Source organism: Protopterus annectens, chromosome 2.part2, assembly GCF_019279795.1.
Source record: "Protopterus annectens isolate FY-2018-M chromosome 2.part2, PAN1.0, whole genome shotgun sequence".
NCBI classification, from domain to species: Eukaryota; Metazoa; Chordata; order Ceratodontiformes; family Protopteridae; genus Protopterus; species Protopterus annectens.
In genome coordinates, this window is record NC_056730.1 from 1,030,061,831 (window position 1) to 1,030,133,919 (window position 72,089).

Here is a 72,089-nt window from a genome sequence, read left to right on the forward strand (position 1 = left end):
ACAAAGGTGGGGCAATAGTAGTCATGGATTCCAGTTATTACTGGGCAGAGGGAATTAGACAGGTTTCTAACACTCAGCATTATTTGAACATGCCTACTGACCCCACTCCTAATTTCAAAAAGGAAACTGACGCTTTTTTACAATTAGCAGTAGAAGAAGGTATCAACAGTGATAAAACCAGATTTCAGTTGACAGTCAATGATCCTGTCAAACAATATTTATATTTATTGCCCAATATCCATAAGTCTTACAATACACCACCAGGCAGACCTATAGTTTCAGGCATGGGCTCACTCACTGAGCTCCTGTTTGTCTTTTTGACGCAATATCTGAAACCTTTGCTACCTTATGTCAGGGCTAGATTGCAAGACATGACTGAGTTTTTACAAACTGTCTCGGAATGCCAGTTGGAATCACACTGGTTGATGTGCACTTTAGATGTCAAATCATTATACACGTGCATCCCACATTGGGCAGGTTTGACAGCATTGGAATATTGGCTTCACAGAACTAACATCTACGATCCGGGCTTCAACACCTTGCTAATATGTATGGCAGAGCATGTTCTTACCAAGAATATTTTTTACTTTCAAAATCAATGCTATTGGCAGATTCAAGGCACTGCCATGGGAGCATCATTTGCACCAATATATGCTGATCTATTCATGGGTTATGTTGAAGAACATATTATTTACAATGAACTACACAATCTGTATTTGCCTGAGGTAGATATATGGAGACATTACCTAGATGACTGTTGGCTTGTGTGGAGAGGGGGTAGTGAGTATCTCATGGAATTTATTGAATACCTCAATGGCAACAAGTGGGGGGTTGAGTTTACTGTAAACCACAGCCTGCAATAGATTTATTTCTTGGATTTCCATCTACAAAGGGAACCGGATAATACTTTGCGTACCACGGTTCACAGGAAATATCCCCAATACAATAGCTTTTTACATGCCTCCAGTCTTCATCCCAAGCACATTATTAAAAATATTCCCAAATCACAGTTCATGAGAATTAAGAGAATATGCTCATCACAGCAGGACCTTGCTCATTGCCAGAATGACCTCTCCAATAGATTTCTGCAGAGGGGTTATGACATAATGTCAATTCAGCTTTACAATGGACCAAAAACTTATCCAGGGATAACCTTTTGACATACAAACAAAAAGTTAGTAGTTCAAACCAGGATAAGGTCAGGTTGGTTACCACTTTCGGTAGAAATACGGGTCAACTGATGGATGTTATTGACAAGCATTGGAACATACTTAAAACCAATACACGTTTGGATGACTGGTTAGGGGATAGATATCTTTTTTCCTATCGTAAAGGAAAAACTCTTGGGTCTCATTTCTCCCATTATAAGAAAATCACACACCAGGATACTGCATTACGACAAACTACATTATCTGGGGAAAAACTGGTTGGATGTTACCCCTGTGGTCATTGCTCTTTTTGTAAATATGTTTTTAAGACTAAAAACTTCACTAGTAAAAATACGGGACAACTGTACAATATCAATTGTTTTGCCAGTTGTGGTACAGATTGGGTTATATATCTGGCCACATGCTCATGTCAAGCTTTTTATATAGGACAAACCTCCAGACAATTCAGAATCTGTATGTCCGAACATCTAGGGGACATTAGGAATGCCAGACCCACTAATGCCTTATATAGACATTGTTTGATCCATAAAACAGCCAAATTTTCCTTCACGGTTATTGATAAAATTTCAGGAAACAGATCTTTTAAAACTGGATGGCATAATTTATTAAACAACAAAGAAAAGAGATGGATTGTTAAATTAGGTGGTCTTTTTCCACCGGGTCTAAATGATAAATTATAATATTTTCTCTTAGTGAATAACAAATTTTCATAATAATGACCCATATTCAGTGCATGTTTGCTTTTTAATATATGATTACTTGAATTTCAAATATTCTTTAATTTTTAATTCACATTTTTCCCACAGGAAGTGATGTCAAGACTGCTCTGTTGGATTCTTTATAAATTACAGTATTTGAATTGCCATTATTGTTCAACCACTGATGAAAGCATTTTGCTGAAACCGGTCTGGTTCTCAGTAAACTTTTTGCTCTTGTCTTCCGGGTGCTGGTCTTTTCTTGTTCAGTATCAAGGTTGTTTGGTCCGTGCATCTACCGTACTTGCTAGCCTGGTCTTTCTGACTGCATGAAGATGTTTAAGCGTCAACACAGACAGAAACACAAATGGCCAGCAGTTGATGTGGTTCAGAGTATAAAATAAAGCACCAACACAAGTGCTAAAATAAGAAACTTTAATGAACAGACCGGTTTCGGCAAAAATGTGCCTTCTTCAGTGTGGAATAAATGGACATGCAAAATCACACAAGACAAACATATTTATATATACCCTCCACCAATAGGAGCCACCCTTATCAGCAGGTATAATCGTAATGTCATGATTGTTACGTAACTGTTGTAGAGCCATGATTTCTTGTAATGAAAGGTTGTGTCCTAACATAGTATATTCTTTATATGGAAGAACTCATATTAATGAACACAGAAGTGACATTAGAAACAGGAAGGAAACCAATGCTCTCTATCGTCATGTACTTAAACATCAGCAGGCACAGTTTTCTTTCATGGTTATTGACAGGATTATTGGGGATAGAGGTAACTCCCAAGGATGGCACAGTATATTAAATCATAAGGAGAGATACTGGATCATTACCTTGGCTGCGTTATTTCCACCAGGTCTGAATGACCATTTATAACCATAATTTTTATGAAGAATAAAATATTTTTACTTTATAACTGGATTTTGGTCATTATCAGCCCTATGATTTGCATTACATTTGGGTTTATGTACACTGTATATATATATATATATATATATATATATATATATATATATATATATATATATATATATATATATATCTATGGATTTCACTATATGTAGGTGACATATCTATATTTGTTGGACCATTTGGCCCAGCACATTTATTGTGCATATGTTTTATGTTTATAAATATGTACATACCCAATGTCATTGCTAATGTATGGTTAATATATGGATTGGAGTCCAAATTTAGTATATTACCCTGCTTTAGATTTCTGATACATATTTATTTACCAATAGTGTTAGCTTCACTACAGATATTTTCATTATTCTCTATTTATTTTCTTGATTTTGCATATTAACCATCACTTTATGTTTATGTAATGGTTTGTAGGAACATACAAAGGCTCCTATTGGTGGAGGGTATATATAAATATGTCTTGTGTGATTTTGCATGTCCATTTATTCCACACTGAAGAAGGCACGTTTTGCCGAAACCGGTCTGTTCATTAAAGTTTCTTATTTTAGCACTTGTGTTGGTGCTTTATTTTATACTCTGAACCACACCAACTGCTGGTCATTTGTGTTTCTTACATTATATTTCCGGGCCGTGCAGAACCTACGTGCACAGCATTTTTGTTTGACTAAGCATCAACACAGCCACACTCTCACAGGGACACACATTGACACACTTGGCAGGGTCAGAAATACAACTCTCCACTAGTTAGATTGCCACAACACAGTACTGTGCAGGTATCACATGCACCACAATGGATATATGGAGGTTATATGGGCAAAGGGTATGTGGAGGTGTCTGACATCAGACAGCATGCTTTAGTATGCCAATGGGAGTTGTAGTGAGTGTGCATGTGGTCATAAGCATCATACACCATGCACACAGACACAGGGTACCAGTACTGACATGCATGGGTGCATTGCTTCACGGGTGTGTAGTGGTCGACTGTGCAAGATGGCTATACAAGGCTAGGTGATGGGTATATCTTGGCATCAGGCCACATGACAATGGTCTGCATTGTGGCTCAGGGGTGTAGTGTCTGGATTTGCCCACACAAGTGGGTACTGTATTCACCATCCAGTCACCTGAGTAACTATTGTGTGTGGCCATTGCTGTGCATTGCTTGCCATGTATGTGTTCCTTAATCCATGACATGGACAATGTCTGGGATGTGCACACCTCCCACATGCATGTACAGTGACATGTGGAACTATACCTGGGGTGTCTGGCCCATGTTGTGTACATAGATTGTTATCATCAGATGTGCCAGTCCTGGCCTCATGTGGCGGGAACTGTTAATGGACAGCAGGTTGACCCTGCACCTACATTGATACCATGATACAAGTATTCCCTGGTGTCAGTGGCATCTGTCCATACAGGGCATGTGATTCCGGCATGGTATGTCCTTTGTGGGTCACATTTGATGGCACCACAGGTGTTACAGGTGTCCAGTGGGGAACATAGGGAAGGTGCACTGTCTGCATGTGCATGCCTATTGGACTGATGGACAGGGTGCCATGCCCTCTGTATTCCACTGCAATTACACCATTGTTACTATCTGTGGGCAATATGCAGGGTACTACCAACATAGCGGTTGCTGCTTAGGTAAGAGGTTGTGTGTATGAAACATGGGTTGAGAGTGTTCTCTGGGTAATACATGGGTTGCTAACTTTGTTCACCTAGCCTTGATGTCACATGTAGGGTTATGGAGTTGCACCCCAGCCTCTCAGCTATTTCACATCCGTTATCCCTGTATGGTGGTCATTGTGACACATACTAGGGCTACCATATAAGAAATTTGCAAAACCCATTCCACAATGAGTCCAGTTGTTATACACTCACAGCCACCGCCACACAGGATATGAATAACTAACACAGACGCACACACCTGCCATGTCTGGTATTAGAACTCCTACCTAAGCAGTTTATTACACTACAGCACTATGTAGTTGTAGGATGCACCATGGAGATTACTGTTGTACTCTTTCCCCAAAGTTGTATTTCACAGTGAATGACATCAGCAGGCTTGTCAAAGTTGGGCATTTGGACTGTAGTGAGTGTGATTTGCCTAAAAAGCATTGCTCCCTACACAGACATAGAAAAACACACAAATACATCCAGAACTGCCATGTGTGGGAATATAACCCCTACCAGAGTTCTATAGCACACTACAGCATGATGCTGTTATATGACATGCCATAGAGATTACTGGAATATGCCTTTCCCAAAGGTGTATTTCACAGTGAATGACATCGACGGGATTGTCAAAGTAGGGCATTTGAATTGTCGTGAGAGTAACTAGCCCAAAAAGCATTGCTCCCAACACAGACATAGAAATGCACACAAATACATCCAAAACAGCCATGGTTGGGAATAGAACCACTACCAGAGTTCTACATCACACTACAGCATTACAATGTTACAAGACATGCTGCGGAGATTACTGGAGTATTCTTTCCCCAAAGGTGTATTTCACAGTGAATGACATCAGTAGGATTGTCAAGGTAGGGCATTTGAATTGTAGTGAGTGTGACTAGCCTAAAAAGCATTGTTCCCTACACAGACATAGAAACACACACAACTCCATCCAAAACTGCCATGTGTGGGAATAGAACCCCTACTAGAGTTGTATATCACACTACAGCATTACTCTGTTACAGGACACACATAGGCTCATAGGTCCATAGGCTAGTACTAGGTTCATACCCCAGAGATTACTGAAGTACTCCTTCCACAAAGGTCTATTTCACAGTGAATAACATCAGCAGGATTGGCAAGTTTGGGCATTTGAATTGTAGCGAGTGTGACTAGCCTAAAAAGTATTGCTCCCTACACAGGCATATAAACACACACAACTACATCCAAAACTGCCATGTGTGGGAATATAACCCCTATCAGAGTTCTGTATCACACTACAGCATGACAGTTGTATAGGGCATGCCATGGAGTTTACTTGAGTACTGCTTCCTCAAAGGTGTATTTCCCAGTGAATGACATCAGCAGGATTGCCAAAGTAGGGCATTTGAATTGTAGTGAGCGTGAGTAGCCTAAAATGCATGGCTCTCTACACAGACACACACACACACACACACACACACAGTTGCCATGTCTGGGATTAGAACACCTACATAACTAATTTATCACACTGCAGCAGTACGTAGATATGGGAAACACCACAGAGATTTCTGTTCCACACCTCTCCCAAAGGTATATTTCACATTGATTGACATCAGCAGCCTTGCTAAAGTAGGGCATTTGAATTGTAGTGAGTGTGACTAGCCTAAAAAGCATTGTCTCTACACAGACAGGGACTAGCACAGTTGCCATGTGTGGGATTAGAACTCCTATTTAACTAGTTTAGCACACTATAACAGTATGCAATTATAGGATGCACCATGAAGATTACTGCGCTACACTTTTCCCAAAGGTGTATTTCACAGTGAATGACATCAGCAGCCTTCCCAAAGTAGGGCATTTGAATTGTAGTCAGTGTGACTAGCCTAAAAACATTGTTATCTACACAGACAAAGACACACACACACACTTTCCATGTCTGGGATTAGAACTCCAACCTAGCAAGTTTATCACTTTATAGCAGTACACAGTTATAGGATGCCACACAGAGATTACTTGGCTACACCTTTTCCAAAGGTGCAATTCAAAGTGGATGCCCTAAGCCGGCTTGTCATAGTAGGGCTAAGGGGAAGGCAGTGTGTGTTCATGGGCCATAACCCATTCATCTAGAGGTTAGCACACAACATGTGGGCACATGCAGGGTTATATTCCACAGGTATGTGTATACAGCTGCTAGATGATTACTTCCTTGTACAGTCATGTTGTACAGCTAGCACTTGCACCACATAGTCTGTAATGCTGTCAGATACCAGTGTCTAATGTTTGCAGTGAGTGGCATTTATACCTCATGTGGTTTTAGCCATTTGGCTGTGTCCTGGGTGGGACAGGCCTCATAATGGATGGTTCCTTGTCACAATCACTCTCTTCCACACATCTATGTATGTCTAATTGTGGCTTATTTTAGTGTTTTGTCCATGGATATATGTCTATATTCGTATCCACTGTGTGTGCAAAGCATGACTGGTGCATACTGAGGAGTGTATGCACTAACACCTGGAACTGCCAGATATGTATGGTCCCACTGTTGTTTGCAGACATGGGCTTCATTTGTTTAGGTGTGTGAGCATGCCCATGTTGTTGTCTGACATTGCCTTCATTTTTCTAAGTGTGTGAGCATGTCCAGTATGCCCTCCTGTATTGCATGTGTGAATCAATTCCAGGTAGTTTGCACTCCAGTGCAGACCTTTGTGTTGTAGACCTACAGGTAGCAAACTGTTTCTGCATGGTATACATTGATCATTTAGCAATATGGGACAAACTGTGAAGGGGATAGTGTGTACTGTAAATTATTGTGTCTGTGCTTCTTCAGCTGCATGGTACTGCTGTTAGCAGAGATATTCAGACATGTGTACTGTTACACACTCTGATGTTTTCTGTCCTCATGTACTGTCAGGTGAACATTCTTGCTCACAGTGATGTCTTGAGGGACAAGGGTGACTGCAGCTGTCTCAGGTATTGTGGGCAGATGTCTACATATTCATGGTAAGTTGTGCCATTCTGGAAGGGGAGGTGCAGACACTTGCTGCTGGGTCTGTGTATCCAGTTCATCACCTTGGTACAGTGCTGGCAGAGGATCCCATATGTGTACACCTGACTGTTACTACATTTCTAAGTTGGGTTGGGGGGAGCACACCTGACTGTTTCTACATTCCTACACAGGACTGGGGGAGGGGGCACTCCTGACTGTTGCTACTTTCTACGCAGGATTGAGAGAGGTGGCATACCTGTCTGTTTCTACATTTCTATGCAGTGGTTGGGAGGAAGCACACCTCACTGTTTCAACATTTCTACACAGTATTGGGTGGGCACACCTGACTATTTCTACATTTCTTCACAGAACTGGGGGGCACACCTGACTGTTTGGATTGGGAGGAGCACCTGACTATTTCTACATTTCTGCACAGGATTGGTGTGGCACACCTGACTGTTTCTATAATTCTACACTGGATTGGGGGGGCACACTTGACTGTTTCTACATTTATACAAACGATTGGGGTGGCCACCTGACTGTTACTACATTTCTACACAGGATTGGGGGGCACACCTGACTGTTTCTACATTACTACATAGGATGGGGGCACACCTGACACTTTTATACATTTGCTATGACTGTACTGGTATGCCAGGTACTCCATTTCATTCTGTATTCTAACCTATCATGCTGACTAGAGGCATATCAGTGTACTACAGGTCTTAGCTTTGATTGACCTACATATTAGTTTCTGACTTCCTACCCTTCAGAACTGACATCCCACTGCCTGACCTGCTGTAGTCTGTCTGTGTAGGCCTGGTGGGGTTTACCCATAGGCATCATTCAGAGGCCATAACACAGCCTTTGTTTGTGTTTGTCTACACCTGTCCTGCTGGCTGAGACTGTTGTTGGGTATGTGATCTTCCCTGACTGACATGTGTGAGTCATATGTACACACATGTGGCCCAGCACATTTCCTGCAGTAGATTTTGTCACCCTGTGTAGTACTGGCTAATATGGTGACACCAGTATTTGTTACCGAACTCATGGTGCAACTATAGGTGTCTAGTATCTACTGGCATACCATTTAGCCACCTGATACCCTTGCATGCTCACATCCATACCATAAATACAGGTAACAACACATTCTACTCCATTCGGCATTTGGTAGGTTGAGTGACTTACCTTGTGGGTGTCCCAGTATTGAGGATGGTGCTGCAGGTCTGCCTATGTTGGATGGACATAGTACACTCTCAACACATGGTTGAGCACAGGTAGTGTCATGTTTGGCATCCCTTTTCCTGTATGTGCGAGGCAGAGAGAGGTGTTATTCCTTGGGTCCCCTCCTGTGTCAGTGTATGTGCTATGCATTGCCTCTTTGCCAAGGCCAGGGCATACTGGGCATGCCTCCTTCTGCCTACAGGGCAGGCTCAGGTTGTTCCTCCTCTGAGTCACTCTGTGCCTGTGCAGGCTTTGGCAATGGTGGGGGGCTGTGTGGCCCTGCCCCATGCTGTTTCTGTTGCAGCTGTTTCTGCAGGATCATACTGTGCAGCATGACACATACGATGACAATTTGGGTGCATGTATTTGGTGAGTATTGCAAGGCTCCACCAGATGTATCCAGGCACTGGAACCATGACTTGAGCATCCCAAACACATGTTCTATTATAATTCTGTTCTGTGTCTGTGCCTCATTATGGAGTTCTTGTTCAGGTGTATGTGCATTTCTGTTGGGTGTCATCAGCCACGGCTCCAGTGATTAACCTGCATCCCCCACTAGGTGACCATAAGGGATGTCCCCATTGGCAAATCTCTGGTATAGCTGTGTCAGATGCCAGATGTGAGAATCGTGATAGCTTCCAGGGCAGCCAGCACACACATTCATTATTATGCCCTGGGCATCGCACATGACCTGGCAGTTGATGGAGGTGAAGCCATTGCAGTTGATGTAGACCCTACCACACTCACCGGGTGGTGCTTTGATGCATATGTGCATGCAGTCTATAGCACCCACTACCTTAGGGTATTCTGTGAGATCCCCATCATATCCCTTGTTGGCCTTTGGAAGGAACCTGTAGATAGTATTGTTAGGCTTACACATACTGTGGTATCCACTGGGATGGGGTACCCTCTGTTAGTTCTGTGTGTCAGGTGTGGCCAGCACAGCTCAACAATTTGCTGTAAGAGATCCCTGTCCACCCTATAGTGCTCCACTATCTCCAGCTCATGTAGCCCCTAGTAGGTTACCCTGGGTCTGTACACTCTTCTCCGTCTCCTCACTGTGGGTTGGCCGACAGCATTCACTTCCTCATCACCTTCAGCCTCTTCCACATGTTGTTGTATGATAGTTATTGCAGCCCCTATCATTTTGTTGTTTTGTTTGTTAAAACTTTCCCGTTTGTATACACCAGTGGTGTAGAGTATGGGAAAAAACAGAGGAAAAGGTGTTTGCATAGTTTATAGTAGTATTCTGGGCTGGGCTGGTCTGCTGCCTGTGTAATTGGCTAATTCTGATACATTTCACCTGTCAGCAATGCTAGTTTTCCTAGATTACCTTCCTACTGCTGTTTTCCCTTCCCATTGCCTTCCTGTTTAAGCCGGGGGCATGCTGCACAAACACAGTGCTCAAATGTGTACATAGCTGCTATTTCCTGGTTTACTTTTTTTTTCCTTTAAAACCCGGTACGCGGCATGCACACTCGCTTAGGCAATGTAAAGAGTGCTAGGCAGCCTCAGACACACCCCCTTGCTTAGCTGTGCTAAGCTATGAGAAAACCTGAGCCAAGGGGCTCCAATCCACTTACAGTATGCCTGACACACCATCCTATGATGTCAGCTAACTCCTTTGCTTGCACCAAGCTCTCCCTCCTCTTACACTGTTGGGAGCTGCCTAGCATGCAGGGGAAATCTGGATTCACTATCATTCCCCTCATTTGCATAGGATTGCCTGCTAATGCATAGTTACATGTCCCACACTGAGTCTACCCCCTTAGCAACCACTATTCACTGGCCATGTTGTCTGCCTGCCATTGAGTATAATGGCAGAATAGTGATTTTGGTCAGAATGCTTATTTAAGGTATTTTTTATTTCCCCCGATCCCATTTGTGTGCCGCAGCCCTACGCTTAAACAGCCGAGATCGGCTAAAAAAAATAAAAGTTGATTTTTTTTTTTTAAGTGTTTTTCATGCCAATGGCCTTATAGTTGGCATTGGCATGATTTATACATGATATCTACCCTTTATTTGGAACTGTCATGGCTCCATTTTGTAATTTGCAGAAATGTACTTTGTTACTGGCAGAGTACATTTCTGCAGATTACACTAGTCCTGCACGGCCGGTTTCCAGCTTCCTGGATCACAAATTCATCTCATTTGTATGGATTTCTCCTGCAAATGGGGTAATTTGCATACAGGGGCTGAGTCCATGCAGGAATAGTGAATGAGCTCTCATGCATGCCCCTACAGGTTATTCCTGGATCACACGGCAGACATATTTCCTGCTGGAGCTCCTGCACTAGTCCTGCATGCCGTGTAGGGCTTGCAGAATCTGGGGGAATGAGTCTGGGTATTGGGCATTCACCCTATGAACTTATTGTTTGATTATTTGAGCATTAGTATTTCATAAGATCTTTTACTCATATGCTGCCAGTTTGTTGGCAGTAGCCCAACATTGCTGAATGGCTGGATCCACTATATGTGAGTGCTCTGCTTTGCTGGACTGTGCTATGATGTCTCAGCTATGTTAATTTGGTTTTACTTAACTGTACTGGCAGGAAACTCAAGTTCTGCACTAAAGTGTTATTGCTTTGTGATATACAGTAACACGTTACTTAAGTTGACTGGCTGCCACAGAACCTTCTATTTAAGTAGAAGTGCCTTTCTTGTTCTTATGTTCTGTTTTCCTGGGCTGCACTGAACTGCACAACTTGTCTCATGATGTTATTGAGTGTTACTGGATGTGACTATGCTGCTGATCCCAGAGAAGTGAAAGTTTTGTCTTGCCACTTTAAATAGCAGTGCTTGCTTTTTTTCACTTCGTTGAGCTGCACTAACATGTGCATTGTGTAGTGGTCAGGAGTGATGCTCTCCTTCTATGCAAGCCACAACAATTAAATCTGTCAGTAGTATTAGTGTCTCCATATTAACCACTTTTAGAGCTGTTGTTTTCTTCACTTCATGTTCAACCTTGCTGCTGTCCATTGCACTGTGAGAATCACTATATATCAAGATTAATTTTATGTTGGATTATTGGGTACGTGTATATGTGTCAGTGGTACTGTGTGATGCTCACAAACCTTGGTTTTAAGTGAGAGGTTTTCCTCCATGTTGATAAGATACCTGTAATTGCCTATTATTATTATAAATGCTGTTAGGGACAGTAAATATAGCCCTTGTTTTAATTACTTGTGTACTATTTCTCTAAGCTATTAAAGTTTAAGTCTCTGACCACCTTGCAGAAGAGAAACATCGATTATTGATACCCTGAGCATTCAAAAATTAAGTCTATGAGTTCAGTCTTTTCTTCAGTTTTAATTGTAACCACCTTCATCTGTTGTTTGTAATTTTTTCAACTCCATACATATTTTAACTTAACTGTTAAGTGATACATTGAAAGAAGTAAAATCACCTGGCAAACAGGGATACTAAAATCAGTTTTTGTCTTGTCTATGGGCAGCCTCATAGTACAGGATGTCCTTGGGCAGTATAATAACATTCTAATACTCACAATCAATCAATTAAAGCTTGATACAATATAATCTGTAAGAGGTGCAGCTATCTTATCAATATGGAGGAAAAACTCTCACTTAAAACCAAGGTCTGTGAGCATCACTCAGTGCCATCCATTCATATTCGTGTACCTACTAAACCAAAATACACTGATGTCAAAACATTATTTTTAAAACCTCCTATATCTAGAAGGATGATTCTCTTCATAAATGCACTACAACAGCATTACCACCCTCTCATGTAGTAAAGGCTCTATCCTTGGTCCCATCCTTGTTAACCTTTTCACCAGCATCCTCTATACTTCCACACAACAGGCCACCCTAATACAATGCACAGATGATTCCACTCTCATTTCCACATCTGACAACATGGTATACATCAAAAAATTACTCAGGAAGCTTTAGCAACAACTGAAACATGGTTTTGTAACTCACAACTGATGCTCAAACCAAAAAAGACCAGACTACTACTCTTTTTTTTTCCACAAATCCCTCTCTCATGAAAAAAAAAATAAATTTAAAGTCTTCTCTCTCTTTTTTTAACATTTTTATTTTGTTTTCATTATAAACATACGCAAATGTACATATAACAAGTACAATAAAACAATAACAGAATTATTTACAATATTTACCTTCATCCATGATAAACAATAATTTTATTCATGAGAAGTTATCAGTATTTGTTCAAAAGGTTTTCCAATTTTTGCCATGCTATTTATTATGAGTAATGTGGTGAGTTCTATAACAAATGGTCTGCAGTTCTTTTCTAAAAACAACTTTTGCTAAATTAATAAAATCTTTAAACATCAAATCTTGTTTCCTTTTCCAGTTTAAAGTAATAACTTTTCTGGCAATTGCAAGAATCGACCAGAGTAACTGAATCTGAGACTTGGGTATTACATTAGGTATAGGAACATTGGGGTCTATATTGGAACATCAAATATTTAACAGTTCAAATCACTAAAGGTCGACCCTTAGTGATCGAACTGTTAAAACATCAAATGTTCCAAAAAAAAAATTAAAACATCAAAAAAAAAAAAAAAACTAAATGATGTAGGCAGGGGGGCAATCCCCCTGCACCCCCCACTACTTAAATATACCAACTCCAAGATCGCACTTCAGTGCGTTACAGTGCAGAAATGGAAAATTTCCATTTCCTACACTGCAGCACAATCTCAGAGTTGGTATATTTAAGTAGCAGGGAGTGTGCAGGGGCTTGCACCCCCTGCTTACAGCAATTACTTTTGATTTTTGTCTTTTTTTAATTTTTTTATTTCTAACTCGATGTTACTGAGCTACGATGATATGGTATTGACCATATCGTATTCGAAGTTCAGAAACTTTGAGTTTGTAATATAGACATGGAACATTGAATAGAATTATTAGAAATATGACAGTTATCACACCATAAAGCATTTACAAAATATCTGAAGTTTTTCCAGTATTGAACAACATTTCTACATTCAATGAACATGTGAACCCAGTTGGCCTCTAGTAGTTCATCACATTTCCAACATTTACATTTACTGTTTTTGAGTATAAGATTTATTTTATGTGGAGTATAGAAACCCCTATTCATAACTTTCCATGTATACAATCTTCAATATAATGAAAAAGAGGTACCATACATAGAATTCAATAACAATTTTTGGCTTCATCAGATATTTGTTCTCCATTAATCTTTATATAGTAATTCCAAAAATCTGAGTCAAACTTTAGAGTGTCTTCTCTTAGTATCTTACAGATAGAGGAAATGCTTAATTTTGGATTATCTGCCTTTTCAAGACACCTAATAAAAAGTTGAATCAAACTAGGTATAGATTCAGTCTCTAGGTTGATTGATACTCTCATTTTATTTTCTATAAACTGCTGTAATGAGTATATAAACAGCCAACTGTCTTGTTTATTATCAAAATTACATAAAAGAGAGTTTAGTGGTTTAATACTCTTATTTTCAACAAACTGATGCCAGAATACAAAGTTCTTTTTCTTTAATTTTTACATCGCATTGATGTGGAAAGAATCCAGGCAATTAGGGGAGTATGCTATAGGGAATATAAGAAATAGAAATTGTTTAATGTAATTACAATCAGTTATATTTTTAAAGTTATTAAATATTTGATTAATGCCATAAGAAAAATGATCAAACTTCTTATTAAATAAACAAAATTCATGTAAAAGCCAATGGACTCTACTTATTCCATATTGTTCCTTAAATTGATTTTCTATAGCTCTGACATCAGCTATATGAATCTCATGTATTGTTTTCCAGCTATATATATATAGGTAGGTGTGATCCAATGTAATATTACATTAATTATAACTGATTTTGAATAAATATCTAAGCTAGTGAATGCTATCCCATTACTGTTCCAAGCTCTAATGTGCCATTTATATGAAATCCTAGGTTTTAAGGGGAACCATAAAAATGTAAGTAGCATGGAATCTAATTTTTTAAATAAGTTTTTATGAGGGTGTAGTATCAATGACTGTATAAAAAACAAAATTTTAGATAAAATTATCATTTTAATTAAACAGAGCCTACCCTCCATTGTGAAACACATTTTATTCCATCTTTTGATGATCTCACTAATGGTGGTTATTAAATTATTGTAGTTTAGTTTAACAGGCTTTTTCCATGTATTACTGACACCCAAATATGCTAACACATCATTCTCCCAATTAAACAGTTTATTCTCTCTTAGGTTTTTGTTGATCTTTTTGTTAATTAGTAATGTTTTGGATTTATTGTGATTAAATGTAACCCCTGAAATTCTTTCAAACTTGCTTAGGTATTTATAACATCATGCAAAGAACCATCAAAATCACCCAATGTTAACAACATATTATCAGCAAATAATTGTATCTTAGGACAATAGTCCTTATTAATTTGAAAGCCTTTTATATTTTGCTTGTTTCTGATGTATGTAGCAAAAGGTTCCATTGAAAGAGCAAACAATAACGGTGACAAAGGGCAACCTTGTCTATTTCCCTTGAGGATTTCTAGTGGTGAGGATAGACATGATCTGATTTTCACATAAGCTTGTGCCCCATTATAAAATTTCATTAATAATATAACAAAATCTGAGGAGAATTCAAAACCAATCAGAATTATTTGTAGATAAGACCAACTAATAAAATCAAAAGCCTTTTTGATGTCTAGGCTGATAATAATCAGTTGTTTTTTTATATTTGCATACTATGTCTATTAATGATAGTAATTTAACAATGTTATCTTGCACTTTTCTATAAAGAATGAACCCTGTCTGATCATTATGTATTAGATTAGGCAATATTTTCTTTATCTTATTAGCTAATATTGTCATGAAAATTTTATAATCCATGTTTAGCAATGAAATTGGCCTATATGAATCATAAGATTTGGAGTCCTTACCTGTTTTAATATGGGGGAGATAACTAAGTATTTATATGATGGGGATGTTATACATTTTTGCTTAATCATGTTAAAGGCACTCACCATTTTCTTTATTATATATTCAGGAAAAATCTTATATAGTTCAGTAATTAATCCATCCAGACCTGGAACTTTATTATCTTTTAATTTTTTGCTCTTTCACTTCTGTTAGTGTTATTTGTTTATTTAATATGTTATTTTGTTGCATTGACACATTAGTAGTTATATTTTCTTGAATAAAAGTATTTATTACATTATCTGTCACCAAAAGTGATGTATTATTTATATCTTTATAGTAGTTTTTGAACACTTCTAATATGCCCATTTTGTGAGATGCACTCTTAACTGAACCATCACTTTTATATTTAATCTCATTATTAAGATTTTGATTGCTTTTTTTAAGATCTTACTACTATTTTATGTAGATATTTGGAATTTACAGCATGAGATTCTAATTTTAATTTTTCCAGGTTCATGGCTACCTTATGATTCAGAGCTTCTAAGTATTTTTGATTTAACTTAGTAATTTCATTATATGCTACATTGTTATTTGGTTTTGCGTCCATTTTTATCTTGTCTATTTTTTTTGTAAGTCTAAAAGCTCTTTGTCCCAGATGCTATTCTACCATATATGTAAACTTTAAAGATGTCCCATAGTATAGTATCAGTCACTTCACAATTATCATTTGTTTCCATAAACATGTCTATTTCTTTCATTATCCATTCCCTGAAGTCATTTAACTTAGTTATGTAAGCAGGAATTCTCTGTAGAAATCTTAAATCATCTGTATGTGTAGTTAATGTAAAGTTTATAGCATTGTGGTCTGAAAGTGGACAAGTCATTATAGATATGTCACTTATTTTACAGTATATATTATTTGACACAAAGACCTTATCAATGTTTGTTTGTGTACTAAACTGATATGAATAATGAGTATAGAATAAGGAATAATGTTCTCTTAGGCCATGTATATATTTAAGGTTCATCTGGTTTGTAAAGTTATTTAACTTCTTGGCTTGAGATGTTAGTTTTATTTTACCATTTTTAGAAGTATCATTGCCTGACAATAGGCAGCTAAAATCACTTGTTGTTATAATTTCCCCTTTTGCATTTAAAGTAATCAGGTCCAGATATTTGTCAACATATTTAGTGCTCAGTCCTGGTATCCAGTATGTATTAATCATAATATAATACTTCTTATTGATTTCCAAAATAACCGCGCTTAGCATCCCAACTTTATCTGAAATCGTATCTATAATTCTTGGCATAGTATAAGTATTTTTCCATAGAAAAAGAGTGCCCCTTCTCTTAGTCTTAAAACGTGAATCAGTCAGAATGGTATAGAAATTGAATGAGTATTTTTGTAGATCTTTTTTTAATAGATGGGTCTCCTGTAAAAAGATGATCTGGGCTTTACGAATTTTGATATATTTAAGCAAACCAGCTCTTTTGACATTATTATTCAAACCATTGATATTTAATGATAAACATTTATAAGCCATTGACTATAATGTGTATGTTATTACTAAGTGAAAACCTTTCTTCCATGTTGACTTGAAATCTACTGAAAACTTACTTATCATGGATGAATAACATGTATTAAGCACTACTTTCAAAAACCCAAAACTATTTACAAACACATACATGAAACATAAAGTTTCTGGCTTAGTTAAAAACTTAAGTAAACCATCCATCCACCACCTCTCCAATACCAAAAGACACAAATCATCCATCTCTGCTTAGAATATAGTATAAAACAAAAATAGACAAGCATTATGAAAGCAACTAAAGAAATCTGAACCCATGAAATATACATTAGAATGAGAGTGCCCAATATATCTGAAGCTATATGAATAGGTTACATATGATAACACCTCTACTACGTAGATATGCCATAAATACAGATCATATCAAAGTATGTATAAACATTAGAAGCTGAATGTTAAGAAGACTGTCATTATTTCCAAGACTTTATAAGACACATCAGAAAATTTAACCATTTTGTCAGTCATCTATCTAACAATTTTTATGTAAGGATCTGTTGAAAAAAAAAAATATATATATATATATATATATATATATATATATATATATATATATATATATATATATATATATATACATGCATAAAACACTTATTACAACATAACTATTATATCTTGCAATATTATACACATTAACAATATCTATGTTGACATCTTTCATCAGGAAGGGGGAAGAGGCCTCACAACCCTCTGTTTAATTACTAAAGGTTTAGTTATATAACATAGGTCTGATGTCAATATGCATAGTGAGTTTTCTAATGCAGCTCCTAGTTCACTTGATGTCATTTAGTTACTAATAGTGTCATTGAATCTGCAGAATATATGCATCTATAAGAGAACATAGGCATTCCCAAAGGAGTTAAACACTTTTATCAGAACTAATTATTTACCATTTAAAGTATCTAGTGAAGGATAACAGAATTTAAAGAGAAAAGAATTCTAAGTACATACATTTAACAAGTTCAAAAGGTCAACTGATGTCATCACTGTTGTTTTGTAAAGCTGAAGCTTCATAAACTTGTTAAAAAGTATTGAAATAGGCTCATGCACAACAGAAGTTGTCTCTAGTGAAGAATAAAGCATTTTCGGTGGGAAATTCAGATCTTAAAGCTTTTAGAGTTTACAGAAAGCAAAAAAAAAAAAAATACGCTCAAGCTGCTTTGTCAGTGCCTGTCATCAATCTCCATAATGAGAACAGTCACACAGACCACCAGTTTCCTCACAAAACATGAACATCATGAAAAAATTAACCCTTTCATATAAAAACAGCTATTTATAAGTAACAACAGCTGTCTCAAATCAGAAATCATATTTTAACATTAAATCATTTACCACCAGTTAACCAGGCCAGAGAGAGTGAAAAAAAGGAACCTAATATATATATATATATATATATATATATATATATATATATATATATATATATATATAATTTATATTTAGATATCTATAAAACACTACTAATGTAATGCATTAATGTTTAAATGTATCTAAACAAAGAGTCTAAAACATCTAGTTAGAAACATTAATCAGAAACACCTTTATTACCCCACCACTGATCCACTAGAAAAAAATGCACTTTGATATTAAGTCAAATTATACTATTACTGAAGAATTAGAAGACATACATCATTTCTAGTTATTTAAAAGGGAAAAGTATGTAAAGTACTTATAATGGAGAAAAGAGAGAAAAAAACATTGGTAACAAAAAAGAATAGGAAGAAAGAAGAGTGTGAGAGAGAGAATGTTATTTAAATACTTAGTGCTATATGTAATTAGAAGAAGTAGATATAGAAAGGAAAAGAGAAAGTTAATAATAAAAATGATTCACATTCCTTTACTCATAGAATTTCCAAAATCAAATATATTATGATTTATAAAACAAAGCATTTAAAATTAGAAGGAATTTATTCATTTGTCCTTTAGCTTCTTAGTTTTGTTTGCTCCTTCCTTCACAGACCATCCATTTTTGTTGCTTGTCTCTTCAAACTCTAGGATGACCATTCCATTTCTTCTATGTCTGACAGTGTTTTCTTCTTTTGGATAAATGCAACTGCTTCTTGCAGGGGATCAAAGATCTTCATTTCTTCTTGCAAGGTGATTTTTATTCTTGCAGGAAAAATAATTTGAGCTTTAATATTGGCTTTTTTCAAGGACTTAATTAGACAAACACATTCCTTTCTTCTGGATATGACTGTAGAGGTCTAGTCATTGTCAAAACGAATAACTTTTTCACACATCTTGATAGAGGAATTAGTCTAAGCTGATTTCAGTACTAAGTCCTTGCCTTGCGAGGAAAGAAATCTAACTATTATAGACCTGAGGTTAGATTAACTCAGAGATGAAGCTGGATTTGCCAGGGATGAATGAGCCCTCTCAGTTCCAAAAGACATGGATTCAGGCATGATGAGTGCTGATGAAAGCCACTTATTCAGGAATTGAATCATGTTAGCACCCTCTTCTTTCTCAGGAATTCCATATATGCTTATGTTATTCCTCCTTGATCTACTTTCAAGGTCTTCCAGTTTCTCAATCAGCCTGGTGTTTTGTTTCATAAGAAATTCATTGTGATGTTCATTTTGTGTCACTCTAGTATCTAGGTCAATTACTGCTTCCTCTAAGGCAAGAATCTGTTCAGGTTGTTTTTTTTACTATTCCATTTAGAAGTTCCAGTTGTTTACTGCATTCTTGTTTGATAATATCCATTTTGTTTTTGAATTTGTCCATTTTTAGTGACAGTTCTTGGATGTTTGTTATTATAAGATGTAATTCTTTCTTCACTGCATTCTCCTGGTGTGGATTTTTCGAGTTGCTCATCTTGAGATCTCCAGTAGAAAACTTCTTGACAGGAATAATTAAAGAATTATCTTGACTATGTATTAATTTTTAGAAAATAATAAAGAGGTTGTGTTAATCTAACTTTTAGTATACCTTTAGTTAGATTTTTCTAAAAATTAACACATATTTCCTGCCAGGATATTAAAATCTAAGCAGAGCTTTGGATTTCTGCTGCTATCTTTTAATTCCTTATTCCATCTTGGCCATGTTCCCAAAGTCCTCTCTCTTGATAATTCAACAATTGAAGTAATTTCTCATATCACACTATAAGCAGTAATAGAGGATGAAAACACACAAACACAGCAAGAGTGAGACGGAGCAGTACGAAAAAATAAATCCAACTGACTATTTTATTAGCGCTTTCAGCGCGGACAATACCTCTCCTTCTTCAAATAAAATCCAAGGGCAATTAACAACCTTTTTATACAAAATGTAAAATCAATCATTCAATTAACACGGGCATGGCACTGAAATGTTCTTAAAAGATTCTTAAAAGAAAAACGTAAGCACACATTTCTAAATGTACATAAACAAAACATAACATAACAAGATATATATATATATATATATATATATATATATATATATATATATATATATATATATATATACATAGAAATGTGTTCTCTTGTAATAAACTACTGTTTTTATATACTTTTAGCATATCATCTGAGAGATTGCAACTAGTATCCAATTTAAATTTCAACTAGTTATTTTTTGATATATCTTTAATGCTTTAAAATGTTTTTGAACTATCCAGTTTAGCAAGTAGTATTTCAGTTTTTATTATGACCACTGACATGTAAACCAGATATTCTAAGTTTATAATTTTATAGCATCGATACATTGTTACAACACATTCAAAGAAATGTATCTTTCATTTAATTGTTTTAAATTATTGTACTTTAGAAGAATTTAAATCAGCCGTTGATTTGTTATGTTATGTTTTGTGTATGTACATTTAGAAATGTGTGCTTACAATTTTCTTTTAAGAATCTTTTAAGAACATTTCAGTGCCATGCCCATGTTAATTGAATGATTGGTTTTACATTTTGTATAAAAAGGTTCTTAATTGCCCTTGGATTTTATCTGAAGAAGGAGAGGTATTGTCCGCTCTGAAAGCGCTAATAAAATAGTCAGTTGGATTTATTTTTTCATATTGCTCCGTCTCACTCTCGCTGTGTTTGTGTGTTTTTAACAGTTTTTTGGTTCAAGTTTGTTGCGGCAGTAATAGAGGATGATAATCTTACATTCGACCTGCTTATAATAAATTGCATAAGAAAAAGTCATCAAGAACTAGGGATGCTATACAGAGCCAAACACTTCTCACTGATGCAACTAAAACTACACTTAAAACCACTTATCTCCTCCTTCTTCTTCTTTATGGTGCTTCTATCCTTACTAACCTCAAGGCTTCAAAAAAATTAAAACTTGAAAAATGTTATAACAAAGTTGCTAAATTTGCAGCACATACCCCTTCAAAACTCACCACTATGTAGCACTGAAAAGCCTAAATTGGTTAGAAATACCATATCAACTAACATATATACAGCTTCTTACCACCTATAGAATTTTCCAGCATCCATTTGCCTGTTCAGCACTAAAAAAAATTCTACAAAATTATGTTCCCATTTAGTCATTCACATCCAGTAATGAAAAACTCTTGTCTGTCATAAACCTAGAAAATCTATTGAGCATTGTCTGTACTCATACAAGAATGGTAAGGCCTGGAACTCCTTAGCTGTATCCATCTGGTTTATAGTCTCCCTCCATCTTTCAAAACCACTCTGAAAGGCCTAACACCTAAAATCTTGCTCTTTTCTTACTTGTATCCAGGGCAAACTATATCCCTAAACATAGACAGGTATCTTTTAATTTTTTATACTTCCCTGCTCTCCCTTCTTCGTTTCCTTCCTTACTGCTATTTAATTCTCTTCCCTGATTTTCTCTCTAAATATACTGTATGCCTGTTTTTCTCTCGCTTCATATTGCATTTCCTACTTGTGTTAAACTAACTTACCTTTCATTTCTCCTCAAACTGTCTAAAATTTCTCTGAATATTAAATGATTTTCATATACCTTGCGTTGATTTTAGCCATTTTTTTTATATGATGTCTAATTTGCTATAGTTATTTAAACTGCAGATGTTTTTGTTTTATTTTTGAAGGTTGTAAAACTATTGTTTCTAAAATGCTTTGTAATAATTTGCAGCTTTTTTCCTCAGGCCTTCACTGAAAATGGGCTTCTACCCAGGCAGACTTTCCCGGTAGTCAAATTTCAATAAATAAATAAATAAAATGATTTACATGGCTGTGTCCACAGACATTAACAGGTCTATATGCCTAATAAATGATGCTGAAATAGTATAAAAATACTATCCCCCATGTTTCAAATCTAATACTCTTAAATCCGGCAACAATATATGCAGTGCTGCATCTGTTTGAAGTTAATGTGATAAATGCATTTTTTCCCTTGAAAATCCTCACAGCTGCAGATTTTTTATGTGCCAGTAATAATATACTCAAATTTATCTTTTGCAATCAAACTTATCTTCATTTAGCTTCTGGTTATCAATGACTAATCTTTCCTATTCTTAACTGCATTCTCAGAGTGAGATGTGTATGCCATAGAACATTTCCTGACATGGTAACTGATTTACTAACCACCACAGCTCAAGGCAGTCACCTGCTTTTAACTACATATCAGGCTTCCTGTCACTGCAACAAAGTCCTCATGATACTGACTGACAATGTCATCGCAATCTCATTATTACTACACAAATACAAATAAAATAGGATGGAGTAATCTGATAAACTCAACGCTAATGCATTTAACAAAGAGATCAGGTCACTATCATAATCAGTTTGTTATGTGGTCAAGAAAAATGGATTTCAAGAAATTCACTTTTAGAGTAAATGCATAACAATGTGAATTTATGATAAGTAGCATAATCATAATTCTTCATAATACACAGAACACTCAGTTGCTTCATTTAGATCCAGGTGATGCATTGTTTCTCAGTGATGATGCTTTCATTGTTCATCCACCCAGACATGTATTGTTATGCATGCAGGCACGTGCACGCACACACACACACACACACACACACACACACAAATATACATGCATGCATGCATGTACACACACACACACACACACACACACACACACACACACACACACACACACACACACACACACACACACATGCATGCACACCAGCACACACACACACACACACACACACACACACACACACACACACACACACACACACACACACACATGCACGCATGCACACACACACACGCACACACACACACACACACACACACACACACACACACACACACACACACACACACACACACACACACACGCACACACACACACACACACATACACACACACGCACGCTACATGCACACACACACAACACACACATTGTTGGAATATACTGCCTTTGATTCTTGTATGCATTTTCAGATAATCTGATGTGTGAGGGATATTATATGTATTCTGTTTGTCACCACTACACACTACTTAGATGAGATTTTTTTTAATTCTTTCAGCTTTGCAATTATTACTATATGCAAATGACTGATGCGTTAACTTGTTATCTTCAAGATCTTAAATATAAACCTCACTACAAAAATGCTGTTATAGCAAGGTTCATGTATCAGTACCTCAGGATAATAAGGTTACCTTTAAATAATTTTGGGATGCAATCAGGGCATTCAATTAATTATATGCCTTTTAAATTTTTCATGTGACTCCCCTTGATCCAATCCCTTCTCTACCTCTCAAAATTCACAAGCCCTCACCAGATAAGCAATCAAAAGAATAGTCAATATAAACTTCTACTTTTTATTATCAGTAAGAAATGTCGCTAGCAATAACTGATATTAATTTTTAAAGGGGCATGTGTGTGTTAACACACTAGCTAGCATTCCAGGATTTAAAGTAACTAGCTTGGTAGGGTACACTAGCACTACACTGGTCAATGAAAGGCAAGTCCATGAGCATCAGCTCCCCCAGTTACACTGAAAAACATTGCTGAGGAGTTATGCAGGGATTAAGTGAGATTTCCCAGTGTTTGTCCACTTTTCCCTTACAGTACAAGCACATAATTGATTATATTATTTAGAATGGGTGTGGAGAAGCACATCTCACATTAGCAGTGCAAAGAGTGCAAAAACAAAAAACATTGAAAACAGTCTTTTCAGGACTTTTTTTCAGGGACTTGAGTTTGGGGATTTCTCACGCTGCCAAATTACTACTCATCTAGTCATAATGGAAGCCAGCTGTGATTGTAGTATGTATGTATGAAATGTCAGCAGACTTTGTGACCATCAAATAACTCTACATAAAATATTATAAATCCTTTACTTGTATCAATCAAACAATAAATGTTTTTATACACAATTTACATATGTATTTAAGTATGTATGTAAGTATTCATTTATTAAGTTTCTTAACCAAGCAAATGAGCTAATGCAACATGACACAATTTGTACCATATCCTGAAAGAAAAAAAGTATATACATGTGACAAAAAGCATGAACAATGTATAAGAAATGAAATTTAAGCAGGTCAAACATGGAGAAAATTGGGTATAGTTAAGTAGGACTAATAGAAGAAGTTGTAATGAAATGTAAATTCACCATTAATATACTAATTGCATTCATACTAATATTTCAGTATATTGTCACGTACAATATTTACACCACAAGCACTCAATACTCAACCACTCTTGCCAGTCTTATTTAAAAGCCAGTAAAATGCAATGATATAAAGAAAAGGATGTCATGACCTTGAACAAAGAAAACTTCAGTGTTTGACTTTGTTCCCTTAAATATTTTTTTCTTTGCAAAAACACATCATGTATATATATATATATATATATATATATATATATATATATATATATTGAACAAATTGTGTTTTCCCTTGGACAAACAAATTTATAATATTTAAATAAGTTCTAGTTTTGGCAGGGGATAAAATATAAGGCTTATGTAAAGGCAGTGCCCATGAGTTTAAGAGAACAGGATAAATTTGTGCTGATTTGTGCAAAAGCAAGTTGCCTAAAGCCTGAGTAGTGTGTTTAGATTTGCAGAACCTACAGCCATGCATTTATTTGGCTCTTCCTAATGCTGTCGGAGACATTCCCCCAGATTCTGCAAGTCTTGCACGGCATGCAGGATTAGTGCAGGAGCTCCAGCAGGCAATATGCCTGACGTGCAATCCTGGAATAACCTGTAGGGGTGTGCATGAGCACTCCTGCACTAGTGCTGCATGGACTCAGCCCTTGTATGCAAATTACCCCATTTGCAGGAGAAATCTATGCAAATGAGGTGAATTTGCAATCCAGGAAGCTGGAAACCGGCCATGCAGGACTAGTGTAATCTGCAGAAATATACTCCGCCAGTAACAGAGTACATTTCTGCAAATTCCCAAATGGAGCCATGGCAGCTCCAAATAAAGGGTGGATATAATTTAGAAAGCATGCCACAGGCCAGGTATAAAGCCATTGGCATGGAAAACAGTTGAAAAAAAAATCAACTTTATTTTTTTTAGCCAATTTCAGCTGTTTAGGTGTAGGGCAGTGGTGCACAAATGAGATTTTGGTGGAAAATAAGAAAATAAACCTAAAATAAGCATTCTAACTAAAATCACTATTCTACCATTATAGTCAATGGCAGACAGAAGACAACATGGCCAGTCAATAGTGGTTGCTAAGGGGGGAGGCTCAGTGTGGGACATGTAACTATGCATTAGCAGGCAATCCTATGCAAATGAGGGGAATGATAGTAAATCCCAGATTTCCCCCGCATGCTAGTCAGCTCCCAACAGTGTAAGAGCAGGAATAGCTTGGTGCAAGCCAAAGAGTTAGCTGACATCATAGGGGCATGTGTGTCAGGCATACTGTAAGCGGATTGGAGCCCTGTGGCTCAGGTTTGCTCCTAGCTTAGCACAGCTAGGTAAGGGAGTGTGTCTGAGGCTGTCTAGCACTCTGTACATTTCCTAAGTGAGTGCGCATGTCTGCACACCAGGTTTTAAAGGAAAAAAAATAAAAAGTAAACCAGGAAATAGCAGCTTTGTGCACATTTGAGCACTGTGTTTGCACGGCGCACCCCCAAGCTTAAACAGGAAGGCAATGGGAAGGGAAAACAGCAGTAGGAAGGTAATCTAGGAGAACTAGCATAGCTAGCAGGTGAAATGTATCAGAATCAGCCAATTACATAGGCAGCAGACCATCCCAGCCCAGAACACTACTATAAACTATGCAAACACCTCCCCCTCTGGTTTTCCTATACTCTATACAAGCGGGGAAATTTTAACAAAGAAAACAACAAAATAAAAGGGGCTGCAGCCGGAATCATAAAACAACATGTGGAAAAGGCTGATGTGGTGCGAATGTGAATGCTGTCAACCAACCCACAGTAAGGAGACAGAGAAGAGTGTACAGAACCAGAGTAACCTATGAGGGGCTACATGAGCTGGAGATAGAGGAGCACTATAGGGTGGAAAGGGACCTCCTACAGAAAATTGTTGAGCTGTGCCAGCCACCTGACACACCAAACTGACAGAGGGGAACCCATCCCAATGGATACCAAGGTATGTGTAGGCCTAGGAATACTAGCCACAAGTACCTCCCAAAGCTCATCTGGGGATATCAGCATCCTGAGTATTCCACCAGTTCTTGGATGCCATGTCAGCACATGCCAGTGAGCACGTATATTTCCTCAACACCTGTGAGGTGTTGGCCAGCAATATGCATCTCTTCCACCAAATAACAGAATACCCTGAAGTAGTGGGTGCTATAGACTGCATGCACGTACGCATCAAAGCACCACCTTTTGATCACGGTAGGGTCTACATCAACTGCAAGGGCGTCCCCTCCATCAACTGCCAGGTCATGTGCGATGCCCAAGGCATTATAATGAATGTGTGTGCTGGCTGTCCTGGAAGCTATCACAATTCCCACATCTGGCATCTGATGCAGCTGTACCAGAGATTTGCCAATAGGGACATCCCTTATGGTCACCTAGTGGGGGATGCTTGTTGCACACTGGAGCCGTGGCTGATGACACCCATGAGAAATGCAGACACACCTGAGCAATAATGCCTTAATGAGGCACACACACAGACCAGACTTATAACAGAACGTGTGTTTGGAATGCTCAAGTCACGGTTCCGGTGCCTTGACACATCTGGTGGAGTCTTACAGTACTCACCAGCAACATGTACTCAAATTGTTAAGGTATGTGCCATGCTAAACAATATGATCCTGCAGAAACAGCTGCAGCAGGAACAGCATGGGGCAGGGCCACACAGCCCCCCACCAATGCCAAGGCCTGCACAGGCACAGAGTGACTCAGAGGTGGAACAACCTGAGCCTGCCCCAGTAAGCAGATGGAGGCATGCCCAGTATGGCCTGGCCTTGGCAAAGAGGCAATGCATTGCCCATACACTGACACAGTAGGGGCACAGGGAATGACACCTCTCTCTGACTCCCACATACAGTAAAACGGATGCCAAACATGACACTACCTGTGCTCAACCATGCATAGGGAGTGTACTATGTGCATCCAACATAGGCAGCTCTCCAGCACCACCCTCAGTACTGGCATACCCACAAGGTAACTCAATCAACCTACCAATTGCCGAATGGAGTAGAATGTGTTGTTACCTGTATCTATGGTATTGATGTGAACATGCAAGGGAATCGGGTTGCTGAATGGTATGCCAGGAGATAGTAGACACCCATAATGGCACCATGAGATCTGTAACAAATACTGGAGTCACCATAGTAGCCAGTACTACACAGAGTGATAAAACCTACTGTAGGAAATGTGCTGGGTGACATGTGTGTCCATATGATTCACGCATGCCAGTCAGGGAGTTTCACATACCCAACAACAGTCTCAGCCAGAAGGATAGGTGTAGACAAACACAAGCAGAGGCTGTGCTATGGCCTCTGAATTATGCCTATGGGTAACCTCCCCCCCCAGGTCTATACAGACAGACTACAGCTGGTCAGACAGTGGGATGTTAGTACTGAAGGGTAGGAAGTCAGACACTAATATTTAGGTCAACCAAAGCTAAGACCTGTAGTACACTGATATGCCTCTAGTCAGCATGATAGGTTAGATTACAGAATTAAATGGAGTACCTGACATACCAGTACAGTCATAGCAAATGTGTACAAGTGCCAGGTGTGCCTCCATCCTATGTAGACATGTAGAAACAGTCATGTGTGCCCCTTTCCCCAATCAAGCATAGAAATGTAGTAACAGTTAGGTGTGCCCCCCCAATCTTGTGTAAAAATTTAGTAACATGTATGAGAAGGTATAATACCAGTGGAGCACAGATGCCCAGAGGTGGTCAAGGTAGCAGGAGAGGTTGTAGCATTTGCACAATATGCAGGTCTGTGTGTATTAGGTCGGTTTGTGTTTCATACTGTGTGAGAGTGGTCACTATGTATGCATGTTGACGTAAGACCTGATGGCCATTTCCCACTACTGCTAATGACAGGGGCAAGCCATCACAACTGCAGTGCCAAAGACAATTCCCACCAGCATAACACATGTTAGCAGTAAGCCATTATAAATGTATGGTGGTAATATGTGTCACCATCTGAAAGACTGACATGGCATGGCTGTTGGCCTAGATATACAAGGAGTACACAGGGGAAAGTACCCCAGACATACAGTGAAATGGAGACACCCTTGGAATTGTACATACAGCTATGCATCCAATTAACTTGTCCTGTAGTAGGGGATACCAGTGATGTCTGCCCGAACACTTGCAGATCACAAAGGAGGTAGGACTGATGTATTGGGAAACAGCTGATGTACCTACATATGCCAGCATAACTGGAATGCCCCATGCTTATCTGCGTGTCAGATGCAAGTAGTGTCCATAACCCACATGCACCCAGCTCATGCAAACACTACCCACAGGTACCTCTCTGGTCATATCCCTGCTGTGGGGAATGGGTACAATATGACCCGACCTGTATATGGCAATAGCAGAAGAATGTAGCATGAAGTACAGGTGTCTCATGCAAGTGTGCCCCTAGCTGTAGCTAGCACCTTGCCAGCATCCACTCCAGCTGATCAGGACTGATAGAAGGTATTGGCATGAATACCTATCCCACCTACCCTGTCACCCCAGGGCAATATACTGTATGGTGTTCTGAGACTGTAGGACTGACAGAATGCAATGGCCTGCAACATCTGGCCAGCAGCAACACCTAATGGCCCCCAGGACTCTGCCAAAGGCCTGTGTCTCACACGTATTGCCAATGCATGTTATGTCATTGACACCCAAATAACAACATAACACACTCCACATAAGCCATATGCAAGGCCATGTGGACTAACCACAGTAACATGTCCACCATGTCCCAGTGCATGAACTGTGGACCCGCACTAACACACACCTGTGATGGGGTGATTCTCTTAGGGAATGCATCAGAGAATGTATGCATAATGTATGGAAGTGTTTAGAATAACAGAGGGGGGGTGGGAGCATGGGCAGCATGGAATGCTCAGGGTCCAACAGCAAGCTGTATACACACACTATCAATGGCTGCAAACACATAAATGGGGGGCTGCACACCTGCCCATACACCACAATAGGGGTAATGTCCTGACCCATGGCCTCTGCCTTTGGGTAACCTGTGCGAATCTGTACAGCTGTGAGGCATTGCCACAGCAAGATAAGGCCATACTGTAATGTTGATGGGTGTACAAGTATGGGATCCTCTGCCAGCACTGTACCAAGGTGCTGAACCGGATACACAGACCCAGCAGCAAGTGTCTGCAGCTCCCCCTCCAGAATGGCATAACTTACCATGAATACGTAGGTGTCTGCAAACAATACCAGACACAGTTGTAGTCACCCTTGTCCTCCAAGACATCACAGTAAGCAAGAATGTCCACCTGACAGTACATGAAGACTGAAAACATCACAGTGTATTACAGTACACATGTCTGAATATCTCTGCTAACAGCAGTACCATGCAGCTGAAGCAGCACAGACACAATCACCTACAGTACACACCATCCCCTACACAGTTTGTCCCCATATTGCCAAATGATCGAGGGATACCCTGCAGAAACAGCTTGCTACCTGTAGGTGTACAACACAAAGGTTTGCACTGGAGTACAAACTACCTGGAATCGATCCATGCATTCAATACAGAAGGCCATACTGGGCATGCTCACACACAAAGAGAAATGAAGGCAATGTCAGACAACATCATGCTGAAAGGTCATAACTGGAATGCTGACACACTTAAACAAATGAAGCCCATGTCTGCAAACAACAGTGGACCATACATATCTGGCATTTGCAGATGTTAGTGCATACACTCCTCAGTATGCACCAGTCATGCCTTGCACACACAGTGGAAAGGAATACAGAGACATATCCAAGGACAACACATTATAATAAGCCAAAAGTAGACGTACATAGATGTGTGGAAGAGAGTGACTGTGACAAGGAGCCATCCATTATGAGGCCTGTCCCACCTAGCACACAGCCAAATGGGTAAAACCACATGAGGTGTAAATGTTTTTCACTGTAGACATTAGCCACTGGTATCCATCAGCATTACAGACCATGTGGTGCAAGTGCTAGCTGTACAACATGACTGTACAAGGAAGTAGTCATCTAGCAGCTGTATACATGTACATGTGGAATATAAACTTGTGTGTGCCAGCATGTGGTGTGTCAACCTCTAGACTAATGGGTTATGACCCATGCACACACACTGATGTCCCCATAGCCCTACTGCTGAGGTCATCCACTACAGCTGCATTGGGGAAGTACTGGTCAACACCAGAAAGTGTCTCCAACTATTACAGTTGTCACATGATAGGCTGAATGAGTAGCATATCTGGCATGTACTGAGCATTACATGCACATGCCACACCAGTGCGTGATATTATGGATAGAACATAGTAGCCCACAAATATAGGGGCCATGCTCATGATGTCTGGACATACAGAGGGTGCATACCAAATGACAGCAGTGAGGCCATGTAAAACCACTGCACACAGGTCAGGCAGGGAATGTAGTAACATGTCTTCTGGTGTGACCACTTATGTAGGCATTTACAGGACTGATATGTTAATGAGTGGTATCAATGTGTGTGTATGTTAACAAGTGTGATGCAGGATAGGGGTACCACATGGACATACACATGGGACTGTCTGTAAAGCCATGGACATGTAGGTCTTACAGATGTTTGTGTGTGTGTGTGTGTGTGTGTGTGTGTGTGTGTGTGTGTGTGTGTGTGTGTGTGTGTGTGTGTGTGTGTGTGTGTGTGTGTGTGTGTGTACTATTAGGCAATGCTTTACAGGTTTTAATGTGCGTTTATTGTTTTCCCCCACAGGTGGCAAGCTGGGTCAGGGTCCGTCCTGCATGCAATCTGATGATGGTGTCCATACAGACACTGACGATGATGATAGTACTATTGAGGCACAGGTGGGGTTGTCAGGGGCTGACTCTGCACCAACATTTAGCACCCCCCCTTTTAGCCACCCCAACCACGTACACAATATTCAGTGCCTATACATGCCCCATCACCATTGACCATAGCGGAGGGGCACCTGGCATTTGGTGGCAGTGCACAGGAAAGTGAAGTAATCATGCCTACTATGTCCAGTCACAGCAGGCATAGCCAGATGTCTGGCAGGGCACCACATAGGCAGATTTCCCAGGGTGCTCGTGGTTGGATAACTGGACATCATGCTCCTGGCAGAGGCGACATAGCTGGTAACACCAGGTGCAAGTTTCAGGCTGTCATGGCAGTGCAGGCATGTATGGAATGTTATGCCAGACAAGGCCTGAGGCTGCAGATGACTGCTCTTGCATCTGTAAGCGACATCTGTGAACTGTCTGGTGCCATTCGTGTTTATACCGAGCTCATGGATAGATGGCAAGGTGAGATGATGGTCCTCATCAACCGTGGTGTGTCCGTGCTTGAACATGTGGTAGGGATGTGGCAATGGCCACATGGATGTGGACCAGCAACACCAACAGCTGGCAGTCAACGTGATGAGCTAGGACACCAAGAGGCTCCAGTAGTGGCAGTACCAGCCCTGGCAGTGCGGGGAGGTGCTGTTCACACTACACCACAGCAGACCATGTGCACGTGGTCCTGGCCAGTCCCAGGAGGGGCCTGGTACCAGTGGACATTTGTCATCAGCAAGTGAGAGTAGCACATCGAGGCCTGTACCTGGATGTGCCCATGGAACCCCTGGCAGGCACAGTTCACGTGTCCATGGCCGGAGGCAGTGAACAGCACACTCTGCCAGGTATGGTCTTCAGTTGTACATAAACACTTGTGTAGGGCAGCCACATGGGAGAACTGTGTGCATGCATATGCACATGCTATACAAACACACCTAGGGCAATGCCATACCTACACACACCACAGCACCACACCCAGCTCAACTCAGTACACCCCTCACACACACACACACACACACATGATGTAAAATGTATGGACCACCCTCAGGCTCTGGCAAACAAACATCACACCCTGTGCATATGGTGATATCTGTGCCACATCCCTGTCATCCATACCATCAATGCAGGGACAGGCTAATATGGTTCTGATGCACACGGTGACTGTACTACAGTGTACCACAGTACTGCAGTGTAACATGTTGTAAGGAGTAAAGTGTAATGCATATATGGCAGGTAATGTAGCCATCCAGCAATGATGCATTATAACTGTTAGTATCACTGGTTGGTTGTGGTCCCTATAATGTTATCTATTTGTGTTGTAGGTGTACATGTGTTAGCACAAGGATGCCCTGTGCATATGATGATACATGCACCACATCTCTGTCATCCATACTATCGGTGCAGGGACAGGCTAATATGGTTCTGATGCACACAGTGACTGTGCTACAGTGTACCATGGTATTGCAGTGTAACATGTTGTAAGGAGTAATGTGTAATGCATATATGGCAGGTAGTTTAGCCATCCAGCAATATAGCTGTTATTAACACAGGTTGGTTGTGGTCTCCATAATGTTATCCATTTGTGTTATAGGGACATGTGTCTGCACAAGTATGGTCTGCAGTCATATTCCACAACAGGGTATGGCACTGTGGTGACAACATGACTGTGACATATCTGTGGTACAGTTGAACACATGTCACTAAAATGGTTATTGCATGTAGCACATGGACAGGTGACCTGCAGAGGCATGTATACCCTGTCACCTGATGTAAACCCATCCACATCTACTGTTACTTGGCAACACTGGGATTAGACCCCTACCTAGCTATGTAGTGATACTGAAGTGTGTGGCTGACATTGCACACACATCACAGTGTTTAGGGTGAGGTGTGTCCCAGGTTACATGCAGAACATATGATAACTGGGGATGTAATGGGTGTTTATGGACAATATGTTGTGTGACATACCTTCATATGCACATTAACAGACACATAACAGGCAGACACACATCTGAGATACCAGGGCCTTTCACTGTTATGTGGCACTACAATGAACAGCCCTTGCAGGTCTTGAACCCAGCACCCTGTACACTACAGCCACAGCACTTAACCACTATGCCACTGAGCACTGTGAAGACAGCTATTATTTGACCAATATATAGCTGTCAATACACATATTGTATAGTATTGAACAATTTCCTTTGCATCCTAAATTGTGTAGTCCTTGTTATTAACATGAGGGTGGGAGGATGGCATAATGGTTAAGGTGTTTACCTTACAGTTACAAGGTACAGGGTTTGATTCTCACATGAGGTAATTGGCAAGGCTTAAAATGGCCCAGAAGGGCTGTTAGCCTAGTACTAACCTATGACTGTTGCATCACATATGTTGTTTTATCATAATGTACACATAGATATATATGGTGAGATACATCTGGGAGGGTATACACAACCATGAGGCTTACACATGACAGGAATATGGTTATATACATATAATAGGTCTATTTATGACTACTTGTACATACACATGTATACTCATACATATGTCTGTATACACATCTGTATAGTCAACATATATATGGCCAGGTGTACATCTCTTCATATGTATATATATATATATATATATATATATATATATATATATATATATATATATAGATATATATATATATATATACACACACACACACACACACACACACACACACACACACACACACACACACACACACACACACACACACACACACACACATATATATATATATATATATATATATATATATATATATACACAGATATCTGTATATATAGATATACGTATATCTATATATAGATATATGTATATATAGCTACATATGTATGCACATCCTATGTGTACAGATATGCCTAGCTATGTTGGTATATATGTAGATATCTATAACTATGTGTGCATATATATCTATTCTGATATATCTACTACTGTCAATATATATGTAGATATCCATACATATATGTACATATAGACGGATATGTATCTGTACATAGATATACATATAAACACTCAGATATATACATATACAGAGCAATATATGTCTACACATATACAGATAGAGATACATATGCACATATATGTATGGATATCTACATATATATTGATAGTAGTAGGTATATCATAATATATATATATATGCACACATAGTTATAGATATCTACATATATACCAACATAGCTAGGCATAGCTGTACACATAGGATGTGCATACATAAATAGCTATATATACATATATCTATATATAGATATGCATATATCTTTATATTCAGATATCTATATATATGTATATGTGTGTGTGTGTATGTGTGTGTGTGTGTGTGTGTGTGTGTGTATATATATATATATATATATATATATATATGTGTGTGTGTGTGTGTGTGTGTGTGTGTGTGTGCGTGTGTGTGTGTATATGTACATATGAAGAGATGTACACATGGCTATATATATGTTGTATTATACAGATGTGTATACAGACATATGTATGAGAATACATGTGTATGTACAAGTAGTCATATATAGACCTATTATATGTATATAACCATATTCCTGTCATGTGTAAGCCTCATGGTTGTGTATACCCTCCCAGATGTATCTCACCATATATATCTATGTGTACATTATGATAAAACAACATATGTGATGCAACAGTCATGTTAATAACAAGGACTACACAATTTAGGAAGTAAAGGAAATTGTTCAATACTATACAATATGTGTTTTGACAGCTATATATTGGTAAAATAATAGCTGTCTTCACAGTGTTCAGTGGCGTAGTGGTTAAGTGTTGTGGCAGTAGTGTATAGGATCCTGGGTTCAAGACCTGCAAAGGCTGTTCATTGTAGTGACACATAACAGTGATAGGCCCTGGTATCTCAAATGTGTGTCTGCCTTTTTCGTGTCTGTTAATGTGCATATGAAGGTATGTCACACAACATATTGTCCATAAACACCCATTACATCCCCAGTTATCATATGTTCTGCATGTAACCTGGGACACACCTCACCCTGAACACTGTGAGGTGTGTGCAATGTCAGCCACACACTTCAGTATCACTACATAGCTAGGTAGGGGTCTAATCCCAGTGTTGCCAAGTAACAGTGGATGTGGATGGGTTTACATCAGGTTTCAGGGTATACATGCCTCTGCAGGTAACATGTCCATGTGCCACATGCAATAACCATTTTAGTGACATGTGTTCAACTGTACCACAGATATGTCACAGCCTTGTTGTCACCACAGTGTCATACCCTGTTGTGGAATATGACTGCAGACCATACTCGTGCAGACACATGTACACCTACAACACAAATGGATAACATTATGGGGACCACAACCTACATGTGTTAATAACAGCTATAATGCATCATTGCTGGATGGCTAAACTACCTGCCATATATGCATTACACATTACTCCTTACAACATGTTACACTGCAGTACCATGGTACACTGTAGCACAGTCACCGTGTGCATCAGAACCATATTAGCCTGTCCGTGCACTGATGGTATGGATGACAGTGATGTGGTGCAGGTATCATCATATGCACAGGGCATCCTTGTGCTAACACATGTACACCTACAACACAAATAGATAACATTATAGGGACAACAACCAACCAGTGATACTAACAGCTATAATGCATCATTGCTGGATGGCTACATTACCTGCCATATATACATTACACTTTACTCCTTACAACATGTTACACAGCATTACTGTGGTACACTGTAGTACAGTCACCGTGTCCATCAAAACCCATATTAGCCTGTCCCTGCATTGATGGTATGTATGACAGGGATGTGGCACAGATAGCATCATATGCACAGGGTGTGATGTTGGTTTGCCAGAGACTTTGGGTGGTCCATACATTTGACATCATGTGTGTGTGTGTGTGTGTGTGTGAGGGGTATACTGAGTTGAGCTGGGTGTGGTGCTGTGGTGTATGTAGGTATGGTGTTGCCCTAGGTGTGTTTGTATAGCGTGTGGTTTTGCATGCACACAGTTTTTCCATGTGGCTGCCCTGCACAAGTGTTTATGTACAACTGCAGGCCATACCTGGCAGGGTGTGCAATTGACTGCTTCCAGTCACGGACACATGAACTGTGCCTACCAGGGGTTCCATGGGCACATCTAGGTACAGGCCTCGATGTGCTACTCTCACCTGCTGATGACAAATGTCCACTGGTACCAGGCCCCTCCTGGGACTGGCCAGGACCATGTGCACATGGCCTGTTTTGGTGTAGTGTGGACAGCACCTCCCAGCACTGCCAGGGCTGGTACTGCCACTACTGGAGCCCCTTGGTGTCCTAGCTCATCATGTTGACTGCCAGCTGTTGGTGTTGCTGGTCCACATCCATGTGGCCATTGCCGCATCCCCACCACATGTTCAAGCACGGACACACCATGGCTGATGAGGGCCATCATCTCGCCATGCCATCTATCCATGAGCTTGGTACCAGACAGTTCACAGATGTTGTCGCTTACAGATGAAAGAGCAGTAATCTACAGCCTCAGGCCTTGTCTGGCGTAACATTTCATACATACCTGCGCTGCCATGACAGCCTGAAACTTGCACCTGGTGTTACCAGCTATGTCGCCTCTACCAGGAGCATGATGTCCAGTTGCCCAACCATGAGCACCCTGGGACATCTGCCTATGTGGTGCCCTGCCAGATATCTGGCTATGCCTGCTGTGACTGGACACAGTAGGCATGATTACTTCACTTTCCTGTGCACTGCCACCAAATGTCAGCTGTCCATCCGCTATGGTCACTGGTGATGGGGCATGTATAAGGACTGAATATTGTGTGCAGGGTTGGGGTGGCTAATGATGGTGCAGAGTCGGCCCCTGACAACCCCACCTGTGCATCAACAGTACTATCATCATCGTCAATGTCTGTATGGATACCATCATCAGATTGCATGCAGGACGGACCCTGACCCACCTTGACACCTGTGGGGGAAAACAATAAATGCACTTTAAAACCTGTAAAGCATTGCCTAATAGTACACACACACACACACACACACACACACACACACACACACACACACACACACACACACACACACAGACACACGCACACACAAACATCCATAAGACCTACCTGCCCATGGCTTTACAGACAGTCCCATGTTTATGTCCATTTGGTACCCCCATCCTGCATCACACTTGTTAACATACACACACATTGATACCACTCATTAACATATCAGTCCTCTAAATGCCTATGTAAGTGGTCACACCACAAGACATGTTACTACATTTCCTGCCTGACCTGTGTGTAGTGGTTTTACATGGCCTCACTGCTGTCATTTGGTATGCACCCTCTGTATGTCCAGACATCATGAGCATGACCCCTATATTTGTGGGCTACTATGTTCTATCCATAATATCACACACTGGTGTATCATGTGCATGTAATGCTCAGTACATGCCAGATATGCTACTCATTCAGCCTACCATGTGACAACTGTAATACTTGGAGACACTTTCTGGTGTTGACTAGTACTTCCCCAATGCAGCTGTAGTCCTGCATACGTGAGTTGTAGGTGACATCTCTGCTGAATGTGATATTAAGTGTGTACCTGGTGTCTTCCTTCCCTCTCGATGCCTGTTCCATGCTACAGACCATATTATACTATCAGCTGTCCTTTGATTACACACATGACAGGTATTCCTGGTTTGTAATGTGGAAGTCCATGTCTATATACTGCATGGTCGCAAAGCGAGGTACTGCTGTATGAACACCCTACAATCTCACATGTGCAATCATGGCCACCCACACAAACACACACACATGCTCACACGCATGCTACATGCATCAACCTCCCTGCACTTCACCAGATCGACCTTACAGACAAGCTAACTAACCACCAGGATGCACACACACACAGACACACACACACACACACACACACACACACACACACACACACACACACAAGCATACATACAGGTGAGGTTTCACATTGATAGTACACACAGTCCTCTAATTACCCATCTGCCAACATGCAGAACATATGGTACACAGCAGCATGTGGTTCAGCTATAGTCAATCCATGCTACCAACAGTATACATGTGTGTGATGCATGTACTGTGTCACTAGGTGATGCCCCTTCCCCTGTATACTACTGCACCCGTGTACACAGTATTGCTGTGCACCTGTTCTGCATCCTGCCATGTACTGTGCACCACACCTCACAGATGTACAGCCCATTGCAGAATGTGTAGTACTGTGTCAGTTATGTTAGCTTTAATGCTCACAACCCCTATGTTTTTCAGCAACACATACCTGGGATGATATGTGGACAGATGTCATTTGTGAATGCCTGATTTACAGCTCTCAACATCAGTGGACCATGTATGACCAATCTAATACTCTTAGACTAACAACCATCAGAGCATACCATGGACATGGGGGGTGTACACACCCTTCCTGATATGATGCACTCATCCATGATCTGCATTGGGACCACATCACTGCATATCTTAACAGTACATGTGCCCGATATGTGACATATGTCCTGTACTTTCACATGCTGTGTCTCTGGAATGTGTTAGGTGTGTGGATGCTGACCGCGATGCATACACTCTGTGTGGGCACATGTGTGCTATGATGGTTTGAGGCACCTCTTGTTGTGTGTACTACAGCAGTCACTACTCCTGGCCGGGGTATACCGGCATTGGCCATCTGCAATTGCCAGTGTATGTTCAGTCTGCCCTACACATGTCTCCCTATTCTGCATCATTGCAAGGTCTACTCATGTGCACATCCCATGGTGTTCACACACTGCTGTCACTATTGCTGTAGGGGTAGGGTTACAGCTGCCACAGGTCCTGAACCTATGTGCAGATGAATCCATTCCTAGCATCCTTAGGATCCCTGCTGCAGTGCACCAGTATGTCATGTTGACACCCCCCTCCTTCTGCCTTTTTGCAAATGCATGACAAGTAAGCCCTACACATGTGTGTCACTTTGCAATGTCCCATACACTGAACACCACATGTTACAGCCTAGTTTCAGCTGATAATGTGGATGACTGTAATGCCTTATGCCATAGTGTATCTCTGCAGCAGTTGTCATTGTCCTACATGTATATCCACTGGTGTTGCACTGTATATGAGTGATGCTCCAAACATGTCCCTACTGTAGGCCATGTCTCCCACCATTATACTACTCCATGTGGACACATTCCACAATGACAAGATGTTAGTTATCATGCAGGTGTCTGACATACTCTTCCAACACCCCATCTTGGTTACCCCTGTGATGCCATGCATTTCACAGCAACAATACATGCACATGTACAGCATGCATCCTGGGTAGGTATGTTAGATATGTGGATGGAATATACCATCGCCATTACATGCCCGGTGTGTTTGCAAGCATCTACATAAACTAGACTCACAGGCTACAGGCTGCTGCCTTGGTGGTAGAACAGAGGGCCCTACATAAGAGGGTGAGAGATGCAATGTCAGTGACCACACCTGTGGCAGTGCTACAGGGTGGATGCAGTGTTACAATACATCAATGGCACATGTCCACAATACTACCACATATGGAGATCTGTTTATCACTACTATGCAGCAACACAATATCCCTATGGCATGTCAGATATTCATGCTCTACCTGACCAATGCATATGTATATGCAACAGTGGTCTACTGATGTGCCCTGTGGCCTTACCTGCATGGTCCTCGGCCTGTGTGTGGCTGGCACCCACCTCCAAAAAGGTGTCCGGTGGTTGGTGGCTGGCTGGACAGGCAAGTGCCACGAGGCTGGCCAGGAAATCCTCCTTACGTGTCGGGGGGTGGATGGCATGGCCCCCCCCTGTAGTGAGGTGATCTCCCCAGACTGCAGTAGCACACTGACGGGCATTGCAAAGCAGGTCAGAACAATGATGCCTGACCTGCTCATAGCTGCAGTTGTGCAGTCTGACATCATTGACACTGTGGACTAGGTCATTCCACAGGGCAGTCACCTCCTGCTGGTCATAGGTGGCCCGGCCAAACAGCACAGGGTAGTGCTGAATTAAATACGTGAGCAGCACTTCATTTTCTGCAGCTGAATATGATGCTAGCCTTGCATGTGACATCTCGGCTGAAAGACAATAAAGATGGAAACAGGCCTGAGAAACTCATACAGCAAGGTTACCACAGTTCTTAATACGCATCTCTGTTACCCCCCACCATATCAGTGACAAAAAAACATGCACACAACTCATTAGGTATGGCTACAGCTTACCTACCAGTGGGACATATATTGTATTGTACCACACTTTCTGCTATGTGTTTGTAGTCATATTCCCTATGTGGACACTATCATTGCTGGCCTGTTACAGACTATTCACCTGCATGCCATTGTCAGGGCCACTATGGTTCCATAAGGAGGGTGGCCTAATGGTTAAGGTGTTTGCCTTCCAAACATAAGGTGCAGGGTTTGAGTCTCACAAGGGATACTTGGCTAGGCTTAAAATGGCTTGCAACGGCAGTTAGCTTAGTACTAATCTATAAACTTATGAACCTATATGCCTGTGGTATGACTGCTTTGTGACTGCTGCACAACTGACATTCTGTGTTATTGTGGATATCTATGCATGCTGTTGGACATGTTCCAGGATTGTGTAGACTATTACTACCAGCATATGTTCTATAACAGTAACACAATAGCATGTATATGTACTATTGCACAGCTGAACCACCTCTCCAAACCCATCTGCCCATGTTACCTGGCCGCATCACATGTGTGTCCCACCCTGGGGCCTCCGCATGTACTGGTCCAAAAATACTGTCAGGTGTAACCAACCCAGGGGATGTTGTCCCCCTTCTGGGGGCACACACAGACATGTTCCTGTCCCCTGAGGTCAGGTCCAGGGTTTGTTCCATAACAGGCTCCACAGACACATGCAGGATGTGCTACATCATTCTGAGGCACCCAGTACACATTCACAGGGCTGACATGCTCCTCCTGCTCAGCCTCCAGGCCAGGCACCTTCAGGACATGGACTGCTGTTGTGAGTAGCAGTGGGTGGAAGGCTTGTTCCCATTGTGTCCATATCGGGGCCCATGGGGCATCCACATCACAGACCACATAGACCATCCAGGGTGTTTACCCACCACATATGTCACATACCAACCCTGTAGACTGTTCTCTATATCTACCAACCCTCACCACCTCCACAACTATATCTGATATACTTCCCCATATTCCCATTGCATACTTTACAGACAAGGACAATGTGGACCCAACAAGGGGTTAACATGTGACATACCCGTCCATGGTGCCCACACTGCCAATTGTAGATATCTGTGTGTATTGCTATGTGTGCTGTTTCTGCTCACATAACATGCATCACTGTGGTAGTAATATCAGGGACATGTATTTACTTACATATGTGTTTGTCTGTGTGTTTGTATATATGTAGACGTGCATATAGGTATATATCTATATATGTGGTGTTATATGTGATGTATATATGTGCTCATATATATGTCTACACATGGGTATCTGTATATTTGTGGGCATACATGTATGTATATATATATATATATATATATATATATATATATATATATATATATATATATGTGTGTGTGTGTGTGTGTGTGTGTTTATATATTATATACGTGTACATATGTACACATATGAATACCTATATGTGGGGTACATTCAGACATCAGGTCCACAATCTCATAACACCTTCCTGCACAGCTGCACTGTTCTGCCTTGCTACAACACAGACAGGTGTCACATATGGACACAGCCTGACATTAGGGGGGTATATGTAGAACCAGATTGCAGGTAACCCTATTACACACCTATGACATTCCTGCATGCTACATTACAGATTAGGGCTGTGGATCCCACATGTCCATCATAATGGCATTACTTCCATCACCAGCTATTGGCCACATAATATACATACTTCCCATTACACAACACACACTATGATGGCTTACATCTTGTCAGTCAGTGCTGATCTGCATAGCTGACGGCTATGGCCCACTACCCATATGGACAGACACTACTGTCCATAGCAGTTGTTCAGTTGAACATCATTACAAGAACACCTGATGGCACATATAAATCATTCCACATCATCTATCCCATTATTATGGACCAAGTACTACATTCAATTACATGCATATATACTTCACATACCTGTTGTGGGAATGATGTCTGTTCTGGATAGTTTGCTGTATGTCAATATTGTTTTATTTATTTATTTATTTATTTTTGCTGTGGCTTTAGCTTCCACTTTCACTTTCACTAACTCTCTCTCTCTCTCTCTCTCTCTCTGTCGGTCTCTCGCTAGTAAATGGATTGAGCTGCTTTGAATAGATAGCAGCATGGCTTTTGTAGGGGATGCACATGATCAGGTGATGGCCTCTGCACCAGTCAGTGTCCTCCACTTGCTACCTGCATGCAGCTTGCTGTGTGTACTTCCAATTACCACACTGTCATGGCAACCACTTACTATAAATCCCTACATCAAGTGGGCGTGGTCCCTTTACCTTTCCTGTGTGATGGACATCCTTCCTGTGTGTGGGCATCAGTGTTACAGACAGCAGGTAGTAATACCTCTTACAGGAGAACCTGCAAACTCATTGCAGCTGCATATTTGTAGGAGGTTCCAGAACTACAGACAGAGTTTGAGTAGAATTGTTATGCATTGTATAGCACTGGTGATACAGGGTTTGTGTCTACATACCAGTTTAACTTCGAATGTAGTCTATCTGCATAGCTCTCAACTGTGGGCCTATCCTCTTGATGGCCAGAGGTGTGCCTATTATGTTTTGTCTGTCCACCACACAGGTCTTGTGTCAGATATTTCACTGGCAGTATGTGTGTGTTGAGTGCTATCAGTACATGGCTCCATCCATTTCTGTTTCTAACTTCATATTCCTGACTAAAGGTATGTTGCAGACTATCCTGTAACACCAGCGGCATGCTTAGTGTATGTCAACAGTTTTCCACATATGAGCCTGTGTTCCAGACTGTCCTCCACCTACATACCAGGCTTTGCACATATGACATACTGTCAGGGGTTGTTCTGTAGTGAGCTGTGAGCATGTCATGCTGGTATTTCTGCCATCAGTCCACTGCTGTTGTGTCCCCCACACATACGGTGGGGCTGTGGCCATATATGCGGGGGCTTCACCTACACAATACATGTGTGCCATTATGCAGTCCAGAGGCCAGTGTATGTAACAGTGGTATATGGCCCTGTATTATTGAGTCTAGGGGGATGCACCATAACTAACCTAAGCTGTTACAACATGTGGAGGTATCAGTGGTAAGCTGCCTTAAGGTATATGGGTGTACATTACCATACATTCCACCTTGGATAAATGCAGGCCTACAGCCTCCTGCTATACTGACTGTTCTGTTTGTCAGTGTGCTTTTGATGGTGTCAGTTATGCCTTGTTATGTAACAGTTACATCCCATTGTGTCAACTGAGGTATTTACCCCTAGGGATTGTGTACAGAATGTAAATAGAAGCTGCTGAACTATACATCTGCATTACTTACCGTTGATTGTTTGGTATCCTGTTGCCCAGTCTGTCTTTACTATTGTACTACTTGAAGGCCTTGGCCTGACTAGCAACATTTGTAAACCTTTCCAGACTACTGTATTAGTATAACTGTTTCACAGTTGCATTACTCTGTTTATATGGATGTCAGTGTCTAGACAGCTATATGACATGGCATATAAAACTGTAATAGTACACAAATAAAGAGTTCCCATGTATGCAAACCTGTGTGTGGTGTTATATCCTTTGACCTCTCTGTGGGTATATGTTGCAGGCAACGATTGTCATTTGTATGGGTGGCTCATACAGTGGCCATTTGGTAAGGTGGTAACTGTAGACATAGTGGCTGTTCCATATTGTGTGCACCTTCTACATATGTATGTTACTAAACATATCTCTGCTTGTGTATGTGTATTTATATATATATATATATATATATATATATATATATATATATATATATATATCTGTATCTGCATATATATGGCTGTGTATATGTATCCTAGGGATGTTGATTGCTTCTACATTGTGCATTCCCCATGGGAGCCAGACTCTACTGCATGATATGTTACTGATACAAGCCTGACATCATACAGGTGGGATGGAGTACTGCTAACATCTGGTACCCATGTCGTGTCAGGTCCTGGTTATGGGACCTGCAACAGTTGGTAGTGTATTGCAGGGCAGATGTGTTTGGAGGTGAATACCTATTCATACAAGATGTATGTTGTTTGGGGCCTCTAAACCCCATTAACAGTGCATGTGGACATATATGTTTTTATTATGTTCCCATTGTTATCTACAGATGTATGTCCATATATACCTATATAGATACATGTATCTGCTTACATATATCTACCTTGCTGTTTACATATGGACATATAGATGTAGACATATATATCTATAGATGTATGCATATGTATGTGTATATGTTTATATTTATATATATATATATATATATATATATATTTTTTTTTATATATCTACATATACGGATATGTTATATCTATTTAAATATTGCACACACACACACACACACACACACACACACACACACACACACACACACACACACACACACACACACACACACACACACACACATCTACATGTTAGAATACATTCCCTGTACTGTTGAATGACTGAACTGGATGATATGTTTGTGAAAACAGCAGGGTTATGTATATCTGACATTGCTTGGTGGTAAATCACTTTGCCTATGTTTTGCAGGGTCCTGGGTTTGAGACTTGCAGAGACTATTTATTTTGTTGCAGGGCAGAACAAGAGCCGTTGTATACAGAGTGATTAAGGCACTTTTGAGCAGTTGTAAGCAAGTTTGCGTGAGGGTAAGCAATACTAACCTCCGGTTAAATATGCCTACAGAGAGTTAGCTTCTAAACTGCTTAATCTGTGTGCACATTGCTTACCCCCATGCAAACAGGCTTTAACTTGCTTACTAGTGCTTAAATATGCTTACTACTGCTTATTGGTGCTTACACTTGCTTACTAGTGCTTACTACCACTTACAATTGCACTGATTTAGACAGTAATATCTAATGGTTCTTGAGAAGGACGGGGATTTGGAAGCTGTATGGAGTTGTCATTCATTACACATTTTACCTTCCATTTGTATCCCTGATTCCTGTGTACATCTACTGTATGGGGCACATGTGCTTATCTGGGGACATTGCAACATTATGACACTGACACCTCACATGTGCATTTAATGCAGTACTCCAGTTCACAAATATATGTTATTTAGTAGGTTATACAGGAAAACAATGTGCATAAAGTGATTTCACATGGAAAATGAAATGTGCTGAAGTGGGACTTAAACCAGGAATGCCTGCTCCTAAGACAATCTGCTGCAGTGGGACACGAACTGGGAATACCTGTTCATAAGGCAAATGCTCTGCCCTCTACACTGTTGCTATACTGCTTCATTTGCATATATCTTCCTTGTTATTTTCTTCAGCCATTTAAGCTGCATTAACCATAGCAAAGTGATAATTAGCTTTAATCGGTTTCTTAATAAAAAAAAAGTGTCTGTTCATTTTATTTGTATTTACTATTGCTGTTGTACGTGTGGGGGAATGTTGCTGGAGATATGTTGACACCTATGAGCAGTCTTGCCCATTACTTTGGCTTTCTGCTGTTCTTCATTGTAGGGGCATGTATATTCTGAGATCTCTGTTCTCAGACACACCCCCTGCACTCTTACACACTGCATGTAAGATTAGGAGCTCAGACAGCATGCCTTCATTAATATGCATGGTGCGCAGCCATCCTGCTCTTAAATGGCCACTTCCGTGCTGAACTAACCTAGTCCTGAACAAAAGAATAATAAATCCAGGGGTTAGTTTGACAGTTTGGGAGTTAAGAACAGTCTGCAAGATCAGTAAATTATACATTATTGTAGGGTCTCTGCAGTATTGTAGTATTGCTGGATCTGCTGCGCAGTTGCCATTGAGTATGCATTGCTGCCATTTTGATACATGTACAAGTGCTGAATTGTTGCTGTTAAGGATTTTATGTGTGAGCGTAAGTAAGCGATAGTCCATTCACTACTGTACTGGGAATCGGTTCACATTTATAAAGGTAATATAGTAGTGGTCTGTCTGGGTTGGGAGCAATTCTATTAGTTAACATACAGAAATCCTGAGGAATTTTTTGAAGAATAGACAAAAAGAAGGAGAACATATTGAAATGCACTTGTAGAATATTTCTACTTAATATGACTCTGCATTCAAGTATGAGAACAGTTATATTATGCGAAAAGCCACATAGGATTGAGTTAATGTTTGCCATTATGTTATTGTTATGAACAGGTTTAGAAAAAATAGGGGTAAAGTTAGGCCTAGGTATTTAAAGACATTAAGTTGCTTCTTTTATGTTTACAATTTTTATAATGTGCTGTTTTCTGTTGGACCTTTTTGCAGAAGGCATATTTTCAAAGCAATACATTTGTCATGCTCATTTATTTATTTGGTTCATTCTTTCTTGGTAGCATCAAACAATTCTGAATTGATAGTATGCCAGACAGGTAACTGTGGCAGGGGAAAAATAAGTGTCTTTCCTTGGTGCAAGCTTTTAGGGGGTACAATAAGCAGGTGCCAGTGGTGGATGAGTGCAGTATTAGCATTGCTTTATGAAACCATGAGGATATTCTGACTTTATGAATGCTGATGCTGCAGTTGCAGTCATGGCTAAGTGTTGAAGATTTCAATATGTGTGAGTACATGAGTAACTATAGCAAACTGCTTGTTACAGTTATAGCAAGCAGTTTGATTTGTTTGATATCATTGCAGTAGAGTTGAGGGGTTGTCAGTTTAAGAAATAACACAGGATGTCAGATGACCTAGCTGTAGTTCTAAGGCATGCAACCAAAGGTATTAGACTCTTAGAAGATCTTTAGAATTTAAAAGTGAAGGCATGTTTTACACAATCCAGTAAAACTTAAGTTAGGCATGTTTTACACAGTGCTGTAAAACCTAGATGTTTATCATGCTTTCCAAAAGCTTGATTGCACAGTCTGGACTTTCATTTTAAGTCTAATAAAACTGCTGCAAATGGTTAACAATAAGCATGGCAAATAGTGAATACTTTTTACACCTAGGCAAATTGTTATATAATCCACAACAAGAGTACAACTAGTTTATTTGCCATGGAAAGACTAGTTCATTTGCATTTTTTAGATCTGTCTTCCATATATTTGAGCAACTAAATGTGGAGATTTAGGGCATTTTACCAATTCAAATATTGTTGTAAATAATGTGGTAGACAGTGGAGTTGCTATATTTCTCATCTTTACTCTGACTAGTGTACTGCATCCTCCCTGAGGCCAAACCAAAATGCTGGAAAAGGGCATAGTATGACTTCCATTTTGTTTTTACTTCAGTATCACTGGATTGCATTTTGTCCACAAATCCTGTTTACACCACAAATGGTATACACTGGGGAATATTTAGAAACACATTTTGTACTACATTAAGTAAAACAATGCAATGAGCTGTGACATGCAGGGAAGAGGTGATTCAGAGACACATGTAGTGTGACTGCACTAGCAGGAAAATAATACAATTGATAGCATAATGACATAAATGAGTGCTACTATGGTAATGAGTAGCATCACATAGGAAAATTATGAAATCAAACCTGATTTATTTATTTTATTTAGTTAATTGCATTTGTTTACTGGGAGGGTCTGCATGGGCAGAGCCCCTTTTTAGCTGAGGCCCAGGAAAAAAAAGCTTTGCACATACAATACACAACATTTCCATTTAAGCAAGTACAGTTTACATAGATATGTATAAGGTTTAAACTGAACAGGTAAAAGCAGTTTAAATGACAAGAAACATAGGCGGTATTAGTTTGCAAATTATTTAAATCTTACATAAGTTTTATAAATTATATGAACTTTAAATGCCAATAATTTAAAATGTTGCAGACATCAGTAATAGAATGGAGTTCTAATAATAGCTAAAGTGGGACAGTTTAGTAATGAGACAGGCAGTGTTTTAAAATAGAACTACTTATTACATTTAGGGTATTAGTCTGGGGATTTTTTATGAAAGGGGGGAGAGAGAGAGAGAGAGAGACTGAGTGGAGAAAGTAGACAGAAAGCAGAGAGTCATAAGCCGTACTTAACCAGGGGTTGAGTATAAGGACAACCAAGAATTCATCAGGTGTATTTTTAGTTCTTTTTTAAGGATTTGTGATTTGCGTTAAGTTTTAAATGTAGAGGGATATTGTGCCACATTTTAGAGACATGGTTAGAAAAGAGGAAGACACCAGCGGAGTTGTTGAATTTAGTTACCTGCATTACGTGTTTATTGCATAACCACAGTTTGGAGTATCCTGTAGTAATATATTAGACAGTCTAAGGCAGTTTTCAGGTTTGTGGATGAAAGTGTACTCAACAAGGAGTTAAGATTGGCCTAAGGTGTGGGAGAATTCAATCCAGTACAGTTGGTTCAAGGATAGATAACAATGGCCTTATGTGGGGAGGTTGGCTGCAAATTTCGTTGTTTTATTGTAATATAGTTTAAGAGGTTGAGATTGGGTTGCATATAAAATAATAAGTACAGGAGATCCATATAAGAGAGTTAAGAGCAGTTTTTGGCAATGCAGATCCCTGCATGTTCATTTAGGTATGGCTTAATACTGTAGCATGTGCCAAGTTTTTGATGATTTTTTTTACACTTTCTTTTATGTGTGAATCATATTTCATATTTTTATCTCTAGTAAATTGTAGGAGTTTGATATTGCTTGCTCTCTCAATTTTGGTGTTATTAAAAGAAGTTAGTGTGAAGTAAGGTTTCTTTTCATTGTACGTTTTTGTTGTGAATAACAGTAGCTTTTTATTTATTTATTTATTTACTTTTGTTTGGATCTAGTAGTACCTGGGATTTGTGGAGCCAGACTTTGATACAGAGAAGAGATTCCTGAATTTGCTGGTTTAGCTTTTCCAGGGGACTGTGTTGCACAGATTAGGGTGGAGTCATCAGCCTACTCTATGAAAGAGGTGCATTTGCTAGAGCAATTCAAAAATGTATACAATTTGCATTGAGTCATGGCAATCAGCTTATATGATCACTATAATTTCTTGGTGTATTGTTCACTCTCTGTTGCTAGAAGTAACATCTGCATTAGCTGCTCAGCATGTGCCTGTGTCATAGAAGGGTCCAGCAACTGTTGACATACCATCACCTCCATGACCAGGTCACAGTTAATTGCTACAATGTGGACAGAGTCATCATATAGGAGTTAGCATAAATTTACCATTCTCACATGGGATTACATGCATATTCCCATGGACCAGGTTTTTTGTAACATTCACATTGTCATCATAGTGGAGATGTTTTAGTGTCTTACAGGATACACATGAGGATTTATGTAGGCCTTGGTGTTGTGAATCTTACACCAGGTCCTTGACATGATGCCGATGCATATGTGTGGACTGCACAATAGAGAACCATCACTGTGTGAGTATTTTATACTGTAATCCATTTTCCTTAGGTATAGAGGGCCATTAACATCATCCACATTACTATCACAGCCTCACATTCTGAAAAAATGGTATATGTTATGACAGTTGGAAGGACTTCCACACCATCAACAGCCAGGTAATGTGTAGTGCACAACATATAATATACATGTCTGTGTGCCACTCAGACAGTTCCCATGCTTCCCACACCATGCACACATGTGTTCTATATTAGCATTACATGTAGGTGACTTTCCACAGGATCATTTAGCTGGTAGGCGAGCATACTAACAATCATAGAGGCCTAGAAGGTCCAATCCTATAAATGTATGTAGCAAACCATACAGAATAGTGTTTGTTGTTGTGTGCTTCAGGTGATGCTGGATACAACTTGGAGCCATAGCTGATAACTCTCATTTGCAGCTTCCTGACTATGTCAAATGCCATGTATAACACCACACTGTCACAGCTATGAAGCATCATCATTTGTGTGTTTAGAGTGTAAAAGGACCACTTCCACTTTCTGTACACATCCTATGATGCACTACAGTATGTTATTGATGCATCCAGCAATGTATCTGTGGCTTGTGCCATGCTTCATAATATGGCCCAATGAAAAAAGTTATAGTAAGGGAAACCTTTAGTATTGGCTGACATACCTGTCACAGCATCAACAGAGAAGCTGAATGAGAAGTCTTTAAAGGAACTGGCTGCAGCAGGCTCTCATGTGAGGCAGAGGGGGGTAAAATACATCTTGGCATTGGCAAAGTCTGACTCACAATTATAGGTCACGACAAGACAAACAAAGAATAAAACTAATTCATGCACTTACAGACCTAGTGCATTACAGTGCATTGAATGGCCATGAGCATGGATTAGACATTACCATATCCACATCAACCAGAGAGAGGGGCAGGATACAGTCATCATTTGCACCAGTGTAGGGGTACAGTGACTGGGGACAGAAGCACTAGCACAAGTGGTGGTATTGGTTGTAACCATGCACATGGTTAGAGTATTGTGAGAGTTTAGAGATCACTTCTTGCAGTAAAGGGGTGGAGCTTTCAGGGATTAAATGGTTGCTGATGTACCATGTGGTGCTGCAGTATCTAGTCTGGATGCAACTGGTCTAGGAAATAACATAGCATGATGGCTGCATATGTGGTATGTGGAAATGTCATCATGACCTTCAGTTGGCTGTTCTGCTAGAAAGATTGTATCCACTATGCCATGTTCTGACATGGTAAGGTGTTTTACATGATAAGCTTGTGAGAGGGATGAGCTGATATTATAGTGATAGGAATGAGCTGATTCACTTGTGGGGTATACCCAGAAGAATTAGATGAATATCTACCACTTTCATGAGCACATCCATGGTCATAGAGGCCACAGTGTGGCCAGACAAGTGTTGTCCCCACCCCATACGTCTTGACCTCTTAGAGCAAGAAATCTGGATAAAGCCCGACAAAATAGTGTTCAAAGGCCCAAAAATAAGGTCATATTTTAAATTTTGCTCTTTTAAACTTAGAAAGTTGCTAGAGTAACAGGGTTTGTTTTCATTTACCTTTTCTTAAGGGTTTGAAGTCTGAAATTCAATATGTCATTGTTTAGTGCCCTCAATGCTTAAATCATCTCAGTGATTTGCCAGAAAAAACACATTTTATGGGGAACAGACCAAAAATAAGAGCCAAAAATCTGGACATTCCATGAAAATCTGAACTGTTGAGAAGTATTTCCTGATAGCATCCATGGGCTGAGGTGAGAAGCACTGTGGACTGGATAACAGTTGGCCCATTCCAGGTGAGCTTTCATGCCTGCGGTGGAGGCAGATAGATTTATGATGACTCACAGAAGGCAGCTTCACTGAATGTAAAGAATTTGAAAAATGTTTGCCAAAACTGCCTTCAGTGAACATCCTGCAAAAGTTATTTTTTTTCCACTGATGTCAAGTTACTCTGCACCCACCCATATGGGCGAACACTACTGCACCCCCTTACCTATACATACCAACTCTGAGGTCAAACAACAGTAGAAAAAAAGGCAAACTCTACTTACTTCCATTATTTTACATTCACCAAAACTGTATTTGGTGACCTGACGTGCACCTGAGGCAGATATGGACAGTTTAGAGAGTGTGGCTGTCTCAGGAACAGTGTGTGTCATCTGCATTATTCTAGTATACATTCCTGTAATGAACAAGTATCCACTAGCATGGTAACAGGGCCAGTAACTTGCATCTTTATTGGTACAATAATGGATGCCAACTGAGTTACTGCTGCCTATATGTGGTGGTGCTCTGCTTGTGACGCAGAATGCCCCACGCACCCAGCAATGGTTGAAGGTTTCATGTCTGATACTGGCATAGGGCCGAATTCATGAAGGCTTGCATGGAGTCTAAGAGTAGACTAAGACTCCATGCAGCCAACATATCCACCGAGCGATCCAGGAACAGCCAGCAGGGGCGTGCAAGAGAGCTCCTAAAACTCCTCTTACATGGACAGGGTTTGATTATGCAAATCACCTCATTTGCTGCTGAAAGGTATGCAAATGAGGTAAATTTGCGATTCAGGAAACCCTAACCTGTCCGAGAAAGAGTAGTGTTATTTGTAGAAATGTACTACATTACATTACATTGTACGGTTCTGCAAATAGCAAAACGGAGTCATGACAGCTCCAAAAAAAGGATGCAGCCAGTTGAGGAAGCATGCCAATGGCCAAAAATATGGCCATTGGCAATGTTCACTGATGCAAAATTAAAATAAAATTATTTTTTTTATCCCGATTGCCGTTGTTTAAGCATAGCGCAGTGCAGCACAAACGCGCTGCGCTCTAAAAACCAGAAAACCAATAATTAAAATCCACAAATGTGGATTTTACAGTAATCCCTTATATACAATGCAATGGAATGGCAGTCCGAAGACAACGTGGCTACCGAGTAGAGATTGCTAAGGGGGGAAGCTCAGTCTAAGAGATGCAACCAAGCATTAGTAGGCAATCCTATGCAAATGAGGGTAAGGATAGTGAATCCCACGTTTACATAGCAAAAGAGCACAGTCAGTGGAGTGTAGGAGTAGGATAAGGGGAGTAACAGAGTAGAATATAGGTGACATCATGAGGGGGGTATGTCTGAAAGAAGTGAAGCTCATTGGAGTAGAGTGGCATGTGTCTGCTGTCAGTTACTAATCACTGGGAGATGTGTGTCAATAGGTACCCTAGCTAAAGGCAAGAAATTGAAGGTGTATGCCGTGAACAACACTAAAGTTTCTTGTAGAAGTGCCTGCAACGTGTATGCACATGTGTGCGGACCTGTAAAACTGAGTAAGCCTGTGTGCGTGTGCACCTGTGTGTGCATGTGTAAGCCGGAGTAAGCAAGTGTAAGGATGTTGAAACCCGTGTAAGTGCATTTGTGCCTGTGTGTGCACGTTTTAGCAAGAATAAGCAAGTTTTAATCCATGTAAGCATGTGTGCGTGCGTGTGAGCTGGTGTGCACGTGTTTGCGCTTGTTTGTGTGGTGCTGCCCCCCTGAGGAAACAGAAATGGAAAAGGAAGCACAACAAATAGTAGGAAGTTAACCAGGGAGTACTAGCAGAGCTAGCCAGTGAAAACAATCAGAATCAGGCAATTACACAGGCAGTACACTAGCCCAGCCCAGCCCAGCACTTAAAACTCAGCAAACAACTTTCCACTATGTTTTTCTCAGAGACACTGCAACACTGCAGTAAGCTAATAGAAGTGAAAACTGAAAAATCTTTACTGAGACAAAGAAATGTTAGGGGCTACCATTGCTGTTATAAGGTGACATATGCAACATGCTGAGGGTGGTGACAATGCGAATGCTGCTGAGCAACCCACAGTGAGGAGACAGAGAAGAGTGTACAGGCCCAGGGTAAACTACCAGGGGCTACATGAGCTGGAGGTAGTGGAGCGCTATAGAGTGGACAGAGACCTCATGCAGCAAATTGTTGAGCTGTGCAGGCCACGCCTCACACACAGGACCAGCAGAGGTGAACCCATCCCAGTGGAAACCAAGGTATGTGTTGGCCTAAGAATACTAGCAACAGGTACCTTCCAGAGACTAACTGGCGATATGATGGGTATTTCACAGGCATCAGCATCCAGGGTACTGCACCAGTTCCTGAATGCCATGTCAGCACATGTCGATGATCATGTATATTTCCCCAATTCCCGTGAGGTATTGGCCAGCAATATGCTTCTCTTCCAGCAAATAGCGGACTACCCTGAGGTAGTGGGTGCAATAGACTGCATGCACATTTGCATCAAAGCACTAGCTGGCGAGCGGGGTAGGGTCTACTATAACCACAAGGGTTTCCCCTCCATCAACTGCCAGGTCATGTGTGATGCCCAGGGCATAATAATGAATGTGTGTTGGCTGCCCTGGAAGCTACCTTGACTCCCATATCTGGCATCTGACACAGCTGTACCAGACATTTGCCAATGGGGACATCCCTCATGGTCACCTAGTGGGGGATGCTGGATATGCACTCGAGCCGTGGCTGATGACACCCATCAGAAATGCACACACACCTGAACAGGAATGTCATAATGAGGCACACGCACAAACACGAAATCTAATCGAGCATGTGTTTGGGCTGCGCAAGTCATGGTTCCGGTGCCTGGGCACATCTAGTGGAGCCTTGCAGTACTCACCAACTACATGTACCCAAATAGTCATGGTATGTGCTATGCTACATAATATGATCCTGCAAAAACAGCTGCAGCAGGAGCAGCATAGGGCCGGGCCCAATAGCCCCCCACCATTGCCAAGGCCATCACAGGCAGAGCATGACTCGGAGGAGGAACAACCTGAGCCTGCCCTAGTAGGCAGAAGGAGACGTGCCCAGTATGCTTTAGCCTTGCCAAAGAGGCAACACATAGCATATACACTGGCTCAGTAGGAACCCTGGAAATGATACCTCTCTCCGACTCGCACATATAGTAAAAGGGATGCCTAACTTGACACTACCTGTTAACAAACATGTATAGGGAGTGTAAAATGTGCATCCGACATAGGCAGCCCTGCAGCACCACCTGAGGCATGATTGCCATGTGTTAAGCAATATAAAGCAGTGCTAAACAGCTCTTACCACTATTTAGTATATGTAAATAAAATTGCACACCCTAAGTAGCACAACTTCAGGCAATGTTGAGCAATATTGGGCACCGTTCAGCAATGTTGGTTAACATTGAGCAATGTTGTGCAAGTTTGGTCAAAGTTGGGCATAGTTCAGCAAGAGCAGGTAAACATGGGCATATTTGCTTCACTGTACCTGAAGCAGTCTGTTCTTCCCAGTATGAAAATATGAAGCAGTGACAGTCCTTGAACCCAGGATACTGTGCACTACAGTCATAGTACAGAACCACTAAACCATGACAGTGGTCAGCTTGTATGAAGAAATGTTGATAAGTCTATGCAAAGTATTTCATGGAAACCTTGCAGGCATAGCATAATCCCTGTCGAGATAAGACACAAAGGTGAGGCCTGCAGTAAGAATAGAACCTGATTTTCAACACACATATAGTATAAATGTTAATATTGGTAATGTTCATACACATCAACAAATGTAGTGGACCTCAGACAGCAACATACTGCTAGGTCACACTGGGCATGCTCACACACTTGAATAAATGAGACAAATGTCAGTCAACAAAACAGTGAAAGACCGAACTGGGCATGCTCACACACTTAGGCCATGTCTGAGTACAGTAGTGGGCCACACATATCCAGCAGTTGCATGTGTTAACCCAGGAAGCTTGCACTATTCACCAATCCACCTTGTGCACACAGTTATATGACAACAGACATATATATAATATAGTGTAACCCTGTCATAATCAAATATGTTATGCAGATACTTAGGTTATTCATAGAAAGTGGGAAAGCAAAGAAGAAACAAAACCTGCAATCAGTACCATCAATGAGCAATGTGCATCCTGAGCATTATCATAGGTTCAGAGGTTGATACTAGGCTATCTGCCCTAGGGCATTTATAAGCCTAGCCAGAGTGTGTTTGGCTTTCACAACCCTGTTAGATTAGTAGACTGTGCCTGTGAATAGTAGGTCACACAAGATAGCCCACATATGTTTATTTTATTGTGCCTCTGTCTAACAGGGACCCAGAACATATCTCGGGCTTAAACATACAATCACCCATCCACTTGTCAAGATGTCTCCTGTAGGTGGTCAGTGGGGGTCTCTGCGTATGTGGGACTGGGATCTCATTCCAGAGTGAGTGGAGCCTCTGGGATGGGAATCTGCCCCTCCAGCATGTCCTATTAATATCAGTGCTGATGTTTCCGCCCCTGGAGCATGTAGCTGTAAGGGACTTTGATATCCTGAGGTGGAGCCTGTCCATTAATTCTGTGACGGACATGGCTTTAAACAAGAGGCACAGATCACATCTGAGTAGACAGTAAGCGACTGAGTAGAGCTGGGGTTACCATAGCCAAACTGTGCATACCATCTGTGTGAGTGCCTAGATCTACTTGGTTAGGTACTTTTGTGGACATTACAGTTGCTGCAGTTGTCATGGAAGGTACATCTGAAATGGGGCATTGTATCCAAGCATGGGCCTGATGAGTATAGGGGCACAATGACCCCACTTACTCTAGATCTGAAACCCTATGGGATAAGGTGGACTATATAGAAGGTCTGTCTAACAACATTGGCAATGTGATTGTGAAAGGCAAGAGTTCTAACTACTCATGTCCCCAAATCCCAAATAATACCCACCGTACATGATGTATCATCACCTATGTGGTAATGTGTGGGCACATTGTCATTACAAAAGGGGATGACTATGCATCTAATGGAAAGTAGCTGTAGGCCATGGCTCTGGCACCAGTTATCCATCTCTGTGAGACCCTTTTTGAGGATGCTTGTGCCAGCTGGAGAGTTGATTATGGCACACAGTTTGCAGTCATCTGCGAACATGGTCAGCTATATTCCTCCTGTGTTAGCCTATACGTCTGAGAAATATATACCAAACAAGAGATGTCCCAGGACTGAGCCCTGTGGGATGCCATGTGTAACTGCTGTGTAGTCAGACATAGCACCTACAATACTGACAATGTGGGTGCTATTCATGATCCAGTTAGCAATCCATCTTGTGACATATGTGTAGATATTGAAGCTGGTGAGCTTATGTATAATGCGTGAGTGGGGTATTGTGTTGAACTGTTCTGCGAGCTCCAGGTAGGCTGTGTGGACAACCTTCTTTATGTCTACATACCTGGTAACTGTTTCAAGATGTTGAACAGTTTCAAGAGGCAAGATCTGCCCACAACAAAGCCGAATTGTGTAGGATCCAGTGTCTGTAGGTTCCCGATGTCTATGTGTATGGGTTCCATGACGATACACTCCATAGCTTTGCAGACCAGGATAGTTAGGCTTATAGTGCGATATTGTCCAGGGTCCCTTGTAGCACCACCTCTGTGGAGCGGGAACACTGTTGCCGTATGCCATTCCTTGGGTACATATCCTGTAGTAACTCTGATATTGAACAGTGACTTAATGTGAGTGTTAAGTCCGTCATGAATCTCGTGTAAGACGCAGGCCGGGACACCATCTGCTCACATTGATGCTGTATTGTCTGCTATGGAGAGGGCAGCACTCACCTGTTCATCTGTGATGTCAGGGAGGTTACACCCTGTTGGGATGGACATTTGCACTTTAGGGGGGATGGGGGGAAACATTTCCACTGAACCTGTTTGCCAGGATGTTGGCAATGTCAGTGGGTTCGGTGTATGTTTTGTCATTATGCAGTAACTCACAGCATATCTGTGAGTTCCCACCCAGGTCCCTGACATAACTTAAGAAGGCCTTGTAACTGTCCTTAGTGTCTGTTGCAAGTGTCCATTAGAACTGGCCTTAGATGAATCAACAAGTGATTGTAGCTTTTTCCTAGTACTGATCAGAGATGCCTTCCTTTTTGGGATTGTGCTCTATCATGTAGTAGCCTCCTCCTGTCGTATAACTTATCAATAGCCATGAGCCACCAGACAGGTTCCCTGCCTTTGGAGGAGTGAGTCTTGTAGTTATCTGGGATAGCACGATCAATGCATTCCAGTAGGTGTCCATAGAATGCGTTTGTAAAGGATTAAGTGGTCTGAGCCATAATTACCACTGTCCCAGGGTCTTTGACAGATACCACCTTGGTTTGTAGAAGGGTGGCATTTGCTTATGAGACGTACTTCACTGAGATCACCTAGGATGGGGGTGTGGATGGGATATGTATGTCCAGTGAGATAAATGTATGGTCTGACCTTAACAATGAGGGGTATACCTCTGATGTGGAACATAGAGTCCCCATGTTGGTGATGATTATGTCCCACATGTTTTACCCTCTTTTGGTTGTGGTGACCAGTTGTGCCATAGCATTTGAGTTTATAAATCCTAGCAACTGTTGTGTGAGGGTGTTGGTGCTTGAGTAGTATTCCCAGTCAATGTTTGTGTATTTGAAGTCACCCAATATAATGGTGTTTGGAGAGACCTTCATATTCCCCAGTGTTCCCAGGAATACCGAGTGTTGTTCCTGAGTTCGGGAGTTTGGTCTGTAGCAGTCTACAAACTGAAATGCAGTTTGGGCCACTGTTAGTTGCACATGTACATTCTCTGATGCTTTGTGCAGTGCTACTAACCTGGAGGTGTGTGTATGTTTGATGTATATTGATACTCCCCCTATTTTTGTTGGCCGGTCCGAGTCTTGTGTCCGAAAAGGATGGTATGAAGTAAAACCTGGTAGTGCTGGTGTGCTTTTGGGAGCCTGAACCAGGTGTCTGTTACTGCACAGATATCGACAGTCTCCATACTGAGGAGAGTCCTGAGTGTGTGCATTCTGAGGGTTAGACATCTGTTGTTGAACAGCATTACTCTCAGTTTATTTTACCTTGTAACATCTATGGAGGTAGTTTTGTCTTCTGAGCCTCACTTAAAACAGCCACTATGGGGGTGGCAAGAGCCTTAGCCAGTATTTGAAAGCCTAGGGGTGGCAGGTGCATGGCATCCATAGTGAAGCTACGTGGCATGTTGAGCATGTAATTCCAGGCTGACAGACACTGGATCCCCTTTGAATGACACCAATATGTTAGCCAGCTGTTAAAAGTGATCAGTTTGTCTGTAAACTGTGACATCATTCTTGGTGAGGGCAAGATGCTACACAGGGTCAGGGTCATACTGGCATGGGCTATATGATCAGAGAGCTCCTCTATGTCTCTTGTCATGTAGTCCAGGGAGGACAGTCACAAGGGTTTACACACCAGCATGGACAATGATGGAGCCACATTTGTACTTGCTTTGGAGTGACCTGAGTGCATGTGTTATGTGGCAGATCCTGGCACCTGACAGACGCACAAAGTGACCTTCTCCTTGTTCAGCCTGGGACATCAGTGTGTCTGACAATATCAGTCACCTATTACAAGTGTATTAGGTGTGTTGTTTAGCCCTAATGGCAGTGACTGTGTGGCACACTGACTTTGTGAACTATGTGATATGTGTGTATAGTTGTGGGTTAGCAGTTGTTTGGTTGTCTGCTTTGGATGTCTCTGCTGCTTAGGCAGAGTATATTTAGAGCCTCTGAATATGTTTTTGTGTGGTAATGTATTTGGTTTGCTGTCGTTATAGTCCATGTGAGACTGGATTTGTGGCATGTGTGGTTACCTTCACCACCTGATAGACTGTGCCAGTCACGGGTTGAGAGATCTCAGCCTCCTGTTTGTCTATACAGTTGCATCTCTCACATATATCTGAGTTTGTTGGTTGTAGGACAGGGTTGTCTGTGTACATACGGCAGTTGTAACACTGCGTCAAAATTCCAATATGCACCAGCTAGACTGGAGAGTACACACGAAACCGACCTTTGGACATGCCAGGATATTATGATGACATACTCTGTTGACTGATCACAAAGGATCAGTAGTGTGTTAAGTGTGTAAAAGAGTATAACAGGGGTTTAGTGGTCAGGTTTGTCGTTGTTTTGGAAAGATTATCTGCGAAGGAGTACAGACAGAACCATGACATCTCCATCAGCTATGTCAGAAATAGCAATCTACACTCATATAAGTCCTGAGTCAGGGTCAACTGTACCTGACTGACAATGCCAACATCCTGTCAGACAGACCCATACATACATACCTACCTCCCACTGACAAAAGGCTCTATCATCATACCAGGAGATATCACATGTAGAATGGGTAAATTGCTCCTCCCAAAGCCGAATGAATGGCATCACTTGGATAACATTGTTTCCCCATATGTGTCATAAGGGAACTACAGAACAAACAGACCCTGCACCTGAACAGTCTGTTGAGCCTCACCCTCTCTACATGATCTTACACTGTTGAATGTGTTACAGCAACATATGGCACACCCCACAAGTGTTGGTGCACAACAGACCATGGGAACTATAGTCCTATAATCCTACGAAGTCTGAACTGCTAGGCCATGGAGTCCATCATGATTGCAGTCAGAAACAGAGCTATTGTAATCCGACAAACACACAACCCAACCAACTGTGGTATGTTAATGGGCAGATCATGTTCCCCAAACCTGCTAGACTGTTTTCAAGGCAGCCACCCAGGACATACATCACTGAAAGGAGCTACACACATCCCACATAGACTTTGAATAGCCCTTTATCAACATCACAGACACATGTCGTATCCACAAAACCAACAATCTGTGCATAAATATGTATTGTCATAAGAAGGAATGGCAATTTGTCCACAGACAGATCACACAAGCTAAGAATTGTGGAGTCCTGTTCAAGCTGTTCACACCTGCTGACCCTCATGGTTCATTCCTGGGATTGCATAAAACAAAGTGCACACACATTACCATGTCCAGTCTGATGATGTCAGCATCCTACAAATATAGCAGGAGAATAGAAACCACCCAGTAAAGCATATAGCGCATTGTGTTAATGTGTATCTCTCTAGTATCATAACATAGTTAGATAGGGGTTTGAATCCTGCAATTGGTGAGTGTGTGGGGGTGTATGTGTCTATGGGTATATATGTGCGTGTGTGATTCCCTTTGGGAGAAGTTGCCTTTTTGTAGACTGCGACAACACATTAAAAGAGGTGAACTCCTCTTTGCCAAGTCTGATGATGTCAGTATCCCACAAATACAGCAGTGGAAATGAAACCACTCAATAAAGCATATAGTGCCCCATGTTAATGCGTATCTCCCTAGTGTCATAACATAGTCAGTTAGGGGTTTGAATCCTGGAAATGCTGAGTGTGAATGTTTGTGTGTGTGTGATTTCCTTTGAGAAGAGTGGCCTTTTTGGAGACTGTGAAAACACATTAGAAGAGGTGAATTCCTCTTTGCCAAGTCTAATGATGTCAGTATCCCACAAATACAGCAGTGGAAATGAAAGCTCCCAGTAAAGCATATAGCGCATCGCAGTAATGCATATCTCTTTAGTATCATAACATAGTTAGGTAGGGGTTTGAATCCTGTGATTGTTGAGTGTGTGTGTGTATGACACTGTTAATCAATGTGTTGTGGGTTTTGCTTTTACTAATGTATGACATATCAGTAAAACAACAGTATGTGCATTGCACACTTCCGGTATCTGTGTGGAAAATACACATATGTACATGTGACCCAAGTTGGTAACTGTGTGGCCAAGACATATATGTACATGTGAACTCAATCACTTCATAGGTGTGAAGCCTGCTTTCAACACGACTACATCTGTTACCATTGACAGTTGTTGCTGCTGCTTCTCGGACCGTAGGTCACATATGTATGTATGTGACAAGTCCAGCCACTGTAGTGATCTGTGCCCTAGGTCATCTGTGTCACACACACACATGACAGTTACTATAGAATAGTGTGAGTGAGGAAGTATGCCTAGGGCATATTTCAGACATGTTCAAACACAACACAGTCTGTCAACAATGGCCATTCATTATAGGTGTACAACAACTCCATGGATATGCATACAGACCCCTTATTGCTTATGTGATACACTGAGGGACATCAGCATACCTTTGGGAATGTGAATATCAAAGGACAGATGACATCACATGTGGCTGTATGTACACATCGGTACCCCTGCTACATGTTGTGTGCTACTACCAATGTGGTACTGTCAGGATACTATGTGTAGTAAATGTGGATGACTATGCTATAGTTGGCTCATAGCTTCACAACATGGGTTTGTCAGCAGGTATCTGTCTGTATGATACCCTTGTGGAGGATAAGTGTCTAATCCGGGGAATGCATTGTAGGCCACTGTATGCATCACCAGATGTGGACGGACATATCCCTAGTGTGTCTCCTTGTACCTAGGACAGCCACATGCCAAACAGGAGTGGTCACTGGAATGTCTGGTGGTCATTACCACTGGTAACTGGTATAGTACAATACCAGAATGATTCTAATGCTACTGTGTATCCTACAGCTGTGTGTCAGTTGTCAAGACATCATCTAACGATTGGTTAACATCAGGCTGTTGAGGTTATGTACACTACCAGAATGCTAATCAATGACAGATATTAACAGTATCACCCACAGCATAGTGTCATACCATGTCATACACACATGTGTACCCAAGTTGTGACATATGTGTAGTAAAATGCATACTGGACACCAAAAGGAAATATGAATTGTTAACACTGTGTAATACAGGGCATGTCACCCTTCCCATGTGCCCACCATGCACGTAGCTGCAAACAGTGCACCTCCACCATGTTCACAAATGTTCACCTTGAAATCTGTACTGCACACATCACACACGTAACGTCCACTCACCAACACATGCTGCCAGTACCACACACATCAGCCAACTGCCACATGTGTGGACAATCCATGTTTGGAATTAACACTGGTGTAAACAATACTACATTGATAATCATTGCTTTGATGCATCATGCCTGCTCAGATATACCTACAAGGATATCGTTACACTTTACTGTTGACAACATGCTAACATTGCTACACTGCTATTAGGTCACCTTGTGCATCAGCACCATGTTATCCTGTTCCTGCATCAATGTCACAGATGACAGGAGGTGGCACAGTTTCATCATATACACAGATTGTGTTATTGTTTTTCCAGAGCCCGACAATGACCCATCCAATCAACATGTATGCACGTGTGTGTGTGTGTGTGTGTGTGTGTGTGTGTGTGTGTGTGTGTGTGTGTGTGTGTGTGTGTGTGTACAGTATGGGTCAGTGTTGATGTAATGTGTGTGTGTGTGTGTGTGTGTGTGTGTGTGTGTGTGTGTGTGTGTGTGTGTGTGTGTGTGTGTTAGCCCTAGGTGTTGGTAGTATGTGTGTGTGTCTGCATGCACACAGTACCCCCTTGTGGCTGCCAAATATGGGAGGTTGTGGGACAGCCACATACTGTACCTGACAGGCTGTACAGATCACTGTCTCCGGTCACGGACACATTACCTGTGCTTGGCAGGGGTGACATGGACAGTATCGGGTACTAAGCCAGACTGAGTACTATTGTCAGAGGGATGTTGACTGGACCCATGTCCCTGCTGGGACTGGCCAGAGCTACTTGCACGTGGTCGTCTCAGACGGTCTACCGACAGCCCAGCCACAACATTGCTGGGGCTGGTACTGCCACTACGGGAGCAGCTGGCACTTGTGTGTTGTCCGCGATGACTGCCAGCTGATGATGTTGCTGGCATACATCCACATCGACATCCCAGCCGTCCTGCACTGTTCTGGCACATGGACATTACATTGCAGAGGACATCTAGTGTCTCCCCCCAACGTCTATCAATGACATCGGTGTCATTACAGATGGCACCGGCATGGTCACGGATACTGTCATTGATTGCGGTGTTATGAGCCCTCTGCGCCCTTAGTCCCTGCCTGGTGTACTGTTCCATACATGCCTGTGCTTGCATCACAGCCCGGAACATACCTGAGGTTGTGAGACCTGTGCGGCCACGTCTGCCAGGGGCATTACGACCAGCAGTGCTCCCACAAAAACCCCTGGACATATGCCTATGTGGTACCATTCCGGGTGTCTGGGCATGGCTGCTGTGTGGGGTTGCATGTGCCATAGGTACCACACTGTCCTGGTCAATGCCTACTGTATGCTGTTCCTCACCTAAGGCCATTGGTATTGAGGGATGTATTGGCAGTATGTATGTGCACATAGATGGGGTGGAAAGCTGTGTACTGTCGATTGGTGGACCAACGACAGACCCTGTCAAACATGCCTGTGCCACAACACATGCATCATCATGTTCACTATTTGTGGCAGTGACCTCTGGTTCCCTGCTGCACCCATCCAACAATACCTCAGCACCTGTGAGAGGGAGACAGGAAGCACACTTTACCATCTGTACAGGATGTTCGCACACATGCACACATGCACACATGCACACATGAACACATGAACACATGCACACGTGCACACATGGACACATGAACGCATGAACACATGCACACATGCACACTTGAACACATGAACACATGCACACATGAACACATGAGCACATGAACAAATGCATACATGCACACATCCACACATGCACACATGAACACATGCATACATGAACACATGCATACATGAACACATGCACACAAGCACACATGAACACACATGCACACACACACACACACACACACACACACACACACACACACACACACACACACACACACACACACACACACACACACACACACACACACACACACACCAACAGCAATATGGAACATATTCATTAGTGGTTGATGGTGGAGTACAGTATCACAAGCGAAAGGGTCCTATCACACGTGTCAGCATGCAGGATGTGTGTTGCTCAACAGCATGCAGTGCGAGTGTAGAGAGTCCTTGTTGATAACAGTATACATGTCATTGATGCATGTGTGTTGTTCAATGATTGGCCTTACCCTGGAATATAATGTGTACATGGACACAACATTGCACTGCAAGTCTGAAACGCTTTCCAATGTCCTGTGCACCATCACTCATAGGTATACATACCATGGCCAGATGCACACAACTGTCAGGTGTATAACAATGAATGCTATGTGTAGTACTGTAACTGGATGTAGTGTAGTACCATGAGCCATCATCAGGCAGCATCATGTGGTCACTCAAGGCCACTGATGTATATCACACTGGCAGCTATCTTGCTGTACCTGCCTTGCACCACTTAGGCTACATTTAACATTTCACAGACAGTTGTTACATGGGCATGTCAGGTGCTCAATAGGGAGCATTGCCTAACATGACTGTGTTGTGTGTTGACGCGTGTCACATTGCTCCATGATAGGCCTTGACCCCCAGGTATAGTATGTGTGCTGTGTTGATGACATATGGGATACTGGAATATGACCTTACAGCAGGTGTCTACATATGCCATGTGTATCATATTAACACATACTGCATATGACAAAGTGGTGTATGTTGTGTGCATGTGTATTGACTCTGCCTATACAATGTCCACTACAGTGTACCCCACTTGTTTGGGATGCTCTGTGTATTGCATGTGTTTGAGTCAGCTACTCATGTCACTGGGATGTGCATAGTCCCACAGAGAACATGCAGAGCATGCAGTGTGTGTAGGTGTTTTACATGTGTATATGGCCTACAACTCTCTTATGACATGCACATGTTATATGCTATATTAACTGTAGCCCATTCACCAGCATGGGTCTACTGTCTTGCTATCACACCAGAGGAACCTGCAAGGATATGAGACAGTTTGTCAGTGTCAACAACTATGGCATTGCTGCTGTGAGTTTGCAATTTTACAGTAGTACATGAGGTGACAGTCACAGGCATACAGATAATGTCCCGAATTATCAGCAATGCATGACACCAGGCTCCACATATTCTGCATACACAGTACACATCTGATAAATGCATGTTATAACACTTGTGATAACAGTGGTCTACAGATATACCATGTTACCTGCATGCTCTGTATCGCCATGCTGGGTGACTCCAGCCTCCATGATGACACAGGTGTGTTGTACTGGTTGGCCAGGAGCCACCATGCCGAGGAGCAGCTCTTCCACTCTGATGAGGGGGGATGTGTTGCAGCACCACCACCTGTGGCAAGCTGTTGTCTGTGGATATCGGAGGCATGCTGCCGGACATGTCTGATTAAATAACTGCAGTGATGGCGTACCTGCTCATAAGTCCGGTTATGCATGCCTACATCATTCACCCGACAGATAACATCCTGCCACAGTGTAGTGCGACCATGCTGGTCCTGGCAGGTTCTGGAGAACAGCAGGTTATAATGGTGTATGAGGGTGTCTGATATTACTTCCTCCTCCTCAGGGGAATATGCAGGTTTCCTGTTGTGAGACATTTCCCTGCAAGACAATGAAACGGTAATTTTGAGCAAGTCATGTGGCACACTCAACATTCTAAAGTACAGACATCAATGAAATGCCATATATAGCAACCTATTGGCTGTCAGTAGATACACACTTTAAATACCACATATGACTGCTCAGCCCACAACTGCCTGACAGTGCCTGGCACATACTATATACCAAACCATGTTCTACACAGCCACAAAGTGGAACCAGTATGTAAGACTATACAACAGTACATGGCACACTGTATGTGACACAATGCGCCACCTAGCCAATGGAGGTGTATATGACGCTAATGCATACAGACATTTGTCATCCATTGAAATGAATGTACAGTACGGTTACAGTACTACCAGTACACCATACTACTTGTTGATAGCAAACCCCTCAGTAACATATGTGCACATTCATCACTGTAGGTGGCATACTGCTGTGCTACACTATACATGTTGCTAGATATGCACTTATATCCTGTGACACACATACCACCGAGGCCATGTTATAGGCATACCCACACACACATCAGACATACCTACAAGACACAAAGGTATGGCAACCCAGATTAGATTTACTTGTGTACCATACAGTGCTGTGTGTCAGCACCTACATAACACCATGCTTGAGGTATGTAATGTGTGAGGACTACAGGTAACAAACAAAACAGTGTTACCAAGCTATGTGGATATAAACCATACTGTGCTGTTGAGGCCTACAGCTTCAGGTAGTACTACAGTTCATACATGATTTGTATTCACTAGTGTTAACAATCAATAAGCATACATGTACTGCTTTAGCCTACAATGGCACACTCCAGTCGACACCATGGGACTACGTCACAATGTATGCCATACTGCTTTTCCTGCATAGCAATAGTATACATACCTTTTGATGGGATTAGAGCTACAACACTACATACCATGGTATACACAGTTTTCCACTAGGCTATCACACATATACACATCTTTGACACATTTACCTACACATTCTCCATCACACCCAGTCAACCTCACATAGCATGTGATGCAACAGGTACACGTGTGTGTATCGGGTCCTAGGTAGCTGATAGACTGTTATCCGCAGGGCCTATGGAAGCCTAGCCATATGGTATCTTGCCCTTCAACACCCATGTAATGTAGGTTCATGTGCCCCTGTCATGCAGAGCCACAGAGGTGATTACCGGGTTGTGCTTCCTATCTCACATCCAATCATCATGATTATTCATGGCAACTGCTAATGAGGACCTTCATTTGCTGTTGATAGGTAGTTGGTTCCACAGTATGGTATTTGTCTGTGATGATAATGTGCCACTCAAGCATGTTCTTCTTTTTGACTTTACAAGGTTTAGATCAGTACAGTGTGTAGCTCGTATGGAGCTCCATCTGTTTACATGGAGCACGTCCAATACCTGTGGGTTTGGCATAGCTTTGTATGTTAGGCAGAGGTAGCCTCTGGGTAGGCGGTATGCCACACAGTGTAGCTGTGCTTTTGTAAGACAGTCAGCATAGGGCATCTGTTTGAGTCCGGTAATACTCTTTGTGAGGTATGTGTCTGGCATCTACAGTTGCTGTGGATGTCTTCTGAGGTACATACAAGCAGGGCCATTGTACTCTATGATGGGTGTTATGAGTGATGAGTAGAGTGGAACACTGAGCTCTGTTTCCATGGATGACACACCTTTACTGATGACATGTGGACTGTACTCAGTTTACATGACTAGTGTGGCACTGTGATTATCATAAGGGACACTACTGTCCACCTGTGTCCCGTAGTCTCTTATCACACCTTCAGTGTTGAGTAGACTACCACCTATGTGGTAGTTCATGGGTACAGGGCTTTTAACAACAGGGATGGCAATATGTGTACAACATTGAGCTGGAGCGTACATATGAACATCCAGTGGTATACACATAGATATGCATATTGGCACATATACAGTCCACCTTTCATGGTGGAAATATCAATTATGCAAAGGTTAAGAGGGATACAGTTATGTAATGATATTGCACAGTCTTGTGCAGAATGCATGGAAGGTGTTCTCAGCCCATATATCTTTAGCAGAACCCCCTATTTGGAAGATTAAAAACCTAACAAATCATACCCACTGTGTTTGAACAACAAATGTCATATGCCAGCACTGTATGCTGTCTTGTTTGACACACACTACAACCTACATATAAATATGCACATAGCAACCTGCACCAACATGTAAATGTCCGCCCTTCACAAACAGTTGCAGTATGTCCCTTGGTCTATGCACATGTTCAGATGTTTATAAATCAGACACATATGTATCTTGCCATATGTGTGTGCCATACAGACACAAGGTCCACACTGTTGTAAGTCCATACACCTCATGGATGACCTGTTGGGCCTTGCTACAACATGGACAGTTGTCACATGTGTGCATACAGTAATAGTACAAGGGTATATATAGCTGCAAATTATACATTACTATACTAGCCTGCTACAGCAGTTGCCAATGCTAAGCTACACATTATGTGACTATCATGCATGTCTTACTCTGTGACATCCAAGTTTATATAGGTGTTTGCACTACTCCTCCAAACTGCCATTAAATGCAGTACTGTACAGACCATAGGTAACATGTTCAGATGTTTGACATGTAATGCTGAGCTACATATGTCACACTTATGTCCCACTGCACACAGCTACACACCAATTTCTCCATGGCAGTACTTATGCATGGCATCAGTGCATACATACCTACTGCTGCCACATATGCATGTTTCAGAGGATGTACAGTACTATTCATAAACATCTACTACTTGCCGGAAACTACAAACTGTTACATACCTGTATGTCCCTTTCAGGTCCGTCTGTGTATGCTTTGACAGTTTTTTTTTAATTAAGTAAAGATACTTACTTATGTTTACTTTGTGCTTATTTTTTTTTCTTAATTAATAACTTTAGTTTTGATTAGGTATATATATTTGTTACCTAATTTTAAAGTATTTTCTTACATGCTACTGTCTGCAGGAGCTGTTCACTTGCTTAAACGTGCAATGTAATGATTGCATGTGGAGATAGCAAGTACAATCTGCTTTTATAGGTATCTGCGCATGTGCATGTGATGCCCTCTGCACCAATTGTTGCCCTGCATTTGGTAAATGCATACAGCCTGCTGAGTGGTAATTGCAGTACTCACTGTCATAGCAACCCAATGCTTTAAATTGCTAAGGTATGTAGGCGTAGCCCTTTCAGATTTCCAGAGTGGGGCCCATGCTTGTTTGCTGTGGACACTGTTGTGTAAGTCAGAAGGTTGGTATACATCTTATAAATGAAGCTAGAAGTGTAGACAGTGATGTACATGTTGTACTCAGACCTGACTGTTGCCACTTCCAGTACTGAGCTATCAGTGTAGAGTTTTACTCACCACTACAAATGCTTACACAACATTTATGTGACTATGTAGTTTCTTTTCTACTCATATAATTAACTGCCATACAAATTTAGTTATTGAGACGTATTCTTTTGGCACATGAACTGTTTGTGAACTGTTATACTGGGAATATTAATGTACTCACTTCTGCAGGGTTTGTGTTTTTTATTGTTGACATTAGCACAGGGTTCGCAGGACAACTGGACAATTCCAGTACTGAGTATGCCTACCTACACATTTGGTAGACCCTAAACACACAAGTATCTTTTAATTGTGGGGGATGCTTACATACAGAGAGCATTATGTATTAATGTGTGAATATTATCTTACTGGACTTACAGGATTGGTGTGTACCTGTCAGTTTATCAGGGCAGGTGGTCTGTCTGCATAGTTCCCAACTGTGAACCTATACAGATGGTAGCCAGAGGTTACACTGTCATTCTTTGTCTGTGCAACTCACAGTGTTTTCAGCACTGGTACAAAAGCATTGTTACAGTCAGTTGCTACCAGTACATGGCTACATCCATTGGTATTTCTGTGGTGTACTCCTACATAAGGGTATGCTTATGGAGGGCCTACCAAAGCTATTTGCAGAGTGTGTAACAGTAGTATAGCCTATATGCCTGTGTGTTTGTGCCTCTGCCAGGCCTATGAAACACTCAGATACATCTTTGCATGGAGTCAGGGATAGGTAGTTGAAAGTGAGGTACACCTTACACATAATAGGGACAGTAGGTGTAGACTTCAGTGAAGCAGTGCATATGGATTAGTACTCCTTTCATGAAGTACAAGTGGTATCTACTACTGTTATTATTGTCAGTATTCATTGTGTAATAGCCCACCTTTCTGACTGATGTCAGTACTTTTCTGAGGGATTCAGAGGGACACAGCTAAAATATGTTTCACAATCAGGGACATCCCTGGAAAGTTGTCACAGTTAGGAGGTATGGCCTCTGCCTACTCAGATATGCCAGTGTTTGTCCTGCTAGGATACTGTGTGGGGTTGTAAAGTGCCTCTGTAACATTATTTTCTGCTTGAATGGCTGCTTCTCACATCACAGTCATGTAATGCAATTCCACAACAATTGCTGGTAAAGATCCACAGAACAAGCTTTGTGTTACGGCCTTCCTATTTTTCCTTTACATTCACTCATTGTAATGCATGATATATTTTTTGCAGCACCAAGTTATTGTATGTCTGTTGTGGCTTAGTGGTACTTCATGCAGTCTAATGTGTCTGGGGTTCGAGACTGACCGAGGTATTTTATTTTGCTGCTGAGCAGAACAAGGTCCCTGACACAGAGTGAAAAAGGCCCTTTTAAGCAGTTGTAAGTGGGTTTCCGAGACGCTTAGTGATGCTTAGCTAAGCACACACATGCGCGCACTCACTTAAACTCACTTACTACTGCTTAAAAGTGCTTTCTCCCGCTAACCCCTGTGCTAATTTCTTTGAAAGAAAAGAAAATGGGGAGATAGGAAAGTGGTGAAAAAGGGGGCACAAACAGGGAAAGACAGTAGGAAAACAAGCTCGGGATGTGCAGGATAGGTGTAGGGAAGGTCCATAACTGCCCATTTCTTTACCAGCAACAGCTGTGCATATGTTGCAAATTTGGAGTGAAATTTGAAACCTTCCACCCCTGGGAGAGGGGTGAGGAAAACAAAGTATGTTGTACTGCCAATTGTAATTATCAGTTTACATGTCCAGCAGATGTGTGCAAAATGGGCAGCTATGTATGGGGCGTATTTTTTTTTGTGGGTACAGATTGCCCATTTTTTTCAGGTGAGAGTGGAAAGTGAGGTAGAGGAAGTAGGTATATTTGGGGAGGTAGTTTGGGTAGGTAAACAGACAAGACAAACAAGATGCATACAGGGGCGGAGTATGACACATGGAGTGGGTGAACACAATTGACGGGGACGGATGTTTGGATATTGCAAGCCCATGAACCCACAGATGGTAACAGTGGGACTGAGATCCCCACCCATGGGCAGTCACCACTGAACCTTCACAGACCCGAGGGTCACTGTGCATAGGAGGGGCAGGCTCACCTGTGAGTCACGCTACTCTCGCCTCGAGCTGGCATAGGGGATCAGCGACTAAATGCTGGATCTCCCTACGCACCACAACCTGGATCCTTCGAAGGGTGACAGGTGGCCCTTCTCCACCCACGCTTGCAGGAGGGAGGTGAGCCCCATCCCCTGCAGCGCTTCCACCTGAAGGTGGTACAGGACCAACGGAGGAGGGTAGCCCGGGCTGGGCACCAGACCTGCTGGTGCCAGGTGCAATCACCAGCTGAGGAGGGACAGGTGGGTCCGCTGGGACCAGCCTTCCCATATGTTCTA